Raw genomic sequence first — 71348 nt, forward strand, 5'->3', positions numbered from 1 at the left:
TGTTCTATCTTCCGTTTGGATTTTTAATAGGGGTCCACTAGAGATGGATTCCCAAGTTGTAAACTGATGGAGTTTTGGAGTTTGGGTTTGATGGATTTTAATAATTATAATATTTTGCGGATTCTATTTTTAGTTCCTTCCAGCTTTAATTTAATTTCTTAATTTATTTTGTATTCCGTGTTCATTATAAAATATTAATTGTTTGATATTCCCTTGGGTTTGGGCCTGGGCCTGATCAACCCGTGTCTCGGATCCGAGCGGTATCTCACACCTAGAGCAGACTCCACATTTTAGAGCCTTCTCTTTCTCCCTTTGAGCCTTCTCCTTTACTTCCTATTCAACCTGCATAATTGCATCTCTTATGCACTGAAAGCTTATAACAATACGTAGATTGCATGTTAATCATCTTAGTCTACTTCCCATACAGTTCTATACTCAAGAATCGTCCACACAGTGCACCAAAAACCCACAATCGAACCAAACAACGCACAAAACTGCTTCTGTAAACAAATAGGATCACAGAGCCTTCTCCAAAATAGTGGAGAAGGCTCAATCTGCCTAGAGCCGGCTCTCCTACAAGGGGGAGCCGGCTCTCTCCATGGGAGAGCCGGCTCTCTCCCTTTTGAGAGCTTCGACTTTGTTCCCTCTTCGTTTCCGACCATCTGCCTCGTCTCCGGCCCTTTCTTCCTTAAAACTTGTCCTCACTGTCTAATATATATACAATGTTAATCCCCAGTCCTTAATTTACCACAGTACAAGTTAATATAGTGATATAAAACAACAAGCAATTTAATACTTTGAAACAAACAACGAAGAACAGAGTTGCAAGAATTATTTTTAGACAATATGCACATATACAGATGATCTAATTAACATATTCCAAGCATGTAAGATTCAATTAAAATTCAAATACAATCCTAGAGATCATCAAAGGATGCACAGAACACATGCAAAGGGAGAGAGACAGAATAGAACTTGCCTTTCGGTTTTGGTTTGAAACCTTTCAACATCGTCTTTTTTTTAGGTTTTTCGACGACCTTAGTTGCCGTTGAATCTCCTCTACTGCTCTTGATTTAACCCCACGAGAAATTCAGTCCTTTCTCCTTGGTCCAACCTTTAATCCATAACGGAAATCCTAACGAAACTCTCTCTCTCTCTTCTACACAATACCTTATCTGTTTCTCTATGTCTCTATATACGAATAGGGTTTTAAAAAACCCCTTGCAAAATTATCGCAGTATATTTATAGGCATATATAAAACCTACGTCTACTTATATTCAGAGATGGAATCCCAACTAAACCCTAGTCGGCCAATTTTGTTATACGATTTAAAACCCTAGAATTTATAATACACCTTAAGTGATGGTAATATTATAATTTAATTAATAATAATTACTAATTATTAACGTAATCCACATATACATATATACCCATATATACATGTATATACTTCCATGGGTAAATACTGTACCCATTTACACTATCCAAAAGTCCATGAATCCTAACCAAGCCCAACCTTGTTTTAAAAATAAATAAATAAAACAATGCATTTAATTAAACATTTCAAAGGCCTCTTAAGTATATAATTCAATTAGAACAAAGAATTCAATTAACCAATTAAACATTCCAACACAACAACTAATCATTTAAATCAAATAAAAAAAATAATGAAACACAAAATCAAATAAACACACAAAAATGCCCTAAAAATAATTTAAATTCCAATTTTATCCTGAAAATTAGGGGTATTACAATGGGCATTAAAACCAGGGTTCAAATTCTTGAGAGATGTCGTTATTGAAAGAGTGCATAACTTGTAACGACTTATCTTTAATCCAAACCTGAGAGTGTGAGTCCAATTTAACCACGATAAAATTATAAAACCTAACTTAGGAAATTAGGATTGTTTAGAGAATAGTAAAAGTGTATGCATTATTGGGATGTGAGTTGCTTTAGAATAGAGAAGTCTATAACCGTAGAGCACATATAAAATATATATATATTCGCAGGTGTGATTTTTCCATTTTTCGTCATTTTTCATTTTTTCGGAATTTTTGTTGTTACAAGGGCATTTTCGTCTTTTATCATTTTGCGTACCGGATACTGTGCAGTGTGTCGATTGTGTTCGATAGTTGGTTGGGACATTTCATTGAGTTCAGGACTCTTTGAAATGTAAGGGTGGTCATTTTGGCATTTTTTAGTTTTTCGAACCGAACGGTCCCGTGTAGGACTCGCTATCGGAATTGTTGCATACGAGAATTTTAATTGGGTCCATTTGCATCATATTTATTTTATTTAATGTGTTATATAAGGTTGTGAAATTATTTAATTGTGTACATATATATGTGGTGTAAAATGAAAATAAAAGAAAAAGGAAAAATAAAAGAAAAGTGGTGGGACCCACATCAATGTTAAAGATAGACTAAGAGGCATTTTAAGCCTCATTTCCATTATTCACTTTCTCTCTCCCTATGGTATCTCTCTTTTCCTCTCAAACTTTCATTTTTTTTTTTTTTTGCTTCAAGGCTTTGATCCTTGATATCTCCCTCAATACTTGGTATTTTTTAGTGCCGTTTGCGGCAAATTGAAGATCACGGCGAGATCTATGAGTTGATTGGAGCAATTTCTAATTTGATGCATTCTTTGATTTTTGAGATCTAGGGCACTAATTTGGGGGGTTTTGCATAATCTTGAGATAGGGGTCTCTAACCCACACAATCTTGCACCTTTGTGAGTTAATTTTACTTAATTAGTGTCCTAGCATGCTAATTTGTGTTGATTTTATTCTAAAGTGATTTAATTGTGTATATGAAGTGTATGGTTTTGTGTGTAGTTAATATTGTGCAAATTAACAAGCTTAATTTGAATTGATTGCCTTGAAAATGAATTTTATTATTATAGATGAAATCTATAATTATGTGTGTTAATTAAATTATATGAAAAACATGCCTAAATGTAAATTTCCATGCCATGATGTTTACTATCTTGCTAGAAATGGCTATGTGGAAGCATGTTAAATTATGTAATAGAAATTTCTTTATTTCCATGAAAATGGCAAAATATGTGACATGAACTGTGGAATAAAAAGAATACGTGTTACTAGTCACAGATTACTTCATAAAATGGGTAGAGGCAGAGGCTTATTCAAGTGTGACTCACGAGCAAGTAAAGAGTTTTCTATGGAATAACATAATCTGTCGATTTGGAGTACCAAAGGTTATCATGATGGATAATGGTCCGAACTTGGACAATAGAAGTACAAGAAAATTCTTTGCCGAGCATGGGATCAGGCAAAAGTTGGCCACAGTTAGCCATCCGCAAGGGAATAGGCAGGCTAAAATAACTAACCAAACCATTTTCAACTGCCTAAAGAAAAAGTTGGAGAAGCTCAAGTCAAAATGGTACGAGAATCTGCCTCAGGTACTGTGGGCATATCGAACCACCCCGCGAAGGCCAACTGGTGAAAGTCCCTTTGCCATGGCCTATGGGTCTGAAGCTGTCATCCCCACGGGGTTTGCAGTTCCTATGCTTCAGACCTATTTGGTGTTCGAAGGGAACAATGATCAGCAGCTTGAACATAGCCTCAATCTCTTGGAAGAAAAGAGGGATGTTGCATCAATTAGGCTCACCTTATACCAATAACAGTTGCGTAACAGTTACAATAAGCGAGTCAGGTTCAGTAGTTTTATGGAATGTGATTGGGTGCTGAAGCAAGTGATAGCCCATGTTAAAAAGTTACAGCCCAATTGGACTAGACCTTACAGAGTCACAGAAGTGGTAGGGAAAAGAGCTTATCGGTTTGCTGAAATTGATGGGCATCCAATTGCACGTCCATGGAATGCAATACACCTAAAAAGGTACTAGTATTAGACAATATGGTTTATTTGTTTTTCTTTTACAGACAGTATACATTTGTTTTCTCTCCAAACATGGTTGTTTCTAGGCCCATATAATAAAAGTTTCTTGAGTAATACACATCTTTACTCCTTTTACTTTAGTAATATGGGACATTACTTGTTGCTACTTTCTTTTTCGTCATAGGGGGCAATACATATACCCTACTGTTAATATTACGACAAAAGAAAGATACATAATTTTTTACTTTTTGGTTGTACTTACAAGTTCTTTAACATGAAAACGTACTTTAGAGTGCATGTGTATTGTAATGAATGCCCATTGGACATTCAGGCTCTACTTAAATCGTAGACCCAAAGGCTCTTTGCAATATTTTCTCTTGTTTTTGGACACAACCCGCAAATGTGTATAGCTTAGAGCACTTATCTATTTGGCCCCACATTAGGAAAAAAATTACTTCTATACGTTCCTTTATATAGGGAAATATTAAAGTATGAGAGTGCATTGCAAAGAGGGCCCGTTGGTAACAGTAACGGCCCAGCCCAAATTGTGTTCAAAGCCTTGGTACCAACGGGCATTCTTTGCAATAATTCTTTTTTCAAACAAACCAAGTTTTTGGCCCATATTAAATTCTATTCTTTGTCCCACATCGAATAGGAGTACAAAAGGTGTATAGTAAATATAGAGTTAGCACACCACATTTGGTTGCCACGAAGAGATTCTCTGTGGAAGAAAGTCTCCCAAACAAATGTATGGGGGACTTTTCAGTTACAGTTACTCTCTTTCTTGGCCTCATGTCATTTTTGAATCTTTGGCCAGCCTTGCATAACTTGGTAGGTTTTCCAGAGCAGGCCTCGGACTTCAAGAGTCTGACGCAATACACTTCCACTCGGGCTCAAAACCGAGGAACACATCACTTCGGACCTCAAGAGTCCGGCACATTACAATTCCTCTCTGGCTCATAGCCGAGGAACATATCACTTCGGACCTCAAGAGTCTGACACAATAAAGTTCCTCTCGGGCTCATAGTCGAGGAACACATCACTTCGAACCTCAAGAGTTTGGCACAATAAAGTTCCTCTCGAGCTCATAGTCGAGGAACACATCACTTCGAACCTCAAGAGTGCGGCGTAATACAGTTCCTCTCAGGCTCATAGCCGAGGAACATATCACTTCGGACCTCAAGAGTGCGACACAATAAAGTTCCTCTCGGGCTCATAGTCGAGGAACACATTACTTCGGACCTCAAGAGTCCGTTGCAATACAGTTCCTCTTAAGCTCATAGTCGAGGAATACATCACTTCAGACCTCAAGAGTCGGGCACAATAAAGTTCCTCTCGGGCTCATAGTCGAGGAACACATCGCTTCGGACCTCAAGAGTCCGGTGCAATATAGTTCCTCTCAGGCTCATTGCCGAGGAACACAGCGCTTCGGACCTCAAGAGTCTGGTGCAATACAATTTCCCTCAGGTTCATAGCCAAAGAATATACCACCTAGAACGATTTAAGTTCGAGGCTACATCAATAAGGTGTAAGTCCAACTAGGGGCAAAAGTTCTCTATGGCAATACACCCACAGATCCTTTTTAATGGACAAATGGTATATAACCCATGGAAGGTTTTGTCCCACATCAAAATAATACAAGGAAAACAAGTATTGATATATTTATACCATACGAATCAATGGCAGAAGGGTTCCCTTGATGGTTAAAATATTAGACGGAGAAACCATCCTCAGATATTCATTAAACGGTCAAAGGGATTCCCTTCTTATATTTTCCCTATTTTTGCTTCGGACCACAAGAGGTACGAAGCCCTCAGGCAATGAGTCTTCTTCCTTAAGGATAGAAGCACATTATTACAGTGTAATAGTGTAAAAATCAAAAGCATTCACAAGCATGAAAAATACTTCAGAATAAATGTAGTCACTACATTTCAGGAGCAAAAATATATTGTTTGTACATTCATCCCTTCAAAAAAAAAAAAAAAAAAAGAGTTACACGACTCTACATCCTTTTTGGATCAAAAGGAGCAGAGTCAAAGGCATTCACTACATTCAAACTTGTGGATAAAGGAGCTGGCAGGTTAGAAGATGGATGATCTGGCAAGCTTGAAGCTAGATGGTCCTCCTGATGAGACTTCACCATAGCAACAAACAATATTTCAGCTTCTTGGGCCTGAGGACCTTTAGCGTAAGGGAATGACACATTCATGTCAGTATCAAATGCCTCTGGGTCCTTCGCCTTATCACCTGAACCCTGGTTGAAACCGAATCTGAATGCTTTGGCACTAGAGAGGCACGCCAGAGTTGAGTAGCGTCCTAGCATTTGCTTCCCAGCAGTGATGCATGTGCTAATCGCATCATTCAATTGTTTGACTTCAGCTTCCAAAGTCTCCACCTTAGCCTCAGAAGCTGCCAGGCGATTCATATAGACATCTCTTGCGTTGGATGTGATCTTCTCATTCATAGCAAAATACGAAGCCTTCTTCTCAGCATTACCCAGGTCTTTTTCCAATTTCTTAATGGAAAGAGACTGACCTTCAACGGTGGCACACAGTACCATAGTTTGGTATAGACTGTACACAGTTAACAATAATAATATCAGTAAATCTGCGGTGAAAAGAAATCTGAAGGATTAAACAAGTGAAGGGAAAAGAATAAACCTTCACTGCATCAACTGGGGCGGATGGTATTAGCTGATCTAACCCCAGCTTCCTGGTGATTTCTTAATCCTTGGGTAGCCACATCCCTCGAGCAACAAGGCAGCAGAGGGATCAGAGACTATTGATCCCTAGAATAAAGGATTGACTTGTCAGCCCTTGAGAAGACAGTCCTCCAAGGTTCTCCAGATTCGACTTGGACGTAAGCCCGAACCTCCTCCTCTGGGTCAGTTTCCCCAACTTTCTTTCCCCTGCCCTTGGGGACATTCTTGCCTTTGCTGGTGGAGGAAGGGTTTGACTTTGCCTTCTTCAGTGAAGGCTCATCAATTTCCTGCTCGTGTTTAGTAGATCTGATGACTGCCAAAGGCAGCGCTTCAGTAGCTCTCTTCTTTAGAGCCACAGCCCTCTGTTTCTCTTCCTCAGTCATGGGGAAGCTGTCGAAAAAAGGAAGTGTCAAATCTATCAGGTCTGCAGTTGTGGCACTAGAGGCAATTCCTTTGAGGTTAGTGGAAGAAAGTAAATACTCAATCGAAGGAGGGTCGCTCCAAACTTGTGTTTCGAGAAAAACAAGTCTTTTCTTAGTTATGGAGGAGGGGAATGTTGCTGAAAGAAGACCATGAAATTCATAAGTATGACGAAATAATAAAACTTGACATGGGAAACAACCAAAGTACTTTTCATGGAATGAGAGAAGATACTATATACCTAGCTTCCCAAATTTGCGAGGGATGGGAAGGGTATTCGATTTATTCATAGACCAGTTCCCCTTCACAATTATCATCCTCTCTTTCCACTTCTTCTCAAAGGAAGGGAGGTCCGTACATATCCTCTGCTGAAGAGGGGAAATGAAGTAAAAATGGCCAGGCTCAGTCCCATGCCCAGTGATGGTGTAGGTAATGAGTAAGTCAGCAAGAGTCAAGTCAAGACTCTCCAACCTTCAGCGAACTAGAAGTGCCGAGACTATTCGAAGAAAGTTGGGGTTTACTTGGAGAGGGGTAAGTCCTAACTTATTAAAGACCAAATGATAGAAGGGGTGAAGAGGGAACCAAAGAGCGTTAAGGTGCCCAACTGATAAAAGTAATTCATTGTCCCCTACACCTTTGCCAGAACTGAAATCAGCCTCTTCTGGGTATTCGACAATGTCTACCCCATCAGGAATCTCAAATTCCTCTATTACAGACTCAATAGAGAACTTGATACGCCGAATAGACAAAATCAACTTTCTCTCATCTTTAGTAAACACACAATCTGACCCGGAAGTGGATACTTCAGCCGGTGAAGGGGAGACATCCATTTGAACAGCTAGATTGTTTGCAAATTTAACGAGGTCAGAAACCCTAGGAGGAGAAATCCTAATAAGATTGGGGGAAGAAGAAGGTGTAGAATCCAAATCTATAAGGTCTATACGGTCGTGAGTGGATGAAAAGCTCATGATGTGAAAGAAATTAGGCAAATGAATGAGGAACTAACCTGAGATCACGTTAAAGCAATAAGCACAGTAAACGTTGCAGAGTTAGAAACAAGCTATGAAGAGGCCTTTTAGTCAGAATGGAAATGGACACACCTTGAACCGCCTTTTGTAGAATTGGCAATCGTGCAACTTCAATTTCCCTTTTAATTAGGAGCCGTAGTCCAATTAAAGAGGGAATTGGGGGCAAAGTGTGCAGGGATAAAATTCCCCCTCCAATAAGAATCGTCCACATCATCACACTACAAATTTATATAATATACAGCAAGAGCCCAATCCGGAACAAGCCCAGGCAAAATCTTTCTTCCATCTAGATCGCTGACTTAGACCATTCGGCCCATTTATCAAGCCCAGATGCTTACAATCTCGTTTAGGCCCAATGAAGACATCAACAGCCCGGGGGCGTTAGGGTTGAACTTTAAGCCCATTTACCGAATCGTCTGGATCAGCCAACATTCAGCCCAACGTCAATTAAAGGCAGATCAGTCCTGCTAGACAAAGGATTCAGCAATGAAAGCAGGTTCTGTGCAAGGAAAGTTTTACATGAAAAGAATTGTAAAAAGGAAAGGATTATAATTGTAAAGAATGTCATGTATGGAATGGATTGGAGGACAAGCCAGGCGAGTCCTATTATAATTCCACCACCTTATTTCTTATAAATAGAGACCTAGACCTCCAATAAAATTATCGATGCATTATACGTTTTTTCTGAGTATTATAATTACTTGTTTTTGAGTGAGTTGTATTTTTCTTTTTATTTGTTTTAATAGAGAGAAATTTTGCACCTACACTTGACTCCCGAGATATGATCCTGTTTTCTTGTTTTCTATTCTCTATGTGGATTCACATGGTCATAAGAGGTGTGTCTTAGACACTTCATACTGAGCGCTTAGCTTACCTCATCATTTTAACATTTATCAAGTTACGGGAAGGACGTGGCGGACGACGTTCCTCCATAGTTTTTGATGGGTTAGTGGACTGTTTGACATATTTTGTAGCTATGATCTCATTTATTATTATTATTATTATTATTATTATTATTTATAAACCCTGGGATGACACATATATTATGTATTGATATAGGAAAGGATGGTAACGTTTTTAGTTGACCTCGGGTTTGGGTAAGGACCCGGTTAGCGATTCGGACCCTCGGGTTCGGGTCATTACACAAAACCCCCAAATGGGTCCAAAAATTTGAAATCCCTAGAGTGCACCAAATGAGAAATTGCTTATATCAACGTATAGATCTTGTCATACTCTCCGATTTGCCGCAAACAGTACCCAAAAATTCTAAGTGGTTAGAGATTAATTGAAGTTTGAAGTTTGATTGAGAAAAGAAAAGAAAAATGCAAGGAAATAGGTGTGAGGGAGAGCTAGCCGGGAAGAAAGAAAAATGAGACCAAAAATGTAGTCTCATTGCCTTAAGTGCACTAATGGTGGGTCCCCTTACATTTTTGACTTTTCTAAATTTCTTTTCCACCACACATATATACATATGTAAATAAATTACAAGCATTACAAGACCGAACACTTGTCATCCCAACTTGTCAGCTCAAGACCTTCCCCCATCCGAATCCACAGAGAACGAGAACTCTCTTTAACACTATTCTACTACTGGATTAACAATGCCGGGATAAAAATGTCATCCCAAATCTTAGAATCACAATTTTGGAACTTATCACCATTGGGACATGATTTCCTCTTGTTCTTATTGCAATAGTCTTTTGCGGGACTCCCACCACATTTTAGAAGTTTTTGCATGAGAGTAACGTTTGTGGAGGCACCAACACCCTATTTCTCAACTGTTCCCTCCAGTACACGCAAGAGTCTCTCTAACTCTTATCCCATCATCTTGTGATGGAACTGATAACCATTCATATCATCCTTTCAACCTCCTACTTGATAGAGATGACTTGGAAGTCGGATTTAGACCAGACATGGATGACTTGTGAGAGATTTGGAGCGACATGGAAGACTCCAATCGAGGCTGGTCTAGTTAATTTGATGCATCTATACACGTACACTAACTGAGCTAGGTTGAGGCTACAATAGTGTCTATAAAAAGCTCATTGCTCCCATTTTCATGATCATCCAAACTACTACTCATTAAGCATCAATTTGGTTTAGATATTATGGGCTCATCTTTGCATATCTTCATGCACTTGTTCTTTTTACTCTCCTTTCGTCATGTTTTTGCAGCAACCAACTCTTCTTCTGCTACACAGCCACTATGCCACAGTGATGAGAGCTTTGCGTTGTTACAGTTCAAGCATAGCCTTGTCATAAACAAGTTTGCTTCTAATTATCCTTCTGCTTATCAGAAGGTTAAATCATGGACGATCGGAGGAGAAAGTGGTGATTGCTGCAGCTCATGGGATGGTGTCGAGTGTGACAAGGAAACTGGTCATGTGATTGGCCTTGACCTCAGTAGCAGTTTTCTCTTTGGTTCTATCAACTCCAATAGCACCCTCTTTAACCTTGTTCACCTCCAGAGGCTTAACCTTGCCGACAACCACTTCAATTATTCTCAAGTTCCATCTGCAATTGGCCACCTTCTGAGGCTAACAAGTCTCAATCTTTCTCAAGCTTTTTTTTATGGTCAAATCCCTTCAGAAATCTCACAGTTGTCCAAGTTGACCTCTCTCTGTTTGAGTTACAATCGCTACTTTCCCGACCCAAACCATTATCAGAAACTCTTGCAAATTGAAAAACCGATCCTGATAAACCTAGTTCAGAATTTAACCAAACTTGAAGTACTTGATCTCAATTATGTGACCATGCCTTATGTGTTACCTGATAAATTGGCAAATATGTCTACCCTGAAAGCTCTTGGTCTTAGAGATTGTGAGTTACAAGGTGAATTCCCAAGAGGCATTTTCCTGCTACCGAACCTGCGTGTTCTTCAAGCGCACTATAATCAACAGCTCAGCGGGCATATTCCTGAATTCGACACGAGGAGTCCACTTAAGACACTGATACTCGATCTCTCAAGTTTCTCCGGAGAGCTGCCGAATTCAATCGGCAACCTCGATTCCTTGAATGTTTTGTCTATTTCAGGATGCAACTTCTCAGGGTCAATACCATCTTCGTTTGGTAATCTTACACAGCTTCTTTATGTAAACCTTTTTAACAACAGTTTCATGAACCAGGTTCCCTCTTCCTTCGGTAATCTTACGCAGCTCGCCTATCTTGACCTCTCTAACAACCATTTTACTGGCCAAATACCTTCTTCATTCACAAACCTAGGACAAATCACCAAGTTATCATTTTTTAACAATAATTTCAGTGGTGACAACCTATCATTGCTTGGCAAGCTAACCAAACTCCAGAGTTTGAATCTTGGAGGGAACAACTTAAATTGTGAGATCCCATCTTCTTTTGCAAACCTGACCCAACTTCATATCCTGGGTTTCTCTTCTAATCAATTACCTGGTCGAATTCCATCTTGGCTCACGAACATGACCCAATTAACAGCGCTAGGCCTTTCAGAGAATTTGTTGCAGGGTCCAATTCCTGAGTCAATATCTCAACTTGTGAATATGGAAGTGCTGGATCTTGCCTCAAACAACCTGAGTGGAACAATGAAGGTGTTTCTTACGCTGACGAAACTTTATTGGCTTCAGCTATCGCACAACCGACTAACATTGGACAGCAGTACTAGCTTCGTCAATGCTACTACACTTCCAAAGTTCAAACACTTGGAATTGGCCTCATGCGGCTTAACTGAGTTCCCGGAGTTCTTAAGAGACCAACATGAGTTGCGGTGGCTATCCCTCTCGAACAACAAAATTGAAGGGCTTGTGCCTAAATGGATATGGAACATGAGCAAAGAAACTCTCTTCGCCATGGGCCTTTCTCATAACTTTTTAACTGGCTTTGACCAACCTCCACTACTGCTTCCATGGAGCAGTCTACGCTTGCTAGATCTTGCTTCTAACAAGCTGCAAGGATCACTCCCAATCCCACCGTTGTCCACCTATGCGTATAGTGTCTCAAACAACCAACTGACAGGAGAGATTCCGCCGTGGTTGTGCAATGTGAGTTCTCTTTATGCCCTTGATTTGTCTTACAACCACCTAAGTGGCAGTATTCCTCAATGCGTGGGTAGCTTTTCTGATTCTCTGTCATTATTGAATCTTCAAAGCAACAACTTATCTGGCCCAATTCCTCAAATATACAAGAATGGAAGCAAATTAATGATGATCGATCTGAGCCGAAACCAATTACTGGGTCCGGTTCCAAGATCAATGGTCAATTGCTCACTTCTAGAGATTCTTAACCTTGGGGACAATCAGATCAATGATACTTTTCCCTTTTGGCTAGGAAATCTTTCTGAGTTGAAGGTTCTCATTCTTCGATTCAATAGATTTCATGGTGCAATACAGAACCCTGAATCCAGTTTTGCTTTCCCCAAGTTAAAGGTAATTGATCTTAATCACAATAGGTTTACTGGTAAGTTGCCTTCAGATTACTTCCAAACCTGGAGAGCCATGAGATATGTTGATATCAATCAGTCAACATACATGGGAACAAGCACCGTGTTGATGGTACCGGATTATACTTGGAATGATGATTACTATTACTCCATGACACTAATGAACAAAGGTGTGCAATTAGTGTATGAGCATATCCTAGGTATATTTACCGCCATTGATCTCTCAAGTAACAAATTGGAAGGAGACATTTCAGAATCTATTGGGATTCTCAGGGGGCTTCGCACGGTCAATTTTTCCAACAACAATCTTATTGGTCACATCCCATCTTCCTTTGTGAATTTAACAGTGCTTGAGTCACTGGATCTTTCTCAAAATAATCTCTCTGGAGAGATACCTCAGCAACTAACTCAACTCACTTTTCTTGAATTCTTCAATGTCTCTCATAACCATCTCACTGGGCATATACCAAGAGGGAATCAATTTGATACCTTCGAAAAGAGTTCATTCGATGAAAATGAAGGGTTGTGTGGAGACCCTTTGTCGAAGAAATGTGGCAATTCAGAGGCAACACCACCACCTCCAAACATTGAAGAAGATGAAGATTCAAAGTTCCCAAGCAAATTTGATTGGCTTATTATATGCATGGGATACGGAAGTGGATTAATAGTTGGGTTTGTTATTGGGCAGACTGTGACCACAAGGAAACATGAATGGTTTGTGACAACTTTTGGAAGGAGGCAACAAAAACAGAGTAGGCAGAAAAGGAAGGGTCGAAGAAACTGAAATGCCTCTCCGTAAGGTAAACTTCTACGTCTCAGTTAATTCTTCTCACAAGTTCTACTTTTCTTGATAATCACATCAAACCATAAATGCATATACTTCTCTTGATCATCTTCAATCTACTTTGAAGGTATTTGCTTTCAAGACAGTTAGCAATTAAGCACAAATTTGAATCTCTCTAGAATAGGGACTAACAATTCTATTCACTTTGAATACACTCTGACACAGACACACACACACACACATATAAAGCTATCATTTCTCAGTATGGTCCCTGCATATTACCATTGTTGGCATAAAAAATGGGCATGTTACATTAATAATTAGGAAATTATTGAGTAGATATTGTAACTTTTTGTGGTCAATTTATCACATTTGTGGTTTTGGAAGCAGGAGAGCATTACATATTGAAGTTACTGAGCAGGAGAGGCCCAACGATCAGATCAGTCCTTGGCTACTCCATTTGTTTCTTTTTGTCTCTAGCTTTATGTAATTTTCATTTTTTATCTTTTATCTTTGTTGTACTTTAATTCCTTATACAGCTTTATTTAATGAAAGATAAAAATTAATTATGAAAAGTAGATAGTTTCACTAATACCCATAGTTGTAAAATAGTTAGTGTTAGTGTAATGATAATGACAGAGGGAAAGGAAAAATAGAAATAAAGGAAAAACCCGTGGAAGGAGGTGAAGAGAGAATGAGAGGGAAAACTAAAAAAAAAAGGTGCAAGGATAATTAATCTTTTGCACTCATTATTAATTTTTTTTTTATTAGTTAGGGGATAATAATAGAAGAAAATAAAAATTTTAAGAGATAATAAACTCACAAGAGCAAAGAAATAATAATTTTTTAGAACTATCTATTTGTCTGAGGCCTTAGGCACTGCCTAAATTTCCTATGGCTTTGTTTGGTTGGATGGAAATAGTAAGAAAATAAAATAAAAAATGAAAAAAAAGTGAAGTGAATAAAAAGAAAATTAATTTTCTAATATGTATTTATTTAGAATAAAAATTTATTCAAGAAAATTGTTGGAAAATATCATATTATAGTTAAGATACTTAAATTGTTCTTATTTTATAAAAATAGTGAAATAATAAAGAATTAATTTGTAGTAATGTATATAAAAAAAAAAAATTATGGAATTTTTTATTAATTTAAATCTTGCAAACTACTATTTATTCAATTCAAATGAAAAACAACTAGAAATGGAATTCAAGTGAATTAAAATCCTATCAATAATAAAGTTGTAATTGGACTTTAAATCTTTGAAACTCAGTAAAAAAAAAGTATTATTGTTCTTAAAAAATTGATGAAATTATTAGGTAAAATAATACTACGTATCAAAGAAGTTGTTGGGTAATACAAAATAAAAAGGTGTTAAAATAAAATATTTACCAATCCTAATTTTTCAGAAATTTTCATTTTTTATGTGACCAAACTTTTTAAAAAAAATTAATTTTTTTATCGCTTTTCTTTTTCTGTTGTTGAAACGTATGACTTCAGCCAGTAGTATATAGAATCACTGTTTAAAATCCTCGACTGAGCAATCATGGCCCACCAAAAATCTTGAAAACTTTAGAACACTAGATAAAATAACCACAACCATTCTTGAATTAGTAATATATCACACTTTTTGTCAACATTAAAATCGCAACTAAATTGTGATTTGGACCTCAAAAAAGCTATTTTTAAATGTTACGTAAGGCAATTGTTTATGGTTGCTGCAACGTTACTAATACGGAGGAAACAACAATCACACTCTCAGATATAGGTTTCAAGTTAAATATTTGTAAATAAACTTATAAACATGGATCAGTTTTAATCGAAGTGGTTTTTGTTACAAGGTGTAACGACCCTAAATGATGTCAAAAATATATATATATATATATATTCGGCGTGACCTTTACTAAAAATCGTCCTACAACAACCTGTTTAAATGCATTTTTAATCTGTCACAACACAATAAACATATAATACATTTCATGGTGGTACAACCACATACTATATCATCCAGATATTATAATTACAGTCCCAAATTACAATATTAATATCAAATGTCCATATTTTACAATATTTAGATAACTTATACTTATAGCCCATTGGTATACTTATAATAAGAGTCCATAAGTCGTCATACAAAATACATTATGCTTAGTTTTACAAAAATAGTGAGACCCAAGTACAAAAATAACAAAATAAGCTCCTAATTCATACTAAGTCTGTGGTAGAATGTCATCCGCTACTTCTTTCCCGTTTCCTGAAAAAAAAAAATGTTAAATAAAAGGGACGAGCAAAATTGCTCAGTAGGTGGTGCCTAAGACACACCTCTTATGTCCCCGTGAATCCAAATAAAGAATAGAACAATAGGAATCGGGGTCATACTATGTCGGGAAAGTACAACATTAACAATATTATCAGGTAGGGAAAATAACACATAGAACATACTTTTTACACATAACATAAATTTAACACATATTCACATACTCAAATTTCAAGGTTTAGTCACCTTAAAACAAAATTAACTCAATCTAGCATAATAAGTAACAAATTATAATAATTATACTCACTAAGGCACAAGAATATATGGATTATAGACCCCTACCTCACTTTTAAGCAAAATCCATAATTTTTACCTCAAACCCTCAAAATGGGTCAAGATTTTCGGACTCCCTAGGTTTCTCAAAATTGAAATTGTTGGTACACACATGTAGAGCTCGCCATGCTCTCCGTTTTGCCACAAACGGCACTTAAAAACACTAAGAAATGAGAGAGAAATCAAGCCTTGAATTTGGAAAATAAAAAAATAATAATAAAAAAAAGAAAAAAGAAAAAAGAAAAAGAGAATGCTGAGAGGAAGAGAGACTGGCAATAGCAAAGGGTGAATGAGATTACAGAGAACAAAACAAAAAAAAATAAGGTGGTCTTATGACCACTTTAAAGAATAACTGTGAGTCCCTCTACTAATATATATATATATATATATATATATATATATATAACTTAAACATTACACAAGGAATTGGACTTGCAATTTCAAAGGTGGTCCACTCTGAAAATGGCACAACATCATTAGTATTCTAGATTCGTTTGGAGTTCAAAATCTCAAAAAAAAAAATAATAATAATAAAAAAAAAACAAATAAATAAATAAAATAACTAAATCAATTCAATATATATATATATACACACACACACAAACACATTCTACATTATAGTAATACAGTATAATTTATAACCCACGAAATGGCCGGTTTATATCTTTTTTCTGAAGCAGAAGACCAATAACATGTGAACACCAAATTGTTATTTTGGATTTGGAATTAGAGAAAATTTAGTACAAAATTTGTACTAAATTTTTTTCAATTTCAAGTTCATGGTGTTGATTTAGTGCTACTAAATATATTATGAAAGAAATTGGTGACATAGAATTTTATCATAAATAGTCATAGATTATTTGATAGAAGTGTGTGTATATATATATATATATATATATATATATATATATATTTGAAAAAAGGGATGCACTCTCCAACTCCACTTCCACAGGCAGAAATCATTACAAAATTCAAGATAATGTAATTTCGGCCAATTGTAACCTGTCATGTGATTAAACGTGTCAGCTTAATATATATATAGTCAGAAACCATCAAATAATTTATCGGACAACCACCAAGTTGAAAGACAAGCAACGAAAAAGGGGCCACATGATTGTGTCTAAGGGCTTGGATCGATTTCAGCCTAAGTAGCAAATTCATATATATATATATATATATATATATATATATATATTGACAGCATAATAATCTACTAGATCGTAATTATTGGCCCAAGGTTTCATTTTAAAGAAAAAGTCGGGGCCATGTCATTAGGATTTGTGTCATAACATCCGCCTTTATCGCTCACCTGGTTATAAGCAGGCAAAAGCCTAAGATGCGCGGGGTGAAGATATTGGGTGTGCCTGCCTGGATATACCACTTTGTTGGTATATTCATTCAATAAAAATATAATAGATCATGTTGTTATCAACAATTTTTTAAAGTATGTGTGCGGTGTGTCAAATTTTATGAGAAATTATTATATAGTCATTATCAATTTATACTTGATGGACCAATTCAATAAAAGTTAATGTTGAGATTTCTTTGTAATATATTAAAACATTCTTGTAAGATTTTTTTGTAATATATTAAAACATTCTTGTGACGGCTATTTTCTTAATTTAAAAAGTATGATTTTAACTGACTCACTCAAATGTCAATGATTCCAGGTGTTTAATAATTTCTCTAACATTACAAGCCCACCCAATATTAAATCGTATGCATGACGCCATAAAGCAATAGTCTTTTCACCTGTGTGACATGATTTCCTCTTGTTATGATTGCAATAGTCCTTTGTGGGTCTCTCGGCCTTTTTAGAAGATATTTGCATGATACTGACGTACGTTTTGTTGGAGGCACCAACTCTCTTTTTCTCAATTGCTCCATCCAGCACATGCATGCATGAGTCTCTCTAATCCCCTAGCTACTTGATAACCATTCCTATCATCTTTTCAATCCCCTACTTGATAGAGTAGACTTGAAGTCGGATTTGGAGCGACGTGGAAGACTCTGAAAAAAAAAATTACTGGAAAACTGAAGGGATAAAAATGTCATCCCAAATCCAAACGATAGAATATATTTGGTAACTTATCACCTGTGTGACATGATTTCCTCTTGTTCCTGTTGCTAGTCTTTTGCGGGACTCCACCACATTTTAGAAGTTTTTGCATGACAGTAATGTTTGGTGGAGGCACCAACACCCTTTTTCTCAACTGCTCCATCCAGAACATGCGTGGGTCTCCAATCCCATCACTTTGTGATGAAACTGGTAATCATTCGTATTATTTTTTCAATCCCCTACTTGATAGAGAAGACTGAAGTCGGATTTGAAGCGATATGGAAGACCTGTGAGATTTGGAGCGACGTCGAAGACTCCAAGTTGGTCTAGTTAATTAATTTGATGCATCTATACACACTAATTGCGCTAGCTGTGGCCACAGTATTAGATACATATTATGGGCTCATCTTTGCATATCTTCATGCACTTGTTCTTTTTACTCCCCTTTGGTCTCGTTTTCTTTCTGTTTTTTATCACGCCACGAGTCTAGGTCTAGGACTCGGCAAGTCAGGACATGACTTATTTCATACTCCATAGTATATTGATATGGTCAAAACACAACTATATATCATCACAAAGAAAACATATTAGTAAAAAAATACACACAAAAATGAAATGGGAGAGAGAGGGTTGTCAATTTACCATGCTAAATTTTTACTCATTTTTTAATTATGAAATTCAGGATATAAGAGTAATTTCATTTGAATTTTTAATGTTTGGAATGTAGGGGAGGTCATTGCAACAAAATGCACAAATTTGTCGAACCTCATTAGATCCATGTAATTTAACTACGTTGCATATTTAAAAACTGATCAGCAACTTAGGAATGTCTACCGGGCAGGTATAGGACGGGGCATTCCTTTCTCGAACTAGCCCATACTTTATAATATATTTTTTATACCCGTCACGAGTAGGTATGGGATGGGAATACTATCTCGTTTACAAACCAAATGAAAAAGTCCATCCCTACCCTGTGCCCGTTTAACCAGGAAAAAAAAAACCCTTTGTTATCTCTTTGTCATCCCTTTCTCAGATTTCAGAGACGAATTTTTTTTGAACATATATATATATGTATAGATATACAACTATGTTTTGCATATACATATTCTATCAATACATACATAGATGGGGAAATAAATGACAATTACCAGCATTTGAAGCCTTAAGAAAAAATTCATGGTTCATATTGTTCGTGATTGCCAATTTGGTGGCACATTGAGGCTTTAAAAAGAATCCTTTGCATAGTTTGAGACTCTTTATCCACATTTGAGAGAGATAGCTGATAGATGAACGTGATAATTTAATTCCAAAGAATTATGGTTTCGGAATCGATTCCTACTATGTGCAAAAAATTTCTTGGAGTGGGAGGGGTGTTTACTAACTAAAACAATGATAATTTTTAAATTGCCAAAGAGGGAGTACTGATGGAGGAGTGGAGGAGTCGACAGTTGTTACGCGCTGAGAGTGTGTGGAAGGCATAAAGATAAAAGGGTAATTAAATTGCAATCACACACCCCAGGTTTGGATTAAAACTAGTAACTACAACTTAGTTCTTTTTTGGACAATAACATACTAAGTTTGGTAAATTAAAAAGGTAAATGTTTCTTATTGCCCTTTGATATATGAATTGATTTATTTAAATTATAAATTACCATTTTAACTTTCTCAAAGCATTTTAACCTTCTGAAACCTTAATTTAATTGATCAATCTCAAATTTATTATCAATAGTTTAGTAATTTGGATCCATTTGGTTTTACGAACTTGATATGCTTCACTAATTAGGTTTAATGTGTAATTAAGTCCAATGAGTGGAAAATTAATTAGTCCAATTATTGACTGCAAATGTTATTAAACACTCTGCTTCCCTTGAATTGTTTTATTTTATTTTTTTCTTTTTAGTAAAAATAAAATAATTAACTTTTATAAAACACACTCGTGTTTTTTTTATTTATAATTAATCCAAAAGTATTTGTGCTATCATATTTTTAAGCTAATTCCATTTAAATACTTTGAAAAAGTTAAAATGATAAATTCATAATGTAAATAAGTCAAAAGATAATAAGGTACTTTTTTTTTTGATTTGGGGGTGTCATTGTTTAACGAGCGAATTGCAAAAAACCCTCCTTAACTATTAGTGAGTTGCGAAAAATCCCCCTCATGAATAATTTTAGCTAAAATTTCCTCTCATTTATCTCAGAAAGGGTGTTTTTAACTGAAGTCAGTTTCATAATTTTTTGTGATAATTTTTTGTACGAAATCTTCATTTTTCAGTCCCACCAAGAATATTTTAGTCCGGCAAAGCTTCAAACCACACCAACTAGCCTCAAGCGATATCAATTGGATGTTCCCAGCTCATGATTGGGCCTGTTCTCAAACTTTACAATAGCTCTCAAACCCATAAACAAAGAGGATAATCTCACCAGTGGCCCCAATTATTATTATTATTAAGTTTTATTTTTTTCGGAAGCTACCCCAATTATTATTTGCACGTGTATAAATGAACAATATATATATATATATATATATAATGAAATTACGGACTTTTTTTTTCGATAATTGAAATTACAGACTTTTGCAGGAGGAATTGGATATGAAAGAGAGGGACAGTGATTTAGTCTTGAATTGCTAAATATATACATGTATATATTATGCAATGGATGATGATCATTGAGGGAAACCAACTCACTTTACCAGCACACTGAAGATCAGCGGTAATGGAGAATGGAAGATTCCACCCATCAAGGTCGTTGTCGGCCGAGAGTGAATTGGGGAGAGATGATGGAGTGAATGAGAGAGAGATTAAATGGGAATAAATTAGGACAAAAGAGAGATTACATCAAAGAATTTATCAGAAGGCATACCCTCGAAAAACCCGAAACTTCGAGATTGAAGAGGATAAAAGACGGCGCCGGCTATGCTGCGGGCTAGAAGCTGTGGAATCGTTCCAATCGACGAATTTCGTAACATGACCTCTACTGCGCCACCAACTTATGCACAGCACCGCCTTCTAAGACGGTGTTCCAATAGCCGAATTGAGAGTTAGAGGTGGGTCGCCGGTTTTACTAAAGAAAAGCTTGCTAGAAATATCCTCACTGGACTGCTATTGAAGGAGAAAAGTTAGCAAGAAGAGAAAGCTTCAGCGACCAAATTTGATTCCATGAACTTTGGCGTCCAAAGTAGCAGCGGCGTCATAGTCCGGCAAATCCAGAGCTTCAACTGCTAAGTCCAGCAAGCTTCTTCAACCAGTCGCCGGAACTGCGACCTTGTTCAACCCTCCATTGCGACGAGACAACAATGGATTTCCATGAGAGCGACCAGCCTAGCGACCCAGGCCGTTGCCGAGATAAAAACAGTGACCTTATGGTCGCTACTCCGGTAGTAACTCCGGCCACCACAACTGGAGCAGCCCCACCAGCGGGCGGATGTTTTGCAATGTATAAAGGATAATTTGGTCAGAAAAATTATCACACAAATTAGTTGAGCGGAGTTAAGTTAAAATCACCCCTCAGAATAGTTGAGGGTATTTTTTTTTGTTAAAAATATTTATAAAGAAGATTTTTTACAATTGACTAATGCTCAAAGGGAATTTTTTGCTATTCACACTTAGTTTAATTTACCAAACTTGAGAGATTATCAAACTTGAGAGATGTCGTTGCTGAGAGATGTTGTTATCTTTAATCTAAACTTGAGAGTGTGAGTGTATTTTACCCGAGATAAAATTATAAAACCTAACTTAGGAAATTAGGATTGTTTAGAGAATAGTTAAAAGTGTGTGCATTATTGGGATGTGAGTTGCTTTAGAATAGAGAAGTCTATAACCATAGAGCACATATAATATATATTTATATTCGCAGGATTTATTTCAGGAAGACCAAAAGTCTAAAACGTAAAACACTATTAGAAATCATAAGTGTTGTAAGAACACCTAGTCTCTTCTCGTAGATGTGTCTAATTAAAATTCATTCTTGACCTCGTTTTCCTCTTCCTCTTCCCTTCCATCGTGTCAAGTGCTAATTAATCCAAAAACTGGTCTTAACCATTTTTTGTTTCTAATTTGATCGATTATATGTCTTTCAAGAAAATGGGCATCAAAACCAGGGTTCAAATTCATGGCTTATACTTACTGACCGGTGATAGTTTCAGCGTGCACCCAAGGATAAGAAGAGATGATTTGCAGTATATATTATTCTGGATAAATTTAGGGACATCCTAATCCTTCCCTTTAAGTTGGAGAATTTAGTTTCGCATATACAGATAAGATGTGATATGTGTGTGTAATGTGTATTGGCCCTTTCATTTTATTCAGGGGATTGAACCTAGCAAGTGGAGTCTTCCTCCAGGAAGAGGTCCCTTACCTACGCTTGGGGAACCTTGCCGATTCAGAGAGACGGCTATACGCGGGCGTGCCAAAATCAATGGGCTTGGTTCAATTATGCGAGAATGGTCCAACTTAGTCTCTTTTGAAGAAATAGTGGACCAGGGGATTGTAGAAAGAGAACATGAACTTTCTGAAATGAGTTCTAATTGCCTTAGATGAAAGACTTGACAGTGTGTAACGAATTGCAATGAAACATAAACTTAATTTTAAAAAATGAAAAGTTACTGGAAATATATTAACGTGAATTGAAATTATAAGAAACTGGAATGAAATGGAAAATAATATTATAGAAGGAATACAAATAAGATGAAATAACTAATAAAGGAAGTTGAATCAAAATAGAATAATTAAGTTGAGAAAGTTGAATTAAACTAGGAAGTTTAACTAAAATGGAATTTGACTAAATTAACTAATCAAGAGCATGATTGAAAAAGAAATTTGATTATACTAATGATTCTGAACGTGTTGAACCCTTGCCATTACAATTATTTATAGTCTAAACAAACAGCTAACCAAAATATGAATTTAAACCCTACCTCATCTAAAAATAACTATATCACAACTACTAAAATCTATCTTATTCTTATATTTCATAATAATCTTGTTTTATGATCAACTCTGCATAATAATTTGTAATTTCAAGTCCACCTCATCACTACATCACTGCCACGTAACCTGTCAGAAAATGGTGTCAACACGGACCTGACCGACTTTTGTGGAAGCCAATTCTCGGTCTCTTCCAGTCAAGTAAGTATAGACCAAAATTCACGTGCCAAGACCTTTCACTAAATGACATTTCAATTAGGAAAAAGAGTTTTGGGTAGGGAACTAAAAAGAAGACAATTAAGGGTACTATTTGTAATGGATTGGCCTCAACCACTCAATCCGAAAACTTGACTTTGTTGATTAGTGTTACAAATTCACTTGTAAGTTCAAGACTTTCCTATGTGAGATAAGAACACTATGCTAGAACGCTGTAGGGATAAAAAAAACTGTGGGACATGATTTCCTCTTGTCCTTGTTGCGAATTTGCAATAGTCTTACGCGGGACGTTTTAGAAGTTTTTGCATGATTAACACCCTTTTTCTCAACACAAGGCTGTAATCCCATCATGACGGGATTAAAGTGGTAACCATTCGTATCATCTTTTCAATCCCGTACTCGATAGAGAAGACTTGAAATCGATTTGGAGCGACATGGAAGACCTGTGAGATTTGGAGCCAAGTGGAAGACCTGTGAGATTTGGAGCGGCGTGGAAGACTCGAGGTTGGTCTAGTTAATTTGATGCAGCTATTCACTAATTGCATTATAAAAAGGTCATTGCTCCCATTTTCATGATCATCCAAAACTACTACTCATTAAGCATCAACTTGGTTTAGATATTATGGGCTCATCTTTGCATTTCTTCATGCACTTGTTCTTTTTACTCTCCTTTCGTCTTGTTTTTGCAGCAACCAACTCTTCTTCTGCTACACAGCCACTATGCCACAGTGATGAGAGCTCTGCCTTGTTACAGTTCAAGCATAGCCTTTTCATAAACAAGTTTGCCTCTTATTATCCTTTTGCTTATCAGAAGGTTAAATCATGGGCGATCGGAGGAGAAAGTGGTGATTGCTGCAGCTCATGGGATGGTGTCGAGTGTGACTGGGACACCGGTCATGTGATTGCCCTTGACCTCAGTAGCAGTTTTCTTTACGGTTCTATCAACTCCAATAGCACCCTCTTTAACCTTGTTCACCTCCAGAGGCTTAACCTTGCCGACAACCACTTCAATTATTCTCAAGTTCCATCTGCAATTGGCCACCTTCCGAGGCTAACAAGTCTCAACCTTTCTCATTCTTGGTTTTATGGTCAAATACCTTCAGAAATCTCACAATTGTCCAAGTTGACTTCTCTAGATCTGTCTTACAATGTCTACTTTCCCGACGGAGCCGTCCCAAACCATTATATGAAACCCTTTGAAATTGAAAAACTGATTCTGATAAACCTAGTTCAGAATTTAACCAACCAGTTGGGTGACCATTGTCACGGGCCTAGAGATTTGGCGCAGCGGCACGGCCCGTGCGGCACCAAGGCGTTGCTTCAGCTCGCGCAAGCGCCCTGGTCAGCCACCACGACCTGCCCTCCCAAGGATACATGCTGACTGGTTTCGGCCTGCCATGGCCTCGTCAGGGGAACGGCTCCAGCTCCCGACCAGTTTGTGCAGGGATGGCCAACTCCCTTCTTCATAGTCAAGTCCACGACCAGCGACAAGCACCTCGAACTGAACCGAGTCGACCTGCCTGAACTCTGAAGAGGTACCATCCTGTGGTCCTGCACGCCCCTTCCCTGGAACCATTCCCAGTCAATGAATGTTCTTAGCCAACCAGCATGCGTATCTTCTATGCTCATGGCGTCGTTAGGAATCGGATCGTGACATTCTCCCCCACCCAAATCCTGCGACGCCCTCGTCGCAGTGCGGCGCTGACTCCGCTGCGTCCAACATTCCAAAGCCTGTCTCCTCCAAGTGGTATGCTCGCCTGCCCACCATCGCTTCCTTGTACAACCCCTGGCTGCACTCGCCCAATGATAGGGTTTCGGGCTAAAGGGACGCCCACTTCTTCGGGACGCAACCCCACGTTATGCCGCCTCCGCGACACCCCGAGCAAACAAGAGCCCTCCGGCTGACTTGATACCCGCCCTTCACAACGGTTTGCACGCCTCTTGAACTTGCAAGAACTTTGGTGCGCGCGGCCCTCCGGCCATCCGATGCGCGCGGCCCTCCGGCTTAAAGGACGCATCTTCATGGGGAGATGGAGGCTCTCCTCCAACAGCATTGATTACCCACCGATGCTTTTTCAGTGCACCGTCTTCATTCTCAAGACCCCCGGATCGACAAGGGGGCACACCTCTGTGCTTTTCCCCAAGTCCTGCTCTGATACCATTTGTCACGGGCCTAGAGATTTGGCGCAGCGGCACGGCCCGTGCGGCACCAAGGCGTTGCTTCAGCTTGCGCAAGCGCCCTAGTCAGCCACCACGACCTGCCCTCCCAAGGATACATGCTGACTGGTTTCGGCCTGCCATGGCCTCGTCAAGGGAACGGCTCCAGCTCCCGACCAGTTTGTGCAGGGATGGCCAACTCCCTTCTTCATAGTCAAGTCCACGACCAGCGACAAGCACCTCGAACTGAACCGAGTCGACCTGCCTGAACTCTGAAGAGGTACCATCCTGTGGTCCTGCACGCCCCTTCCCTGGAACCATTCCCAGTCAATGAATGTTCTTAGCCAACCAGCATGCGTATCTTCTATGCTCATGGCGTCGTTAGGAATCGGATCGTGACACCATGCCTTATTTGGTACCTGATAAATTGGCAAATATGTCTACCCTGACAGCTCTTGCTCTTGATAATTGTGATTTGCAAGGTGAATTCCCAAGAGGCATTTTTTTGCTACCGAACCTGCAAATTCTTGTCGTGTCATATAATCAACAGCTCAGCTGGTATTTCCCTGAATTCGACAAGAGGAGTCCACTTAAGATACTGGAACTGGCTGGCACAAGTTTCTCCGGAGAACTGCCGAATTCAATCGGCAACCTCGATTCCTTGAATATTTTGTATCTTTCAGGATGCAACTTCTTAGGGTCAATACCATCTTCCTTTGGTAATCTTACCCAGCTTGTTTATCTAAACCTTTCTAACAACAATTTCATGAATCAGGTTCCTCCTTCATTCGGTAATTTTTCACAGCTCGCCTATCTTGACCTCTCTTACAACCATTTCACAGGCCAAATACCTTCTTCATTCACAAACCTCAGACAAATCACTCAGTTATTCCTTTTTAACAATAATTTCAGTGGTGACAACCTGTCATTACTTGGCAAGCTAAACAAACTCCAGAGTTTGGGTCTTGGAGGGAACAACTTCTCAGGGTCAATACCATCTTCCTTTGGTAATCTTACCCAGCTTGTTTATCTGGTCCTTTCTAACAACGGTTTCATGAATCAGGTTCCTCCTTCCTTTGGTAATTTTACACGGCTCGCCTATCTTGACCTCTCTTACAATCATTTCACTGGCCAAATACCTTCTTCATTCACAAACCTCAGACAAATCACTCGGTTATTCCTTTCTCACAATAATTTCAGTGGTGACAACCTGTCATTACTTGGCAAGCTAAAACAACTCCAGAGTTTGAATCTTGGATGGAACAACTTAAATTGTGAGATCCCATCTTCTTTTGCAAACCTGACCCAACTTCGACAACTAGGTCTCTCTTCTAATCAATTAACTGGACGAATTCCATCTCAGATTATGAACATGACCCAATTAACATTGCTAGACCTTTCAATTAATTTGTTGCAGGGTCCAATGGAGGTGTTTCTTTTGCTGAAGAAACTTTATTGGCTTCGGCTATCGGACAACCCACTAACATCGCTCACGGGTACTAGCTTCGTCAATGCAAGTACACTTGCACAGTTCCAAAACTTGGAATTGTTCTCATGCGGCTTAACTGAGTTCCCGGAGTTCTTAAGAGACCAACATGAGTTGCAGTGGCTATCCCTCTCGTACAACAAAATTGAAGGACTCGTGCCTAAATGGATATGGAACATGAGCACAGAAACTCTCTTCTGCTTGCAGCTTGCTCACAACTTTATAACTGGCTTTGACCAACCTCCACTAGTCCTTCCGTGGAGGAGACTACGCCTTCTACATCTTGAGTATAACAACCTGCAAATATCACTCCCCATCCCACCGTTCTCCACCTTCGATTATAACATCTCAAACAACCAATTGACCGGAGAGATTCCACCACTGATCTGCAATGTGACTTCTCTTTATGCCCTTGATTTGTCTTGCAACAACCTAAGTGGCAGTATTCCCCAATGCTTGGGCAGCTTTTCTGATTCTCTGTCATTACTGAATCTTCAAAGCAACAACTTATCTGGCCCAATTCCTCAAATATACAATGATGGAAGCCAACTAGTGATGCTCGAACTGAGCCAAAACCAATTACAGGGGCCGGTTCCAAGATCACTGGCCAATTGCACGCTTCTACAGCTTCTTAACCTTGGGGACAATCAGATCAATGATACATTTCCCTTTTGGTTGGGAAATCTTTCCGAGTTACAGGTTCTCATTCTGCGATTCAATAGATTTCATGGTGCAATTCAGAATCCCGAATCCAATTTTGCTTTCCCCAAATTATGCGTAATTGACCTTGCTCACAATGGTTTTACTGGTAAGTTACCTTCTGATTACTTCCAAACCTGGAGAGCCATGAAAGATGTTGATATCAAACGGTTAACATACATGGGGACAAGCAAAATGTTGGGAGGACCTGATAATCAGTGGTTTGATGATTACCATTACTCGATGACACTAATGAACAAAGGTGTGCAATTATTGTATGAGCATATCCCAAGTATATTTACTGCCATTGATCTCTCAAGTAACAAATTTGAAGGAGACATTTCAGAATCTATTGGGATTCTCAAGGGGCTTCACACGGTCAATTTCTCCAACAACAATCTTACCGGTCACATCCCATCTTCCTTTGTGAATTTGACACAGCTCGAGTCATTGGACCTTTCTCAAAATAAGCTCTCTGGAGAGATACCTCAAGAAGTATCTCAACTCACTTTTCTTGCATTCTTCAATGTCTCTCATAACCATCTCACGGGACCTATACCCCGAGGGAATCAATTCGGTACCTTCGAAAGCAGTTCATTCGATGGAAATGAATGGTTGTGTGGAGACCCTTTGTCGAAGAAATGTGGCAATTCAGAGGCAACACCAATACCTCCAAACTATGAAGAAGATGAAGATTCAGAGTTCCCAAGCAAAATTGTTTGGCTTATTATATGCATGGGATACGGAAGTGGATTAATAGTTGGGTTCGTTGTTGGGCAGACTCTGACCACAAGGAAACATGAATGGTTTGTAACTACTTTTGGAAGGAGGCAACAAAAACAGAGTAGGCAGAAAAGGAGGGTACGAAGAAACTGAACTGCCTCAAGGTAAACTTCTACATCTCTGTTAATTCTCCTCACTTCTATAAGATCTACTTTTCTTGATCGTCACATCAAAACCATAACTGCATATAATTCTCTTCATCATCTCCAATCCACTTTGAATCTCTCTAGAATAAGGACTAACAATTCTCTTCATTTTGGATTCAACTTTGACACACACATAAAGGTATAATTTTCTTAGTATGGTCCCTATTTATTACTTTGTTGGGAGTTGTAGATTGTGTGACATTATTTACACGGGAGATTCCCAAACTCAAATTTGCATTTGTATGGTTGGTAATTTGAAGTATTGTTACTGTACCAAATAATGATACACGCATATATATGTGCATAAAGGTTCCATTTCTCAGTATGGTACATATGCACGCTGTGAAGTACATAAATATTTTTGGTTAGTGTTGGCACCAAAAATGGGCGTATTAGTGACACTACTACATTAATTTCATATCTGACATTTTGATTTTGCAAGCAGGAGGAGAGCAGGAGAGCCCCAACGATCAGGATCAGCCCATGGCTACTCCATGTCTTTCTTTCTATCTATAGCTTCATGTAATTTCCATTTCTTGCAATTTCTCTCTTCATGTCTTTTATCTTTATTGCACTTTAATTCCTTGTACGACTTTATTTTCCATGCAATTAGTTTTATGTACCTCACATTAATGTGATTTTCTCTTCTTTCATTTCCTGTCACACTTATGAATCAAATCTATTTATAGTTTCAAATTAAATTGGTGTGTGTGTGTATATATATATATATACACACTAGTAAAAGTGTACGTGTTGAATGTTTTCTAACTTATATAATTTATATTTTCATATATTTTTTAATTGTTTATGGTTTTATAAAAAAAATAGGCAAAACAGTTTCAGGCCCAGAATGCCTTAGAAAGTAATAATTGTCACCTCAAAATAAACAAAATAAGATTTTTCATTAATGAATGAATGAAAACTATAAACATTTAAAATATATATAAAAATAAAATTATATAATTTACAAAACATTCATAAATAAATACTATATAAAAATTCTATATATTATAAAATCCGAAAGGGTACCAACAATTTTTAGATTGTAATAATTGTCAGCTCAAAAGAAACAAAATATATTAGAAAATCCAAAACTATAACTATTTGAAAATAAAAGTATTCTTAAATTATTTATATCTCAATCTTTATCTTTTTTTTGCATATTTCATTTCTTCATGAAATAAATCATTGTCAAGTGTCAATTCTTTTAATTCTACCACCGCAAAATAAGTTTTCACGACTTCTTGTTGAGTATTGTCTATCCTCACCAGAAAAAGAAAAGATTTTCCTTTGCAGCTTGTCACTTTGTTGTTGAATTCATCCATGTCCCACAAAAAGAACAAATATAATTTAGAACTATTAAGAATTTAAAGCTATTGAGAAATTCAAGTAAATATTTTTTTTTTTAATTTAATTAAAATTTTATGAATAAGGGTGGAAAATTACCTCCATTTGTAATTGCAATAAATCATTTAGTGAACAATTTATTAATGTTTGACAATCATTGAACACTGTTAGGGTTACAAGTGTTCCAATATGTTCCATACTTCGCAATTTTATTATCATCATGAATCTACACATGAGTAAAGACAAAGAATTATGTATTTGTAATATTATTAAACCATTGAAATAAATACAATAATAAGATTTTATGATATAATAATACTTTTGAAAACATTTTGGGTCTGTTGTGTTGCATCGAGGATAGTATACTCTATCTTTTTCAACTTTAATTTTCTTGTTGCATTTCTCACACGCGTTGTACCACGGTTCGCGATCATTAACGATATTTTTAATTGTTGCTTCGAAAGAGTAATTTGTTTTCTGCAGGTTGTGCAACAAAATATAACTTCTCAATATATAAATTGAATATAAAAATGTGATACACAATTAAGGAAGATTAAGAAATATACTGAAATTTAATACCTCAAAGGACATTGTAGATTTTCCTATTATGTCTTGAAGTTTGCCTTTTTCAGCACCATTGAATTTTTGATCTTTTGTACTGGAAATCAAACTTGTTATATCTTTGTTATTTATGTTCTCTTTGAACCTGTCCGCATATAATATGCATTCTTTTGTTCAGTGTTTAGAGTCGCCACAACATTGTAATCTTCAAAAGGCGTAACAATGGCATATTCATCGACAATCTCTTTAGTAGAACTGTGATTACATACATCACTGGACAATATATATGGCTGGTCAAATTGTTTTACACTTCTCCCCATGCTTATTAAGTAGCCATCTGTACTCTTAAGAGTTTCATTGGCTCGATAAGTTGCAGAGGAATTACTTGTGCATGGAAAATCTTCTGACATTACATCAACATAGTCGTCCCATAATTTTCTGACATTGCTGGGCTCACAATAAACCAGTAGAGTAGCGAAAAGTCGGCGGAGTGCCGTTGGCATTTGGAAGCACACGGCGTCGTCAAGACATTCTACAATGTTGTTATCACTTTCACAAAGACCCCTTATTTGTGCTGATTCTTTAAAAGTTGTACATTTCTCCCCGTTAACAGTTAATAGATCGGCATATGATGTTGGTCTACGCATGTGGTTTAATAACACTTTCAAGTAGTACCGTTCTCCTTTAGAAAGGTTGGCTGCGTTGACTCTCCCGATTAATTTTTATAAATTTTATTAGGTAATTTGTAATTTGAAAAGTAATACTATACTTGATCTTAGCTAAAAGGCCGAGAAAGGTTAGCTAAAATGTCGGACCCAAAAAAAATTAAACTCTTTAAATTAACTTTTATAAATTTTATTAGGTAATTTGTAATTTGAAAAGTAGTATTCCAATTGATCTTAGCCAAAAGGCTGAACCCAAAAAAATTAAGTACTTCACTTAATCTTAGTCAAAAGGCTGAGAAAGGTTAGCCAAAAGGCCGGACCTAAAAAAATTTAGTACTTCACTTGATCTTAGCCAAAAGGCCGAGAAAGGTTAACCAAAAGGCCGGACCTAAAAAAATTTAGTATTTCACTTGATCTTAGCCAAAAGGCCGAGAAAGGTTAACCAAAAGGCCGGACCTAAAAAAATTTAGTACTTCACTTGATCTTAGCCAAAAGGCCGAGAAAGGTTAATCAAAAGGCCGAGAATGGTGTGATTATTATTTCTTTAGGTCTATAGTTTTATAAGAGGCTTCCTTGTAATCCTTTTAACTTAAAACCAATGTGGGACAAGAAAAACGAATTTTATTAGGTAATTTGTAATATGAGTTAAACTCTTTAAATAATTTTTAGGTAATTTTTGGCCTCTTTAAATTAATTTTTATAAATTTTATTAAGTAATTTGTAATTTGAAAAGTAGTACTACACTTGATTTTAGCCAAAAGGCCGAGAAAGTTAGGTTAACCAAAAGGCCGAGAAAGGTTAGTCAAAAAGTCGACCCAAAAAAAATTTAGTACTTCACTTGATCTCAACCAAAAGGCCGAGAAAGGTTAACCAAAAGGTTAAGGACAGTGTGATTATTATTTATTTAGGTCTATAATATTATATAAAAACTTTCATATAATCATTTTAACTTAAAACCAATATAGGACAAGAAAAATAAATTTTGTTAAGTAATCTGTAATTTAAATTAAACTATTTGAATAATTTTTAAGAAATTTTTTGTCTCTTTTTTATATTAATAAATAAATACTAAAATACTGATTGAAATACTGAAACTCTTTGCACATTTAATAATAATAATAATAATAATAATAATATATATATATATATATATATATATATCATATTTTCCATGCAATTGGTACTGTGGTTTCAAATCTATTTACCGACAGCCTACGCACATTTTGCTCCCCAAATTGGCAAATCTGAAGAAGAAAAAAAAGAATTGTTTGTCCAACTGTTTTTGCTTCTTCCGTTCCATTATTTTGCCATGAATATTAACAATTCAACATATTCAAAACTCAGTTATAAATATTCTGTGGTAGATTACTCAATTATAAGAATCCAAAATTATGAAAGACCATAAATTCGCATCACATGCTTCTTTGTCATGGACCCTGAAGACTAATCCAACGTATTCATTAAACAGGTTATACATACCGTAACAACCTATTTACCGAAATCAATCATTATATTATTTAGAATATTTACAATACTCCATCAAACAATAAATACTAGAAAAAATATGTCCCAATCAAACCAAATTACTAAATAGTCTATAATCTACAAGATGGTAAATTATAAAGCACAAGCTTAGATAATACTTAGTAATTACAAAACTCATATTTAAAGCAAGAAAAAAAACATCAAACACCCACAAGCTTAGATAATAATTGCAAAACTCATATTTACAGCAAGAAGAAAAACATCAGACACCCCCATAACTCAAGTAGACTGAAAACAAATGTTTAAGTAAAAATCACAAGGAACACATAATGTGTTACACATATCATAATCACGATTATGACATGTTGAGTTAAACGGGTATAATCGGATTATACGGATCAAACCCCTCAACCCTAACAAGACAAGATTAACCAAAAGAGTTGAATTAATCGTATCGATTCGTTTATAACCCGAATCCGTTTAAGATTAGCTCAAACCCACTTATTTCGTGTTGTGTTGGTGAGTCATGTCGAACTTTGCCACCTATAGTTTTGATCCATTCTAAATTTGAAAACTCCAAGGAATGAGAGACTGGATTGGAAAAACAAGTCATGTGCCAAAAGCATCACCAGCAAAAGCCAGTTCACATACAAGAGCAAGATGATCGCTGCCCCAATTCTGCCAAGGAAGTAAAATAAACACTTCATGTGATATCGAGATTAAACGGAGCGAAGAATCAATACAAAGAGCAGATTGAGCCTAAATGCAATTGATGCAATCCATAACCAATTTAAAAAATATGATTAGCCAAAGCCAGATGTGCTACAACTTCATGGCATCAATTTTGTAAGTTGCCTTTAATAGTTGGACGAAAACTGGTACTGGAAAGGTTTTAATATTCCTTGGCACTAACTTCCAAGTGCTTGAAACCAATTCAAGGAAGAATGTAAAATCATTCCACTGAAAAGCTGCTGCGTTGAAATAGGTACACCAATCAATCAATGGGCTTACTGCTTTTTCTGTCGGGCTATAGAGGTACTGAAATACAATTATCAGCACATGTGCAGTGGGTGTTCTCTGTACTTGACTCCTTGACATGAGCAACATTCTCCTGTCAAGGCAAGTATTTACTTGTGCTTTTTAAATAAAATTTTTAGTTCCATCATAGAGGTTATATTTTGCAGGAGATTTATTTCCTATAACCTAAGGCCTAAAACCATATTTCAGCTTGCTACCTTGGAGAAGATGTAAAAAAGAAAAAATAATAATAAGAAATAGCTAGCTTTGATTCTATCAGGATGGCCAAAACCAAAGTAACTGTCTTGAGGTAACGTACTACGTGAACACTAGTAATTGCAAAAAATTACAACGAATAAAAGTGCTAAATTGACAACAATATTATGATCATTTTCATGTTGTGTCTTAGCCTTTTGGGCTGCTAGTGTTCATTCTCTTTAGGTTTACGCTTATTTTTCTCTCAAGCGGAGAGGTTCTTTGCCCGAGTTTGCCAAGCCCCATTGTGTATATCTTTGTATTCCTCTCTTTTCTCGTTCATAAAATTTCTCTCGTCTACCACAAATAAATTGACCATGATAAACCTTTCTACAATACTAGTAGTTCTTTTTTGAACTCTCTTCCAAGATCTAGAATAAATATATTCAACACAAAAGGATAGCACATGTCAAGATGATGCCTAAACTTACTTGTCACTAATAACAATCCTAAGCCATGCATGCATGCAAGTAGTGGCCAACGAAAAAAAATTAACTGTTTTCCCAAAAAAGTGGTAATGATTCTCACCATTTAAATTGAAGCTAGCTAACAGCAATTTGTAACAATCCATGTATTTATGTGACCAAAAAAAAAAAAAGTATCTTGGATTGATAAAATCAGATAAGTTATATAGACTTTTACTAAAGGTGAAAGCTATACATTACTTGGAAGCCCTCCCGTTTTTCTTAATATGTCGATGGGTAGGATTTCAAGAACCCTCACAGGAACAAGCTCCTCAGTGTGCCTGTGTCATCACTGAAGTCAGTAACAAGGATAATTGGAATGCAAACAACCAAAATCATCCTTTCCTACTAAAATAGATATACCATATATAATCAACAGTTCCCATGAACTTAGAGTGGTATGTTGTTGCCAAGGGTTCTCCATAATTATCTCTAGTTCTACAACTTCCCTGAGCAAATGAGACCACAGTGTATGAGACAACATACGAGCTTACGATACTGAGAATTTCCCCACCCAAGTTAAACACGTGGATGTTAACTTCCAAGGACAATATGATAATGATCTCCTTATTGAAGTTGAAAAAAATGCTAAAAGGGAAGATTTAATAATCTTACAGGAACTCCATGGTATGCACTACAAATTCGTAAATGGTGTCTAAGACGAGTTACTCCTTCAGTTCCAGTAGCAAGCCTTAATTCTTCATCACTCCATCTATAAATTAATGGCCTTGAAACAGAATTCCGAAAACTGCATCCCAAATGCACCAATAAGTTAATAAACACCACATATCAGTCAACCTATTGCATGGAAGTTTGAACAGGAACATTTGGAACCGATCCTTAAAAATTCACTGCACTCATAAGTGCTTGCTAATTTTATTTTTAAAGAAACAGACAATGAAGACCAGTATCACTAAAGAAACAGTCAATGAAGACCAGTACCACCGAGCCTCTAGCTTAAGTGGTATGTACTCATTTTCCCATATGAGAGGTTGAGGGTTTAAGCCCCCTGTGAGGCATAGTGGGTTTGTGCAAAAGGGCAATGAAGACCATCATTTCTGTTTTCATCTCCTTTACTTATTTTTTTGATAAGAAGCCATCTCATTGCAATGTGGTGTTGAAAGATATATACGATAGTTTACGAGGAACTTCAAGTAAAAACCTGGCTGTTCTGTTATTCTGAAATCGGAATGCTGGGTTTAATGGACATATCTGCCCAGATATATTTCTTCGTTCGTGTCGTAGGACATCCAACTGCAACAAATGTCAAAAATTTTAGTTTCCATATGTTGAATCTCACCATGGAAAGAAAAACTATCAGATAATACTTATGGGCTAGATAAAGCCAGAAACTCACCTCAGATGAAGCCAGGAACTGATAAATTGCACTCTGAACATAAGATAGACAGAAAGCTATATATATTACACTGACAATGAAGACTAATACAAAGATTTAATTTCGAAACTATTAAACTAACAATCTCAGGTCGAGGAATTACCTGTGGTAGGCTATTGAGGTCCCCAGCAATTACAACAGGGATGTTGCCCCATTCTTGTGATAGTTTATGCGCCTTCTCAAGAAGCAGTCGAATCTACAACATTTGTGTTACAAGTAGCACATATCTCCAAAAACAATAATGAAAACCACAAGCATTTGACTGAAGCTATTTCTCTTTTAAAGCCACAACCATGGGGAATAATCAGCAATTAACAATCTATCGGCTGACATATTGTATATAAATCGGGTTGCAATATGTCTTTGTTTATGTAATTCTGAAATCACCTATTATCACATAAATACTGCAATGACTCTAATATTCCAACAGATATATCGCATATATTCAGTGAAAAAACTCATCCATTGACAAATATGACATACATCCTCTTTTCAGGTAAAAGTTATAACTTCTTTTGAATTATTGTCAATAAATATCTCTATTCTGTTCCTATATCTACTTTTTCCATTGTCGTAAAGTTTATATCCCAAATTTATAATTTTCCTTACTTTCTCTTTGGCCCACTTAATTTCTTATACTCATGCAGCATTCACTCTCCTTCCAGTCACAGCATTCAACCCGTTACGTATTTCGTATGCCAAATCGCTAACCAAAGTCTATCATCTTCAACTAATTCCCTTACCAGAACTCTTCAAGAACAGTGTGGGACCCTCACCCAGTTTTTAGCACCCCTTCTGTCCAATTTGTGCTGCAGTATTTGTTGTGCAATATTTTACCTAATAAAATATCTCCTTCAATATATCAATATTTTTGCACCATAAATATCCTTTTTATCAGGACTTACTCCTTGAAAAATATGTGAGGTGTGAAGCAAGTTTTTTACATCAAATTTCCCTACATCCATAAAAAAAATCAGAAATAAACTATAATTTCAGTTAAAACAAAAATCTCAAACATATAATTAAATTCCATATTTGCTGCTGTGATTTAACCTTGACTTTGGATCCGTGAACATATATACAAAATAAGAAACTCAAAGTAATGAAGGCAAAAAAAACTGAAGGAAAGAGAAACAAATGTTGCTCAGGAGTCACTGTGCCCATGTACTGTTGGAAAAAATTGCAGCACTACCATGTGGTTTTGCATTTATGTTCCCCCCCTTCCCCCTTCCTCTTATTTCTCTCTTCCCCAAACAACAAAACACACATATACAAGATAAAATAAATAAATAAAAACTAAACAGAATTGCACAAGCTATTTACTTGAATTACCGCACAATCATTCATTTAATGTCAATTGAACAAAGACATTATTTGTCAAAAGTCCCTAATTTTGATATATTAGCACAATCAATACCTGGCCCAGCTTAATTTCCCCACGATTTGGGTTGTAGAGCACATGAGTATTTCCAACCAGTAAACTTCGAGAAGGCAGGACCCTATACATGCACATTCTACATCAGTTTCTAAACCAATGACGTCTGACTACCATAAGAACAAATTATCCCAGATTCCTTTAAATATTTCTAGTGGAAGGAAACTGGGGGATAGAAAAATCAAGACAACCGAATTTCCTGCAATGCATCATATATGTATAGAATGGACACTAGTTGAAACGATGTATGCAAGAGATTCCAATAGCAAGCATAATGGAGTACATTAAGCTCTTGTATGAAACAAGACTTGATCATCAGAGGCACAAGACATCGAGTGTAAAGCAAATTTATGAAGCAATTGTATATGAAAACATAAAAATAATATAGAATTACATAGAAATAGAAAAATGTACTAATTTTTTTCCCTTTGGAGGGAAGCTTTTACTATTATATCATCAAATGCAAAATCCAAAATAAATAAACAGAAACTATAACTTTATAAGAAGAACACCTTTCAGTTAAGTTAAGCAGTTCATGATCATGAGACTCAGAAAATTAAATTTTGGGCTTCAACTTACAAAGCTTGAGCGTTTTTTATATAATGCATACATAAAAATATTTAATAAAACAGAAACAGATATAAAAAGATTTTACCAAAAGCATCGTCTCATGTATCTGTGAAGTTGTATCAAATCTTCCGAAGAAATTTACATACAACCAAAAATATGTATACATAATTCATTGAATACCATGACACAACACATAAAAACTTACTTTGATTTTCGAAGATCACTGGAATCCAATTGATCATGGGCCATCTGTATGAGGAGGAAAAAAAAAAAGAATCAATTTAAAGTTTAAATACCATTGATACTAACTATCAATTTCTTTCTTTCATTCATTATCAACACATATGGATCATGAATGTTTGCTAGAGTGCTAATTATATACATTCAAAGTGTTAAAAAAAAAGATCTTCACCAACATTCCACACAAACTAGAATTAGAGTTTGGATGACTGGTAGAGGAGATCAAACACAAGAGGAAGAGCGAATTGTTAAAAGAGCAGACTCATAACTTAGGTTTCTAAGTGTTTATAAGGTTTTGTGATATTTTTCTTCATTGTGGATTTGATCTGTCTGGACTAGATCTTGTGGACATTCCCTTTGGGGGTTTTCATGTGCGTTGTTGTAGTTTGTTTTACTTTTTTGCTCTATGCTGATTATTACTGTGGTAATTGATTGTTACTTGATAATTGAACTTCAGTTTAATCTAGTTAGTTATAATTCGAATTTCAGTTAAAAGTTGTTAATAAAATTTGAAGACCTGTTCATCCCTCATATAGGTCTAGTTTGAGGTTTACAGTACTACGATGTATCAAAGCCTAGGGTGTCTGTCTAATTTATCATACTTCACCTTGATAGTTAAAATTAAGTGTATTTCAAAAGGGATTGTCTATTTAGCATCAAGCACGCGAATAAATACATGAAACCAAATTACTTATTAAAAAAAATACACGAAACCAAATAGCAAAAAGACATTAACCCCGCATACCTTCAAAACACAAAGTTGAGCAACATTGTCACGAAGGCCAAACCTCTGGAACTCTATGTTCTCTTGATGCAAAAGGGAAAATCTATGTCCAAAATGTTACTAGCTAAATGTTAGATAGTGCAGGAGGTTACTTGAAGGAAACGAAGAGCCAAAATTCAAAAATACATTAAGAGGGGCAAGTTCATATTTAACCAAATCAAAATGACTGAAGAATTTATATACTACATCCATTAAGGTTCTGGGTTCTAAGTCCAAGAACAGGTTTAGAAATTTTTTCTACACCACCAGTTCTTTAATGGTGCTAAAAACCAAGGTTGTCAAGGGAAGGGGAAAAACAAAAAGAGCTTCAAAGTGAATCCAAAATCTGTCACAAATTCAATGTATTTCCATCATAAAAGCTACTGTAACAGAATAACAGTTCACAATATCCAAGAAAATAAGAAATCTTACAGCTCATTTTTCCAGAATATAGCACACCCATCACAAGCTTCACCAGTCCGAGCCTTGTATAAATAGCATTTCAATCAAAATTGTGGTTTATAACACATTACCGAACTACAGACCATAAAGAAATTTTCAAATATACCAGGTAAACGCCTCTAAAGCCATCTTTCTGCAGAAGTTCATCTAAATCATTGAAACGGTCAACCTCCTGCAGCCAGAGGAGTAGATTATGAGAATGCATCTACTTTCGTGTGTGTGTGTGTGTGTGTTGGGTTGGGGGGGGGGGGGGGGGGGGGGATTAAAAAAATGGGAACGGAAGCTTGTACAAGAATTTCGATGTTTCCGGTATACGCATGAACAATAAAAATGTAAATAACTCCTGTTTATGTTTTCCCAATATATACACGAATACAATTGCTATAATACATACAAATATAATATAATCAACTGGGAGAAAAAACATTCCAAGGGGCAGAAATGAAGAGTATAATAAGAACTCATCCCCTAGTAATCCAGAATCTGTCCATGTCTAGAACCAAGAGAATCACATTAATTCTGATGAAAATTGTATTAAGGTTGCATTATTTATTTATTCCATCATTTATTTACTCATTGATCTATTGACTATTAAGGTAATGTAAAGAGAGGAAAAGGTGTTTACAGAACAATTTTTTTCTTTAACCTTGACTTATGAATGCTATGAAAAGCGCTTAAACTTGCCTGAAAACATATAATGCTTGGATGGTAACGAATGATCTCCTTACATATAAGCTTTTTCCGGCGATCCCAATCCAAATGTTTGGAAGGGACATTAAGGTACAAGTCTGGATGCTTTGACGCATTTTCAACACCTAGTATATTGTATGATACAAAAACAACCTTATCTGCAGAATGAAGAACAAGTTTAGAAAGAGCAAATGATTATGAACTTCCGTATGATCAAACTGCGAAAATAATGAAAGGGGAAGTTGATAATATTTTATGTCTTTAGATGCATTTCAACCAACCCTATAAATCTAGCAAGAGATGAACACAAAGAAGAAAATTAGTTATGTAAGGTTGCACTCTACCTTTATTAGAGTTCAAGAGGGTTTATGGGTATGGGTAGCCCCTTGTCACCTTTAGATGGTGAAAATAAAAATTGATATTGACTAGCTTACAATTCACTATAAAGGGGGTGATGGTTGACTAACTTGATTGCTTTCCCAACAAATATAAATTTTCTATGGAAAAAGTATTTCAAGTTTTCCTAATCTGAAGCATGCGAACATTGTTTTTATCTTTTACTAAGCTGCTATCCCAGATTGGAGCTTACATTTAACAGCATCATCGGATAACCAAGTAGTCTTCAAGAATCAATAAGCAGTGAAAACTCCAAGGAACAAAAGCACGAAAGAAGTTAAAAAAGAAAACAACCATTACTGCTAGAATCAAGAGCCCAAATCCACACTGGACAAGAAATGAAAACCTCTAGGATAGTTGAGAAACGGAAATGATTCAAGCAACTATGCCTTTTTATGTTCTGCACATGTTGAACTTCCTGTTAATTTTCCTCTTTTTTGCAGCACCAGAAACAAATTAAGTTTAATTTGTTCCTATAAGAAGTATATTAGAAAAAGACTAAGAAGGCCTCCAATTGCCATTCTTTTGGAACACTAGAAAATTGATGCATACAACATTCATCTCATACTGCAGATAAATTGATTATATAACTTCCAAAATTTATGATTACAAAAGACATGTCCCTGTTAACATACACAAAATATCTACTCGATTTAGCTTTCCCATGAAAGAAATGAAAGCCTACTACCTTATAGACCTAAACCCTTAAATTGCTAAACAAGGTTGTTCACTCTCTGAATGAAGATTCTTCAAGCACATATTCACAAAATCATCTACGAACTCACAATTTATCTAATTTTCTCTCTCTTACCGTGATCAATTATCTAATTTTCTCTGTTAGTGAAATTTCAACTCTGACCAAGGAATCTAAAGGTACAAATCAATGTAACTGTTCATAAAGTTGTAAACTTTGTTAGAATCCCATCAAATTAAAGCACATACGTGGTTAATTAGGATCTTTTTCTACCAGCTTGCCACTCATATGAAACAACTATCAATAACTTCAATCCCAGTGCAAACTAAAATCAGTAAATTCATGGCTTAATCATTCATAACTCCATAAACTTCTTTCTCCACACCCCTCTTCCAAGTTCCTTATACACTACATGAATACTCTTCCAAGTTCCTTATACACTACATGAATACTGTACATATACACAATATATATAAATATATTGAGGGATAAGGTTTTTATACCTTTGTAACTGGAAAAATCACGATCAGAGAAAACCCATTTGCGAAAAGCGTCTGTGGTCGAGGACTTTCGTCTGTGTTGCTTTTTGTGCTTCTGATACGTGTGAGACGAACAACCAGTGAGTTGGAAGTGGTTCGGTCTAGATGGCATGTGAGTTGGGTCGAGTTTTAGGGTTTCAGTTTCAGTTTTTGAGATTAATCTTCGCTTCTTCGAGTTGCGGTGATAATGAGATTTTTGTATTGTACGAGAGTGTCTATGCTCGCTTGATGTGTCCGCCGCTCGCTCCACCGACCACCTCCGCCCTTCGCCGCTTTCCATGCTTCCGGAATATTCAAGATGTCCGCGGCGCGTCGGGAACTATATATTAAGCTAGAAGACCTCTTATAGGATTGCGATAGTTACACTCTTTTTTTCTTTCTTTTATTTGAAAAAATTAAAGTAAACTGTTTTTTGTTTTTTTTTTTTTTGAACTATTGTCTACCGCAACCATATAAAAATTTTGATAAAAAATAAACTCATACTCGTATTCACATTTGCCTCGTTCTTAAGTAATAAGGTAATTAAACTTTTTTCATACTTTATTTCTAATATTTTAATCTAAAATACCATTTTAAGTATGTTAGATAAATAAATAAATTAGTGAGGGCGACCAATATTAATAACTTGTTTTTATGAAATACTAGTAAAAGTATTGTTAAATTTGTAGGTGCATAATATAAATAAAGAGAATATCAGTTTGTCCTAATCCTTAACAATCAAAAGCTACTAATAACCATTTTTTTTTTTTCTTGAGTAATTATAAATTTTATGAATACCGATTTTTATATGCATAATATTAGTATAATTTTATTATTAAAATAATATAATAGTAAATTAAAAAGTTTTATAAATATAATTATATAACCTAGCGAAAAGTTTTATGACGAGAATTAAAAAAACAAATAGGTTTATATATTTAATGAAAAGGAAAGAAAAGAAAAGTAAATTAATTAGATGTTCACAACCCGATATTGTTTTCATGAAACTTACCCAGCGTTGCCATAGAAAAGCGTTGTTTAAAATTGTGGTTTCATGGTAAATTCCTTTATTAATTGTTAGATTGAGTTTACAAAATTTTGTCAGGTATTTTTGCCATGCATTTATGGAGAATGTAACAGCGATGCAATGATATCACAATTTTGTAAGGCTGTAATTTGGACGGGTTCAGTCCAAAATAATTCAAGCTCAGTTCGAAATTTTGTGAGCTTGGGCAATGTTTTTCTTTTTTTAGTTTCAGATAGACTATATAATTTGAGCCTGAATTCAATTTGGACTGGGCTTGGGTTGATATGAATGAAGCTTGAAACCCAACTAGAGCTCGAAAATAATATATATATTTATAATTATACTTAAATCACGAGGGTGTGGTAGCCAAGTTGATAGTGTTTGTGATTTATACTTAAGCTTTTAGATTCAAGTCATGGGTGTAGTATAAAATGATTTATTTTTTATACACAAATTCTTCTGAGCGTGCAGACTTGGGCTGAATAAATTATGTATGAACTGGACTTGAGCAACTCGACTCGAGTTTACGGCAGACTTGGACTAAAAAAATTTTATATGGACCTAGCCCAGTGCCAAATCAGCCCTACAATTTTGTAACTAAAATTATTGTTACATTTTAAAATAATTCGTTGCAATACCATTAATATTTTTTTTAATTAAATACATCGCATTATATTACATCCATGTGAACACGTTGATGCAAGTGGCCCAAAACGAATGCTGACCATGACGTTGAAACACTGATGTCGATTTTTGCAATTTGATAATCCAAATAAAAATACAGACCTTGAAGGGGTGTATTTACTTTTTATTAAAGTATTATTAACTCCCATTTGAATTGAGTTTGTTATGAGATTCTGTTTGGAATATAATAAAGTCCGAATTAGAGAGGAAGAGAGAACAAAATAAGGAAGTAAATTACAGAATTTGCACCATTTATAGACTTTTTAGAGATGCAAACCAAACCTCACACTACCAAGGAAGAGGGGTGGAAGGAATGAATTTCGTAGAGATGATATAAAAAAAAAAAAAAAAAAAAAAAAAAAAGATAATATATTTAAATTACTTTATAATCGTTCATAAATAGTTAATAAATGTCATCAATAAAATAAGTGTGATAGGTTTAACCGTAAAAAGAACCTAAAAATCTTTTTTTCCTTTTGTCATTAGTTTCTTCTTATCTTTTTCATCCTAACAAAATGGAAGAACATAATATATTCTCTAAAATGTCTCATTCATCATTTCTTTTTATTCCTTTCATTTAAATATTTTTCTTTCTACCGAACGAAGCACAACAGACACATTCTGAAAGCATGATAATTTTTTCCGCTGTTTCTATATTAGGGTTCATGTTGCATCATCGACCATAATTTTCCGCACCCAAATACTTTTACAACTAAGAAAGGATAAAATTTAATCAGAGCTGAAATTATATTTTTAAGGGTTGTATTGCATGGGAGGAATTTTAATATTTTGCTCACACATCCTGTGAATCGGGATCTCTCCGATACAATCGACCACTCACATCACAAGCAGAGGATCCCAACACATATTATAATCACCACATCCACTGATTTGACAGAAAAAATAAATAAATAAATAAATGACCAAAAATCATTGTTCATTTAGTAATCATTCTTCCTCTTAACTCTGTCTCTCTCACTCACGTGCGCGGCACACAAAATCATCACCTACCAAATTTAATGCGAACTTATCAACAAGAAGAAAAATTGGGGTCAACCTTCTTGTCTTCAAACTGCTCAAAAAAAAAAAAAAAAAATGATCAGAGAGGAAGTGCAACAACTCGTTTTCTCTCTCCTTCTTCTTCCATCTCTATTTCTCTTCATCTTCTCTTCCAAAGCAAATGCAAAATCTGTGATTGAACCTTGCAGCTCTTCAGATTCATGCACTTCCCTTCTCTCTTATAACCTTCCTTGGGACTCAAAGCTCTCAGAGATAGCCTACAGGTTCCAAGTCAACATTTCTGATGTCTTAGCCTCCAACTCCATTGACCCAACACCAGCATTGTCATGGGACCTAATCATGCCTGCAAAATCCATGGTCAAGGTGCCCATTTCGTGTCCATGCGTAGACGGCATTCGACGTTCAATGTCAACCATCTATACGGTCCGAGCAGCAGATAATGTGAGCTCCATTTCTGAAGGATATGGTGGGCTTGTTAGTGCAGAGCAGATTAGGATTGCTAATGGTGTTAGTGTGAAGAACCCGGTGACGGGTGGTCAAGGCCTTGTGATTCCATTGCCATGTACATGCTTCAACAACAGCAACAATGGCGCTACAACTGTGTATATGTCACATGTGGTGCAGAGTGGGGAGAGTTTGGGCAGCATTGGGGCAGAGTATGGGACTACTGTTAGTAATTTGGAGGGCATTAATGGCCTTGGCCAACCCCAAGTTGATCCTGGAGACATACTGGCTGTTCCACTCCCTGGTTAGTGAATCATCCAATTTATGACATTTGAAAAAAAAAAATAATAATAATAATAATAGTAACGGAAAACTATGAAAAAAACATAATATTTACATTTCGGGTAAATGACACGTTTACTTTTTATTTTGAGTATCTAAATTCCTTAAATTTGAAAAAATGTGGTGAGAAAGAGCTTGTGTCAGAATATGACCATTAAGTTATAAAATTACCAAAACACCTTCTGTTCTTTCAAAAATGCCCTTTTACTATTTTATATATAAATCACATTTCTCTCTTTTTACAAATATATAAGGACACTTTAATCTTTTCACATTTACTTAGTTTTTCACTTTTTGTCCAGTTACACAAGGGTACTTTAATCTTTTAATTGCTTCATTGAATAGGAATGTTTGTTACAGACACCCTAATAGTAATTAAAAAATGCTAAGGTAAAAAGAATTAACATTTTGCAGCTAGTTTATGCTACCACCTAACAGGTAAATAAATTTTTTACTGTGACATGGAAAATAAGGTTATTACTTGGGTAGTTAGGTTGGTTTCTGTTAATTGAGCGCTGTTAGGAGTGTGGGGTGTAAACGTAACAAATATGTGCCTAAAATGACCATGCGCCCAACAATAAATGTGGGATGAAATATCAAGTATCGTTACACATTAATTTTCTTGATGCTTTCTTGCTGTACTATGGGGCTTCATATGATCAGATATCAGCTAGCTTTAAGTGACTATATATATATATATATATATATTTGTAAGTTCTCATAGAATCATCTCTCTGCAGCATGTTCATCAGCAAATTTAAATTGGCGCAACGAGAGTCTAATTGTTCCAAATGGTTCATTTGCTTTAACGGCCAATAATTGCATCAAATGCAGCTGTAGACAAAGCGATCTCAGGTGAGTCCTTGTGTCCTAATGTAATGTAAATGTCCTTGTAAGACATACTTTTTTAAATTATATATATATATATATATATATATATATATATATATATATTCTGATTCACTAATAAATAATGTATTTCACATAATCTTGATCACAGCTTGCAGTGTTCACCATCAGGTATTGTTGCCTCTTGCTCTCATTTGCAGTGCAAAGGGTCTAATCTCTTTATTGGCGACGTCTATGAGAAGCCAACGGCATTGGGTTGCAATGTCACCGCATGCAACTACCGTGGCCATTTTGGCCGTAAAATTTTTAGAAGGTACACCAGTTAGCAATTTTAATTTTTGGAATTAGGCTTGCAGGCCAAACTCTCATCCCCATTTCTCTCATCCCCATTTCTTTGAACTGCCAAGTTAAACAAATATACAAAAACATCATATATATATATATATATATATATATACAAGCACACACACATGCTTCACGTGATTTTTTATTTTATAAAAAATTGAAGTTTCTAAATTTTAATGGGGAAGTCTGTCTTTGTATTGCAGTTTGGTTAATTCTTCTCATATTCAGTGTTCAGGTAATAGCTACATTTAGTAGTTTCCATATATGTATGTGTGTGTGTGTGTATATATATATATATATATGACTTCAGAGAATTGCATTGCAGGTAATGGGAGTCATGCCATAGTGTCACCCTGTCCATCTTCATCATCAACTAATATCAACTTATCTCCGTCTCAGTCGCCATCCCCGTCACCATTTTCGGCTTCAATTCAACCTGTGGGGATAGATGCATCCAATGCTACAAATAAACATAATACAAGCATTGCTAGTGATACAAGGTTGCTCAGTGAAGGTTGTATCCTTAGTTTATTGGTTCTACAGCTTGTCCTTTATTTTTTATGTTGATTAATTTGTTTATTCAGTTATGTTGATTATTCAATTAATGTGGTTGATTACATTGCTGAGAAGTCGGTAAAAATTAATAAGGGTAACTTGCAACCTCAAACAGAAGTTCGATTCCCTTCATTTGAGGCCAACCTAGGGAATTTTCCTGGACCAACCTGTAGCATGATTTTGGATGTGTTGATGATTATTGGGAGTGACTTGTTAAATTGGAAATACCCTCAATGTAAAGAAAAAATAAAACGGACCAGTTAGCATGATTTTAGAGTGACATTTTATTGTGCCTTTCGTAGCAATATTTTGGCGACAAGCAACTGCTGAGCTTGTATTAGTATTATTTTTTTGATATTGGTATTTAAATTTGGCCCCTATCATGTTTGAGACTATTGATATTAATTTTAAATAGTTCATAACATATCAGATTTTTTTTTTTTGTCAAAACTCATATTACCAAATTACAAAAAAAAAAAAAAAAAAAACCAAAAAAAAAACAAGCATAATGCCTAAAATCACATGCCAAACGAGCTTAAAACTTGATGATTTGTGTTGATGCAGTTGGGAACGTCAAAAAAAGAACCAAGACTGACACTCGCAGCGTATACTTCCAAGATCAAGTAAATAATTATATATCAAACCATATTTTTTGAAAGGATCTGAAAAATAATAGCCCCCAAACAGGGAATAGGGATAACATTGTTGCAAACACAGAAACTATAGATAACAATGTTTTTAGAAATATATATGAACTAGAGAAGAGGGAAACTTAGAAAAATGCTACATATGATAAGAGAGGGCTTTAGCCAGCTGGATCCGGCTCCTTATCTTACAAAAGAATCCAAATGCCAGCAGTTTGGTGGATGAAGATAACTGAAAAAGTACCAAAGGAATCTAACCAGTCTATGTCTCCAAAAGACATGACTTCACCTAAATTGGTATGTTGCTGTGAGAGAAAGGGTATATGTATTCACACACACACACACACACACACACATATATATATATATTGAGAGAAAGGATATATGTATTCGCATATATATATATATATATATTTAAAATTATCACGTAAACAATGTGAAATTAAAACATAAGTGATGTGAGTTATAGCGTAAGTAATCTAAATGTCACAGAACACATGATCAAATAGCATAGTAAAGATCCAGAATCCTTTTAATAAATGTATTTTTAACCAGTCGTTTTAGTTCAAGTGGCATCTCTTTTTCTTTTCTTTTTTTTTTTATTTTTATTTTCATAATTCTCTTTTTCTTTTCAAATAAAAAAGTTGAGCATCGCAGAGACCATGTGGTTTTAATGAGCATGATGGAGATTGAATCAGAGGGTGAGGAGGATGTTGATGCAAGTTGAAATGGTGGATCCTAGTAGTAGTTAACCAAAGCCTTGAGACCTTGTCTTCTTGCATTTAGCAGATTGGGACGGGGGAATAAAAGCCTGGGACAACTCTTCGGCTTGTCCACACAATTGTGATCTCATGCGAATATATATAGTACAGCTATATCTCTATGAAGATTTCATGTGTACATCTTTTGTACCCTTTTTAGAGACGTAGGTCTAGGGAAGATTGTGTATACATATACACACACAAATATACAAATATATATATATATATATATATATATATATATATATATTAATGAAAATATAGCAGTTATGTTCGATATATTATCATGAGTGAAAGGATAAAGACCTCTCGAATTAGCAGATACGCATTTGGAAGTGAGTGAAAATATCTGTGCATATATAAATGCTTAAATGAGCACATCACTTTGAAAGTGAATGATTACAACTCTGTATATTAACAAATTTAATTGAAAGTGAATGATTACAACCCTATATACAAATGCACGTATAGAAAAAAAATGTTAAGTTCTAAATACAAACGCAACTTGAATGATTAAATACAACATACACAAAAGTTTCCACCAACTTTCACAGCTCTTGATACAAACAAATGTTGTGCTTCACATAGTAAAGATTACACGATTTGGCCATGTATTCTCAGTACCAATTGCTTAAGGAGATACAAGATTTCAATATACTAAGAAACAAATTGATGACGTAAAGTTCTGTCAGCTGAAGGAAAAAATTGTACTTCTTGTCCAGACTATAAGAAGATATGGCATACTGTGATTGTATGCAAGATTAATCAATATGTGCAGAGCCAAAGATGACATATACATATATATGTATATATAGATATATATATCAAGTACTAAGTTCCAAAAACTGAATCAGGGCATAATCTATAACAAACCAAATGAAAATCTAAAAAGAAATGAAAAGATTCCGCGTCATTTTCCTGTGTCAAATGTACTTTGGGAGTAAGAAGCTGTATATAATAAGCAAGCAGGAGGGAAGTGCCATGCCCACAAAGCATTGTGGACCATCTCATTCTCTTCTGGCTAAGAGGAGAGAGAGAGAGAAAGAGAGAGAGAGAGAAGGAGAGAGATGTGGAGAGCTAAGGAGCTTCTTTCAGTCCAATAAGAAGGGCGGAGGAGCAGTTAGAGCTGTCATCTCATGCATACGGTTACCCTTAATGTTTCACTAAGGGAGGAAGACAAGTGTTAAGTTTAGCCAGGTGCATGATATGAGAGCAACTCCCACTGCACTTCGCCCACCTATTGGACTGAAGGGAGCTCCCAGCAGATCACATTGTCCCTTGAGAGACTACTGTTGGCATATGCATTCCTCCACAAGGTTTTCCATTAGATCCTAATTTACAAGATCTGTTAGTGTGTCTCGGACGTTTTCGCCCTTTACACATGCTCTTCTTGTAACCCCTTCGGTAACTTCATCTTCTCTAACTTTTGTTTGCTTTAAGTACCGTCAGATTAAATGTATATTTATTTATGGTTGTCTCTCAGCCCCTGCACTATATTTTCTTCTCCTTATTTCACTATTATCTTCTCCAAGTTTGCTTGACAGGTATACAGAGAATGAATAGCTTTCTTCAAAGGTTGCAGGTTATACGATAGACAGGTAGATATAGAGACCAGCAGTTTCTTAATGCTTCACTCCGAGAATTAGTTCAAAGAAACAAAAAAGGACTCTAGTACCACCTCTCTTTGCGTGTTTTTGTGAATAATAATATACTGTGTATATATAGACAGAGAGAAGTGGAACTGGCTAATCCTGAAGAAATTTTAACATCCAGTAGCAATTCCTGCTAATGTTGCAGTTGGGTTCAGCCAGCCCTGGTTAGGAAGAGTCTTTTTTAAAAGAATGGTGAACCAGCTAATTGGAGGTAATGACTCCTAGATAGGCACCACCCCTTACTAATGGTTGTAAATCTACCGACTAACTGGTATTTAATTGACACATGTAACCTATATATTTGTTTTTCTTTATCAAAGACTATTGTCCAGTGTGATTCCAGTTCAACAAAGGTGTTGTAAGCATTGAATAGCATGTAGGAATAACTTCTAGCATTATTTACACAAAGTGACTGCTACAACACTCATTTTATGCTTGGCAATTGAAGCTTTTAACCATTGCACCATATGATGGCCTGTACAACTGTTTCGGTGTATAATTTTGAGTTTCAAAAGCTATTCCATTTGCGAAATTTGGAACGTGGTCAAATTTTAGGTACCAGGATTACAAGAAGAACCATGGCACCATTTTACTGCTTATATAGAGCTCATATTCAGTAATGATCCAAAATTTAGAATAAAGTAGTGATCCATTTGATCCTCAAAGAGGAAGAAATAAGACAATAAAATTCATGATCTTTGGAAAAGCAATGACCCCAAGCAGTTAAAGCATCCAAAACTTTTTCCTACCTTCTCTGCAAATAGCAAACAAATATAAATAACCAGAATAAATCATGAACAAAGGCAAATTTAAGCAATGAGCCAAACTTATTTCATTTTCTGATGTCCTTGGTTTCATGGCTTCAATCCAATCCACTAAATTTTCGACATCAACAAGCAAAAGAAGTAAAAGTTGAAACCAAAGGCAATACCGTTTGGCATTTACACAAAACAAGAAAGAAAATAAATGTGGTGGATGGCTAAAGTCTTGAGACAAACCAAAAGATAATAACAGCAATGCAACCAAACTGGTTGGCACGCCCCCACATCTCCATTTATACAATCACCAACTGGCCAAATTCAGTCACCTGCAACAAGAAAGCAAAAGATGTTTCCTTCATTCTTCTTATCCTTTTATATCCATTAAAGAACTGATAAACAACTTAAACTATTTTTTGCAGTAAAAAGTAACAGACGCTTCTTCAGCCGTTCTATAACACAACTCACTTATTCATGCTCACTAGATTAGAGAACAGAAATAAATATTTTCCTGTAAAGATTCAGTAATCTCATTTATTTAAAACATAAAATGAGTAAACATAGAGGAGAATTTTCCATAGAAAAAGAAGTGTTTCGAAATATAGATGATATATTGACAAAAATAAACTAAAAGCCAAAGCAACAACCCTCCTGCAAAAATCGATAGAAATTTTTTCTCTCCATCAAATAAAGCACCAGAGTTATTGGTCAATTTTTTTCCACAATTCTCACTGAGCATTGTCATTCTAAAGAACACTTCATATCCAGTCATGTACATACTCATAATGGAAAATTTTGGAATGTGACATGTATAAGTTACCATAGCAAAATGTCAAGTAACATTCATTGGTTAAAGAGTAGCATAAAACCCACTGCGTTTGTTTTTTGATGTCTTGCATACTTGTGTGTGTTAGAGATATGGAGGGGAAAACGGATCAAGGGTAAGAGTTGAATAAAAGATCTTACAAAGATATGAAGCTTAAAAATGACGAAGCTACAATATTATTATATTACTCTTCTTAACTATATTGATTCTCAACACTTCCAATAGAGTATATATCTGACAAACTATCTACTTATTTCTATTACATCCGCTCATGAAATACTAGATTGCCAGTGATAAATTTAACCATTTAATTATTGAAAAGCATTCTAATGGGTCAGCAGTAATATGCCCATTTCATGTAACTAAGACACGACCAATAAGATTTTCCAATCAGGGGGAGAAGGAAAAAAAAAAAGCATTTTCCAATCTGTACTTAAAAAACAAGAGATTAAACCAAGACTGAGAACTTACACTATATAGGTTTAGCTCCTCAATTGATACTATCACTATAAAAGCTAAATTTACAATATTGCCCTCTTATCTATATTATTTCTCAACAGACCTGCAACCCTTCCCTCTCAAGAATAAATCAGTGGTTAAGACTTAAGAGATCGCCATGAAAATTTTCAAGCACATTAAAAGATTTTGACTTCCACCAACACTACTTTCTGTGTGCATTTAAACATTGATGCACTACAACCAACAAACATGCAAGCTCAATGATATTGTGCTCACTTCTATTTTTAAGACGTGTAAAGAATCATCTTGAGGCCCAATCAGAGAAGTGGAAAAATATTCAAACGCTAACAGTATCTTGTGCCTGTCCTATCCAAATTCAGAAGAAAACTTAATCGGCACAAACTGAGAAATTAACAAAACCAGAAGTCCCTTGTGAGGGTCTGGTTTAGTCCTCATCCCAATATATATATATATATATATATATATATATATATATATATATATATATATATTTGGTAAGTAAGATTGTTCTTCCCAACTTGAACCAATCCCAGGTTAAACCATTCATATTTCTTTGCTCATTGCAACCGCCCAGATAACTAATCCCTTTAAATAGTACATATACATGAATAAAAATAATATATTTTTTTTCAAATTATATATGTGATGTTGTGGCCCAAATTTGGTATCAGGTTGCGTTGCGACCCGTTTACAACCCAACGACCCATTGGATGAGCTTTGCGTGGGTCGTGGACCCTAATTAGTCCTCTCTTGTAGCCCAATATATAAGGGCATTTAGGGTTTGGAGTGGGAAGAGATTGCGACACTGAAAATTGCATAGAAAGAGAGTGAGGGGCTAAAACTTGTAATCTCCAGAATTTCATATAGTGAAAACTTTCGCCGGATCTCCACCATGGATGTAGGCTTTGCCGAACCACGCTAAATCTTGGTGTTCTTTGTGTGTGGCTTGTTTATTTTTTGTCGTGATTCTTGGTTTTATCTTGGATTTGCTGCGTTTGTCGTAACAATATACATAAAAATTAAAAATAAAGAAATAGATCCCATTTGAACTTAAAAGGTTGGCCATCATTGTAGAATGAAATCAAAATCAAATGACAAACAGCGATATTCTTTTGAAAATCCATTAAAGACGATTCCTTAGTGTTTGTCCTGCCTATTCAGGGTGTTGAGAGAAAAAGACTAAAGATAAACCTAACTTTTGGCTTTTTCTAATTCTCATTCCTCCCTGGAATTCATTGTAAAATATGTCCAGAAGAAGTAAGCAGCTAAACCATCCACCAGGAATACCAAACTATCGTCCAAATTTTCCTGTTCATTCCCTTCCCAAAAACTCCACATGGTATGCACCAGCCAAAACAGCCTAACTAATAAAACTTGTGCAAAAAATAGTTTCATATTAATTGAATATTTTCGTTAAGCAGTTCTCATTTCCAATTAGAATCAATCGCAGTAGCTTTATCGTATACTCAAAAACAAAACCCACTAGCAAAGTACTACAAAAGCCAAAATTTAAGACAGATAGGTTACCAGTATTACTTTCACAACCCAAGAGTGTAATTATAAAATAAACAGAAATTTATTGCAACTACAAGTGCTATTCTAATATGGTAGGCATTAACCTGAAAATGAAGTTTTGATCAAGTTTTAAATCAATTACTCATTCTCACTGCACATTTGTCATTTTCAACAAATAACCAAGTTTAATTATCACCCAAAAGCGAATCAAGAGACACTTTTTTCTACAAACGTACAGAACTAAGAAACAGGAAGCCAATCAATCCTAGAAAATGTGAAAGAATCGGAGATTACCTTTGATAATCCAAGTAGAGAATCATTCCGCTTCCGCTACAACCTTAGGACCTGAGGATAATAATTAAAGAAAAAAAAAACTCAATTTGGAGAAAATCATGTCCCTAAACAAGAATATCAGTAGAGAGAAACCCTTTTTAGAGAGAGAAAGGTCACAGACCGTGGAGCACAGCAGGTCGGTTGTCCTTGCCCCAGCCAACGCCGCGAGTGGCGTCGAGGTACTGCTCAACAAGGTGGCGACACTTCTGGAGGTGATTGACGCCTTCGATTCGATAGCACCACTTGAGCTTCTCGCGAATAATCTTGGCCGTCTCGATCTGGATCCACTTCTCTCTCACCAAGTGCTCTCTCATCTCCAGCATCGCTACTGGATCCTTGTAGGGATTCTCCGGATCGAAGTCATCTGGAGCCCCTTCGTCGAACTCCACTCCCTTCTTCCTCACCATCTCTCTCTACCCTCTCTCTCTCTAAAAAGTGCAGAACAGATGGTTTTCTGGTTTGTGAAAACTGAAAAGAGAAGACTGACGATGATACAAATACGAACCCGGGCTGGAAATTTGGGTTCAAGTTCAGGATTGTGTCAATTTCTTCATGAGCCCAACCCCTAAAAAGGTAATAGGACACTAGCTTAATGAATCCATGGCCCATGCTTAGCCCAAAGGAGAGTTTTTGTTTTTTTTCTTCCTAGCCCAAAGAGAGTTGACCGTTGAGTTTTTCTTTTTATTTAAAAAAGACGTTTTAATTTAGTACGGAGTATTAATTTACTAATTGAAATTTGAAAAGTTAGGCATTATCAGCAATTTAGAAGCTCCTTTTAAGACTAAAAAGCTTAAACAAAGAGACCTTAGTTGGTACCTTCCCTAATTTGTTAGAAAAATAAAAAAAAAGTAAAAACTCCAATTAAAAATCCATATGGTTAGTCTAACCTCCCTATTAATCTGGGGGTCATCTATTTTCGGGCCATGGGTAAGACCAGTTATACACCTTCCACTCACTACCAAGCTGCCACCAAACACGGATCGGATCATCTTCTCTGTCGTGATCAGTGACTTCAGTATCTTCAAAACAAGAAAACGAGAAAACAAAAATGAAAAGTAAAAAGAAGAAGAAAAACACGCGGCAAATATTAATGATTGGGACTCTGGAAGATGTGCACTTGGCTCCTACGCTCTGGGAACAAGGATATGTTCTTTTTTATTTCTTAAAAAATATTTTTTCCCCTCAGGTGGGTTCGTTTGTTGTTTTATTGTCTCATATGATCATATCACATTGTTATTCTTGGTATTCATTTGTATCTGAAGTCATTTCTATACTTTTGTAGAAAATGACAAGGGTCTAAATGTAACCCATTTCTGTGACGCACTCATGGTGTTTGAGAATTTGAAGGTTGAGATCCTGATGCATATATCATATATGATAAGCTTTATATTGGATTTTCTTCTGACTATGGTGCTTATGGTTTTCTCTCAACTTTCCTGTCATATTTAAACTTTCCAGTTGGGGTGCTAAATTTTACATACTGACTGTGAGATACTGTTGTCCTAGCGGTTTTGGGTCTTAAATCTCAAATCATACCACGGTTTCGAGGTAAAGAGAAAAAAAAAAAAAAAAGAAGGGAAATGGATACCTTTCATTTTGATACACATAGTTAAAATCCCAATCTCTCGCTCTTTTTCTGAGACATAATCAGGCTTAAAAACATGCAACATTTGATGGTCCATGTTTTCTCACTTTTCGAAATGTTGGTCCAAGTTCTCTTACTTTTTGTGGTACTGTTAGATTGAATTGTGTGTTTCTCAAATAATGTACGTTTTCTGTGATCATAGATACTGATTGAAGTTCATGTACATAACTATATGTATGTTATATATATACATATATATGTTATAAAATAGGGATAGACATTATTAGGAGATTAACCATTCAAAGTCTTCTCTGCTTCTGCTCCTCTTCCTCCTCAGTTCCATTTTCAGTTTTGGCGTTTTAGTAACTCGTAAACAAGAAGTACCTACAATTGATCATTACAATTATTGTGTCTTATAGCTTCATGCCAGTCTGAATTGCTGTACAAATTAATGTCACAATTAACTTGACATCATTTGACATAGAATGTTTTCTTGTTTTTTTTCAATTGCAATAGTTGTAAAGAACAACTTGAATTTGTTATCTGAATTAAAGTATTTGTTGATTGCCTCCTCAATGACTTCATTATTTCCCTGATATCTAGCTATATCAAAAAAAAAAAAAAAAAAAAAAAAAAAAAAAAAAAATTGGCAAGTGAAATCTAAGCTAATTCACCAGAAGAGTCCATAGGAGATTTATTTCCTGTCCTATTATCAGATAAAAGGGGGAAATAAGATGAATAGGGGTGTACTATTGGCTACACTTCTTGTTATATCTGCTTGCTCTACATCTTTGACACATTTTATAAGAAAGTTACTGAATTGTAGCAGTTCTTCCACCATTGAATAAGCCATTTATCCATGGTCACCTCAAATGAAATGGTAGGCTTTTTCTCATCTACTATGTCTATGTTTGATCTGATCTAGAATCTTCGCATTATTGCTCGGATGGTACTGAAATACCCCCACTTTTTTGGAAAACACATTAATATAGGTATGTAGTATACACACACACATGCAGATTGACATGTTCTTCACAGCCATGGGTTGCACAATCTTCTCTTGCTATAAAAAGTAGACCAAGATGTGGTGACAAATAAATAATTTCAAATAGTTCTAGTTTAAATGAATAATGGTATGAAAAGCACACTCCATGAACTGTTCTGTAAGTGTTGAGAAATTTAGAAATTTATGTTCTTTCTTGTCAGATTTAGCTAAATTTAGTAATTCAGTAATTTAGATATTGGTAGCAGATATTGATATGATCCAAGTTGCTTTTTATATGCTATTCAGAGTTCGGTTATTCGTTTTATTTCTACTTTGTTGCAACCTGTAACTATCTATTAATAATTGTGGATTTTGGCCTTCAAGCAGTCCTGCACTTCTCGAGCCATGTCATTAAATGATAGATTTTTTGTTCTTTCTTGCTGAAGGAGTTCAACGGTGTCTTGATTTTCTGAAAACACTTTAACTATATTTATATAGTTGAGCCTTGAAGCCATATGCCCCACTCAAGCATTTCATCATGAAGTCCATAATAAATCGCCACAAAAAGAAATATGGGAGACTTAACAGCTCAAATAAAGCTGTTAGTGATGTTTTTGAACCTACAGCAAATAGTAATGGTGAGACGATATCTGTGGAATATAAATTATTCCTACATTTTGCTCATATTCCCTGTCTATTAAACTTAGATTTTTTTTTTCCACTTCCACAGCTAAGCAGCGAGCAGCTCTGGTAGAGTGGTTAAACAGTGTCTCTCCAAATTTAAATTTGCAAACAAATGCTTCAGAAGAGGAACTGAGAAGGCGCTTGATTGATGGTATTGTTTTATGTCGGATTTTGAACAGGCTAAAACCCGGTTCTGTGACTGAGGTTGTTAAGTAATTTTGACTGGCTTTTATTAAGTGTCATGAAGGCTCCATCTGGATAAATGAATGAATTTGAAATGAAATGGATTTGACTTTAAAAAAATAATGTTTATGCTATAATCCTTTAAACAATTGACCATAAATCCATTAATTTCAACCCCTTCAATCCAAATAGAGCCGAAGAGATGGAGATTGGTTCTAGAAGTACTAATTATGCTATTATTGTGCATCTTCCATTCTAGTTTGGCAGTTCTGATTTTTCTTCAAAGTCACGATCAGAAAATGTTAAAAGGTTTCTGGAAGCTATGGATAAAATGGGGTTGCCCAGGTTCCAAGTGTCAGATCTAGAGAAGGTATTCAATGTTTAAATTAGCTAGTATTTTCTCATCGTAAAAATATGATAACATGTGATTTGATTGAGGTTATGACCTTATACAAAGTGGAATGGAAAAATAAGATTCAAAAATCCGACCCCAAGTAGATGGAAAAGGCTTTGTTGAGTCAAATTGAGTTAATTTATATGCTGATGAACATATCTTAGATCAGGATTATGCAAACATCACAATTCTTGGTCATGAAAAGTTGAACTTAGCATATATGTAAAATAAATATCATCACAATTTGTGAGGCTGCAACAAATTTGCACATTTCTATGTGCCATTATGTATACATATTGAAACCTAAGTTATCACTCTGTCAAGTTTTATATCCTTAATCTCTCTCATTTCTTCCTTTTATATTCACAGGGTTCAATGAAAACTGTTATGGAGTGCCTTCTAACACTTAAAGCACAATTTATGCCAAATATTGAGGGAAATAATCTTCCTCCTAGTTCAGCAGATAAATCTGTAAGTGATGCTAGTATGAGGTGGAAACTCTTGGGAGAGCGTTTCGGAGGCAATACTCAAGGTGAAGTACCTTCTAAGGCTAGTTCAGCAGAGAAATCAGTAAGTGATGCTAGTGTGAGGTGGAAACTCTTAGGAGAGCATTTTGGAGGCAGCACTCAAGGTGAAGAACCTTCTGGAGTATATCCTTCTACGTTATCTGGAGGAGAGAGGCGAAAGTGTGACCCAGATTCAAAATTTCAACGTGCTTTGCGAAGTCCTGTCAGGACTGGTATGGTTCTTCATGTGTGTAGTATGTATGCAAAGTGTTGTTGCATTGAATCATGAAAACAAACTTATTATGACATAAATCTTGCATGGATACATTTTGGGGATTCACATATTAGATCAGTGTGTATGCTACATTTGCAGGTGTGTCATATACAGTTTTATATTGTACTACCTGCTCTATTTGGAATTGGTGAAATCTACAGCTAGCATGTTTGAAATAAATAATTGGATTTTAGATTATTTTCTGTTTTATTGAAAGAGCATACAGTTTTCCTGTGCAAAAAAATGTACCAGTAGATAGTTCTTGTTCAGTTTCCTGAGTCCCACTCTTCTTCCATTCAATATGTTGATTCTTTTACCCCTTTTGTAGAGCCATCATCTGCATTAATGCATGATGTTGGACATAAGTTCCAACAAGTGTTTCAGCTCAAACAAGGAAGCTATTCAGATCTTTCTGCTGCAAAGGTTTCAGAAATGATGAAATCAAACAATTTGGACGTGAGTTCCTGAAGTATATGCTCATCATTGGACCTTATCAATTGGTTAGATTTAAATCTGTTTTTTTATATCATCATTTTGTGATGCTGTAATTTATTCTTCTTTTTTTATCTCTTGTGCAGAATTGTCCAACTCAGTCTCTTTTGAGTGTTGTCAGTGGAATCTTAGATGAAAGCATAGGAAAGAAGAATGGTGAAATACCTCATGTATGTCAAAAATAGATATATGGTGGTTAAATTGAAGCCCATATTTTATTTATTTTATGCCCATTTAACTTAAAAATATAAACTCTCTCATCATCTAGTTTCTCCCTTTCCTCAGCGTGTTGCATGCCTATTGAGAAAAGTTTTGCAGGAGCTTGAGCGGCGTATTTCTACTCAAGCAGAACAACTAAGAACTGTAATATTCGTTACGAGTTTGTTTCATTAATGGTTTTTGTTGACTGGCTGCGCTAATTTATTTTCTGTTTTGTAACTGAAGCAAAACAGTCTTTTCAAAGCCCGCGAGGAGAAGTACCAGTCGAGAATCAGAGTACTTGAAGCCGTCGCAACTGGGACTGGTGATAAGACACGGGTACTACATACATATATGTTTTCTTAGTTCTATTTAGATAGATAGCCAACTGCAAGTGTTGGGAAAAGGCTTTGTTTGAGATGTTGAGTTGAGTTCTATGTAGAATTGGATTTATATTTATGTAGATGTGGTCCAACAAATGAAAATTTCTTAGTTACAGATTGTCATGAACAAGCTCCAGCACTTTAAGGTATAATTTGCTTTCTTGAGTTCCTTTTACATTTTTCTTTATCTATTAGTTGGTCCAGAAATGTGAGAACTTGTTTTCTGTTGTTTATATATAACTTTGAACTGATTATATACATGTGATACTCTTCTGGGTGTAATGTACTGTCTGGCATTTGCTTTTTGTTGAACTTGTGATCATATTATTTCATAAATCCCTCTTCAGTTCCTAACCTCTATTGCTAACATGGATAAATTATTACCTTTAATATTTGTTGGTGGTGAACTATTGCATAATTTTTAAAGCTGCCTAACAAATATCACTTTATTATTGCACACTATTGACCGGTTACTGAGAGTTAATTTGTAGAATTTCCAATCCTTCTCTGATTGTCAATATTTTGCTGCATAGCTGATGTTTTATTGTCAGCAGTGAGGAAGAAGGCTCAGAAGAATCATCCTCAATGAAAATATTATGTTTTGGGATGTCATTTTCATTCGATTTTATTTAGAATGGCTTTTCTGTGTTATTTGTTATAAAGTAGAGGGCAATGGCAGTCTTGCCTCGTCTACCTTGTGATGGTACTTTTGAACAGCTGAAGCCCATGAAAGAAGAAATAGTTTTATGTTCCACATCGAGCATATTGGTTGGTGAGTCAAAGACCAAAGCTGACCTGGGTTAATGCTGTAAAGTTAGAGTATGTTCCATAGTGAGGTTGTTGGTTGGGTGTTAGAATGTTATATATATATATATACATGTGTTGGGTCATTATGTAATTACATATAGTTGATAGGGCCCTTGTGTTATTAAGTAAGACTTGTACCCTTTATATACGCCTACATAGGCTTATTAGGTTTAGTGTGTTGAGCAGATACAAGAAATGGTTGTTCTTTCTCTCTCTCTCTCTCTCTCTCTCTCATATGATTTTGAACATGGTATCAGAGCAACACGATCATGGGCGTGAGAGTCTATAATTGGGTTGTTCGTGTATAAGATCGGCATCACGATTGTGGTGTTGGTGGTCTCTGTCGGCAGTTCCTCGTTCGTCGCCATTAGCAGCTGATCGTTTATCGTCGTCGTCAGATCTGCAGCTTCGTTCGTCGTCGTCAGATCTGAAGCTTGTTCGTCGTCGTCTCTACCTTGTTTGTCGTTGCCGACAGCTCCTTTTTGGTTGTCAGCAAGCTCGTCGACATCTGCCGTCTCGATTTGCAGAGGTAAGGTTCGTCTTTTTTGGTCGGAAGTTGCAACAGTCGTTGCTTATTGATTCGGCCGTTGCTTGTGATTGAGTTGCCGCCGCCTCCATTGCGTGTTCACTGGCGTTTGTGAAGGTGTGAAGAAGAAGACCCATGTTTGGCTACACGGTTATGCTATTCCAACCCTGGTTTACTAAACCTGGGATAGCTATTCCAACCCTGGTTTACTAAACCTAGGATAACTATTCCAACCCTGGTTTACTAAACCTGGGATAGCCCAGATCCGGCCCGTTCGACAGGTTCATCCAGAATACAAATTCTGCAATTTTTTTTTTTTTTTTGTTTTTTTTCTTCTCTGCTTTGCTGGATTCAACATGGCGTCCAGTTCCGATATACTTTCTTCCACGTCCAGTCTTCATTCTCCCATGACTTCAGTTAAACTCAATGGGAAGAATTACATACTGTGGGCTAAATCTGTTGCAATTTTTCTCAAAGGCAGAGGTCTTGGTACTCATCTGACTAAAGATAAACTAAAGGAAACTGATACTTCTTTTGTTGCATGGGAAAAGGAAGATGTTCAGATCATCTCTGTGATGATAAACAGTATTGAACCCCAAATCAGTTCAACTTTACTTTATTTGGATACTGCCAAGGAGATATGGGACAGATTGCAGCAATTGTATTCTGGGACAAGTAATATCACTCGTGTTTATGAGCTTTGTAAGCAGTACTTCAATTTTGAACCAGGTAATCACAGTATAGAAGAGTATTATTCAAAAGTTATGGGAGTCTGTGAGGAGCTGAATATGTATCAGCCCATTACTGCTGATGTTCGAAGTATGCAACAACAGCGTGAGGACTTTAATATTGTCCGTTTTCTTACTGGTTTGTCATCAGCATATGAGTCTTTTCGTGCACAGATTATGGGCAGTCCCACACTTCCATCTCTTGCTGAGGTGTTTTCTCGACTTCAGCATGCTACACTTGCAAGTGACACCTCCAATTTGAATACTGGACAGAGTGGTGAGCGTTCAGCATTGGTAGTTTCAAAGGGTGAACATAATGCTTATCATGGAGGTCGTGGGGGACGCTACACACGTGGTGGTCGTGATTCACGGGGAGGACGTGGCAGGGAATCAAGAAAATGTACTCATTGTGGTCTTTCTAATCATACTGTGAACTTTTGTTGGGACCTTCATGGCAAGCCATCTAGTTATGCAAAACAAGTTTCCTCCTCTCTGAATGATGTTGCTTCTGGATCTCACAACGTAGCTAAATCAGACACGGTCCCTGTTCCACGGGATGAGTATACTCAGTTTTTGTCTTATAAGCAAGCATCTAATTCATCTTCCACGGCTACCTTTGCCAGTCAGGTACTGCACACACGTGCCTATTGTCTTCTACTCGCAGTCCTTGGATCATAGACATTGGAGCATCTGATCATATGACTGGATGTTCTTCTCTTCTATCTGATTTTAATTCTGTAGCTCTTTCTCAAAGTGTTACTCTTGCTAATGGTTCATCCACTAAGGTTTCAGGTTTGGGGACAACTCAACTTAGTGATTCCTTGTCTCTCTCATCTGTTTTACATGTTCCTCAGTTTCCCTTTAATTCAATGTCTATCAGTAAGCTTACTAAATCTCTCCAGTGCTCTGTTACATTTTATCCTACTTCTTGTGTGTTTCAGGATCTCAAGACGAAGAAGAAGATTGGTACGGGGCATGAAGCTGGTGGCTTATATTATTTTGATTTGGAACCTTATCCTGTGGCTCTTCAGTCTTCTCTGTCTCCATTCTAGTGGCACTGTCGTCTTGGTCACCCATCACTTCAAGTTTTGCAGCGTTAAGTTCCTAGTCTTAGTCATTTAAAATTCTTGTCATGTGAAGTTTGTCAACTTAGTAAGCACCATCGCGTGCCTTTCAAGTCTAGGGTTAATAATCATGTCTCTAGTCTTTTCATTTGGTTCATTCAGATGTATGGGTTCTAATAAAGCATTCTTCAATCAATAAATTTCATTATTTTGTGACATTTGTGGATGATTATTCTCGCCTGACTTAGTTGTTTCTAATGAAAGATCGTTCTGAGTTATTTTTAATTTTTCAAAAATTTCGAAAAGAAATCAAAACTTAGTTTGGATGCTCAATTCGTATTCTACGTTCTGATAATGCTCAGGAATAGTCTGCAACTCCTTTTGATACATATCTTAGTGATAAAGGAATTATTCATCAAAATTCATGTGTTTATACTCCTCAACAAAATGGAGTTGCAGAACGTAAGAATCGACATCTCTTAGAAGTAACTCGTGCTCTTTTGTTTCATATGCATATGCCTAAACGGTTTTGGGGTGATGCTGTTCTTACTGCCCGTCATCTTATTAACCGTATGCCGTCATCTATATTAGATGGCAAATCTCCACATTCTATTTTATTTCTTGATTCTCCCTTGTTTTCTCTTACTCCTAGAGTTTTTGGATGTGTATATTATGTCCAAAACCTTAGTCCTGGTTTTGATAAACTAGACCCACGTGCCACAAAGTGTGTATTTCTTGGCTACTCTCGTTCTCATAAAGGTTATCGCTGCTATAGTCTTGTTTCTCAACGGTACTTTATTAGCGTTGATGCAACCTTTTGTGAGTCCATCCCATATTTTTCAGATACTGATTCACTTCTTGATATCACTCTTGAGTCACCTTTTTCTGTAGTTCTTCTTCCCTCACCTTTTCTTCAACCTAGATCTCTGGTTCCTTCTCCTGCCCCAGTACAGGTGTACACTCGAAGACCAAAGCCATCTTCTGTCGTGCCTCCTCCATCGTCTTCAGAGTCTTTGGATCCAACACATTCCACTGTGTCTGATTCCTTGCCTATTGCACTTCGTATAGGTACTCACTTGTGTGTCACTAATCATCCCATTGCTCAATATGTCTTTTATAATTCCTTATCGCCGTCATTCTCATGTTTTTCCACTCAGTTGTCTACTATATTTATTCCTAAAACTGTGCAGGATGCTTTGTCTGATTCAGGCTGGAGGAAAGCAATGCAAGATGAAATGGATGCTTTGCATCAGAATGGCACATGGAATCTTGTTCCATTACCTCCAGGTGCCAAACTTGTTGGTTGTCGCTGGGTATATACTGTGAAGTATCTTCCCAATGGGTCCATTGAGCGTTTAAAAGCACGTCTTGTTGCCAAAGGTTTTACCTAGACTTTATGGTATTGACTATGATGAGACGTTTGCCCTCGTTGCTAAGATTTCTTCTATTCGTGTTTTGATTTCTCTTGCTGCTAATAGAAATTGGCCTCTGTTTCAGTTAGACGTTAAAAATGCCTTTTTGCATGGTGATTTAACAGAAGAGGTTTATATGGAGCAACCACCTGGGTTTGTTGCTTGGGGGGAGTATCTTCACACTGTTTGTCGCCTTAAAAAGGCCCTGTATGGATTGAAACAATCTCCACGGGCTTGGTTTGGAAAATTCTTTGAGGTGGCATTAAAATTTGGTCTTAACAGATGTCAGACCGGCCATTCAGTGTTTCACCAGCGCACTAAGGCTGGCTTCATATTTCTTGTGGTGTATGTAGATGATATTGTGATCACAGGTGATGATTCTGAAGGCATTGCTAAGTTGAAGTTGTTTTTACAATATCGATTCCACACTAAAGGCTTGGGTAAACTTAGGTATTTCTTGGGTATTGAATTTGCTAGATCCAAGAAGGGTGTAAGTTTATCCCAACGAAAATATGTGTTGGACTTATTAGAAGAAACAGGTATGTTGGGTGGTCGTCCAGTTGATACTCCTATGGATTCAAATACAAAACTTGTATCTGATAAGGGTGATTTATTTAATGACCCGGGCAGATTTCGTCGCCTTGTTGGGAAATTAATTTATCTCACTGTCACTCGACCTTTTATTTCATATGCAGTTAGTGTTGTAAGTCAGTTCATGGGAGCCCCTAGAATGCCACATTGGATTGCTGTTCTTCGGATTATCCGATATCTCAACCAAGCTCTAGGTTTTGGGTTACTATATAAATCAAATGGTCATCTCAGGGTGGAAGGTTTTACAGATGCTGACTAGGCTGGTTCTCCTTCAGATAGGAGATCTACTACAGGCTACTGCACATTTGTAAGAGGAAATCTTGTTACATGGCGAAGTAAAAAGCAAACGGTGGTAGCTCGATCTAGTGTTGAAGCTGAGTATAGGGCAGTGGCCCATACCACTAATGAGTTGACATGGATACAAAATTTTCTAAAAGAACTTAGGTTGACAGTTGAAGCTCCTACTTCATTGTTCTGTGATAATCAAGCAGCAGTTCACATTGCATCAAATCCTGTGTTTCATGAGAGGACCAAACATATTGAAGTTGATTGTCACTTCATTCGAGAAAAAATATTATGTGGGAGCATCTCTACTCCATTCATGAAGTCTGAAGATCAATTTACTGATATGTTTACCAAAGCATTGGGTCATAACCGGTTAAGAACTACCTGTTCCAAGCTGGGATTATTTGATATATATTCTCCAGCTTGAGGGGGAGTGTTAGAATATTATATATATATATACACACACACACACATGTGTTGGGTCATTATGTAATTACATATAGTTGATAAGGCCCTTGTGTTATTAAGTAAGACTTGTACCCTTTATATAAGCCGACATAGGCTTATTAGGTTTAGTGTGTTGAACAGATACAAGAGATGGTTGCTCTCTCTCTCTCTCTCTCATATGATTTTGAACAGGTTAGTGACACCAGAACTGGCCTAGATTGATAAAGGAAAGAAATGATTGCATATAGCTTAATTAAAATTACGACTCTTATAAACGGAATGGTATGACATGATTCATGTAGCCATTGGCATATAGTTGGGACTTGAATATTGTACAAGTAGGGATGAAACTTCATCCGTCGCTACCTTTACATACAGAAAATGACAATTTGCTTTGATGTGCTTCTTCTCCCTGGAAAAAAACTGATTTCTTAGCAAGCTTGTTTAGTTTAACATGAAGGTATATCGACTTCAATTCAGCCCTTCTTCTAATAAGCACATTAAAATCATATCACAACTAGTATCAACCATTGATCTATAATTTGCTTTTACATGCTTCGAGTTGAACACAATAGAGAGGGAGTAAGAAAGAAGAAAATCATTTAACCATAACTACATACTTTTGTACATTAGTCTTTTTGAGTTTTCTCTGACAATATGTACCATGGGCCTTGTAGTTCAAGTAGTACCTGAAAAGAGTTAATATACATAAGCCAGGGGTTCAAACTTCAAACCCCACCAACATTGGTTTCTAAGAGAATGATAGCTGATTACCAATAATAAAATCTAGAGAGTCAACCAAGTTGTGACTCCCAATTTAAGAAGCTGAGCTTTAGAATTCTGTCCAAGAGAATTCACCAGTTTTTTTTGTTGTTAACCAGTAAAAACATTGTGATAAACAACAAAACCAATTAATCCCTTTGAATCAGTTTTTAGTATCATATGGCCAAGACAAACTCAGTGTGATGGTTGTCAACACAAAGTGGCAATTTTGTGATTGATGCAATAATGAAAAAGATACAGTTATCTTGTGAGGTCCAAAACAGTAATAGGCACATGTTATGTGCAAGTTTTTTATTTTATACCGAATGCTCATTTGACAAGCTAACTATTGATATGAAGAAATGGTTAGGTATAATAGTGATTAAACAAAAGGTTCTCCCACATTTTTTCATATTGGAACACGAAGAATAAGAGAAGCAAAAACCTTTCATGAATCAAGGAACGTATTGAGTTATGATGTGACAATCTTTTTTCTTTTAAAGGAGTCTTGGAGTCCCATGGTATGGTATGCTCTCCTCTGAAACACCTTATTCCTTCAAGAACAAGAGGCTCTCAAGCTTCTTTTTTTTTTTTTTTTTTTTCAAAATTTGAGTGCTGATTGATACACCTCCTTTCATCGAGGATATTTATACATATATCTTATATCTTTTCACTCTTGATTTCCTATCTTTGCTTTAACACTATCACCAAATTGCTCCCATGTGCCACGTGCACATGTGGGCAGTGAGAACGTGGAACTGGATTTTTACTGCTAGAATAAATTAGATACCAATTTGCTTTTGTGTATTTTCTTTCCTTTCAACTTTTTTTGCACTGCTGATTTGTGATGTTTGTTTTTTTTTTTTTTTTAAGAATGAGAAGACCAAAATGGAAGAAGAAAAGAAACTCGAGGAGCAGGATGTGATTAGACTGATGGAAGAGAAGGATCACAGCACTCATGAAATTTCTGCATTGAAGCAAGAGTTGGAAATAGTTAGTAAAAACTACGAACAACGATGCTTGCAAATGAAAAAAGATGCTGCGGGAGCTCAGAAAGAGCTTGAGGAGAGGTTGAAAGAAGTTGTGAACCTCTTAAAGGAATCAAGGAATAGGGTTAAAGAGCTTGAAGCATATTCTGACACAAAATTTAAGCGCTGGGACAAAAAAGAGCACATCTACCAAATATTTACTGACTTCCAGCTTGGTGTACTGCGGGTATGCTTTACCTATGTTTTGTTTTTTCATCTTTATTTTAATTTCATATATTACATTTGGATTTAAAACTTTTCAGGAGCTGAGGTTTGCTTCCGTGTCAATCAAGCAAGAACTTTTGAAAACACAAAAAAGCTATTCAGAGGAATTTCATCGCTTAGGTGGGGTCTCTTATTCACTAACCTTTTTTTTTTTTAACTTCAGGATATATGTGAAGACATGTGCTTACGAATTAAAATTTACCCCTGTTCAGGGACAAAGATCAATGCTTCAGCTGATGCATCAGAAAAGTATCATGTAGTCCTCGCTGAAAATCGGAGGATGTATAATGAGCTTCAAGATTTAAAAGGTGCCACTAATTAATTTTACATTTTTAACTTGTAATACAGTAGAGTTTTATATGTCACTTATGGATTTTCTTGAATAGGAAATATTAGAGTTTATTGTCGGATAAGGCCATTTCTTCCTGGGCAGACGGGAAAACCGTCAACAATAGGATATATAGGTGAAAATGGGGAACTGGTTGTGGTAAACCCCTCCAAACAAGGAAAAGATGGTCATCGATCATTTAAGTTTAATAAGGTCTACGGTCCAGCCACAACTCAAGGTATTGGCCTTTATGCTAATGACTTTGTATGAGCTTTTGTCAAATGGGAATTTGTTTCATTGATGATGGCACATGTTATTGGTTTTTTATTCTATTTACCTACATTGTCCATAAAGAAAATTGCGAGGTATGATGCTTGATTATATGTACTTTCTGAGTGCTTGCAGCGGATGTATTTTCTGATACCCAACCCTTGATACAATCTGTTCTTGATGGATATAATGTATGTATATTTGCTTATGGTCAAACTGGTTCAGGGAAAACCTACACAATGGTACTACTCTCTTTTTTTTTTTTTTTTCAACAATTTATTTACAGATATCTTTTAAACTTAGCCAATGTGATCTAATATGCTTCTTCCAGACCGGTCCTGAAGGAGCATCTGGAGAGGAATGGGGGGTCAATTATCGAGCTTTAAATGACCTTTTTGATATTTCTGAGACTAGAAGCAGTCTCTTTACCTATGAAATTGGGGTTCAAATGGTTGAGATATACAATGAACAAGTGCACGATTTACTATCAAGTGATGGCTCTGAGAAAAGATATCCTTCTCTATTTACTATCATCCATTATCTTGCATGAAGATTTGCTTTAATCCATTATCTCGCATCAAGATTTGCTTTACATATATAAGTGGATTTACGTCTGGCTTGATTATATACTATATTGCCTTCCAGACAAGCCTTCTCTTTTTTCTCCCTTCACTTGACTTGCATCATAATTTATATCAGATATTACTTTGGTTATATCTACTTTTGCTTTTCTTATCATAAGCATTCTAAAGTTTAATTTTTCTTCTTTTACATTTTGTTGACTGGACATCCTTATCTTACTAGTGTTTGATTAATGAAGAATACAGTATCCCATTTTTTTAAGAACAGTACTTGCCGCCTCACCACTGATGTGGCACAAGGATATATTGACACGTGTCCAATTTGTATTTAAAATATGCAAAGAAGAAATAAAATAAAACGTCTTAATTTTTTTCCCTCTTCTATATTTTAATTCAAAATGGACACTAACAGGCATTTGTTTCCCTTGATTTGCACACACTTGAGATTCTGTCTACCTCCCAACCCAGCGAGTTAGCTGTCCCTAATGCTAGCATGAACCCTGTCAAATCAACCTCAGATGTATTGGAATTAATGGAAACTGGATTGCGAAATAGAGCTAAAGGTGCCACTGTCTTCAATGAAAGAAGCAGTCGATCACACAGGTTTTTTATTCTAAATGTTAATAAATTAACTCAAAATTCTGTATATTATCTGGACGATGATGTTGATTTGGATTTCTGCACACAGTATTCTCAGTATTCATGTCCGCGGGACAGATCTGAAGACTAGTGCTTCTTTACGTGGTAGTCTTCATTTGGTAGATCTTGCAGGAAGTGAAAGAGTAGATCAATCCGAGGAAACAGAAGATAGACTTAAGGAAGCACAACATATAAACAAATCTTTATCTGCCCTAGGAGATGTCATCTTTGCTTTGGCACAAAAGAGCCCTCATGTTCCTTACAGAAACAGCAAGCTTACTCAAGTCCTTAAAAGTTTTCTTGGTACTCATTTGTAATTTATTCCCTTTATTCTTGGGATGCTTTGGGATGTTTCATAGTTTCTTTAAGTTAGTCTATTCGTCTATTCCTTTGCATGCCTCTCAAGGCTAGGAGGGTTGGCATGCACTGTGTGCGCGCTTCATATTTTCTTATTATTTTTAGGTTATTCTGCCTTCGCCATCTACTCCCTGAACTATTTTGGTTGCAGTGGGTTCTATTTCTGATGTTGTGGTGAAGTTCGAATTATTTGAAAGCTACTTCGCCCATGAATTATCCTAAACTAATAAGATAAAGCATGACCAATTAGGAGGGAAAAATTGGTGTTTTCTGAATATTCTTAAAAAAATTCTTTGTAAGTGGATCTAATACATATGATTTTTGTATTTTAAGCTAAAGGTGGTCGAGCGAAAACCCTTATGTTGGTGCAGCTTAATCCTGATGTAAGTTCGTATTCTGAAACTATAAGTACCTTGAAGTTTGCAGAGAGGGTCTCTGGAGTTGAGCTAGGTGCTGCAAAAAGCAGCAAAGAGGGCAGGGATGTTACGGAATTAATGGAACAGGTACTCTCTTTTTCATTTCATGTCCTTTTTCATTCATGGTTAGAATGTCTAAATGTTCTCAAACTAGAGTTCGTCCTGCACTGATCACTTCTACTGATCCTTTATTTTGAAGATCAAGTATTGATGAAACGTTCTTTAGCTAGAACCTATGTGCTAATAATTTCATGATTTCGAGATTATGTTTGAAATTCCCTATATATATAAATGGGTTAGTATCATGAAGGAACTGAAAAAAGGGAAACAAATGATATGAATGTCAACAAGAGAGAAACAAAGAGCGAACCTCTTTACAGAAAACGTAAAAGTTGGTACACAAAAGAAGTTTGGAATGTACTCTGCTGGGAGGGTTGATTGAGAACATATTTTGTCTTTCTTTTCTTTTGTTGGTATTTAATGCTTGCAGTTCAATATATAAAAACCTAATAAATAGGGGAATAATAATGATTGAGGGACATGTAATCATACTTTTTTCCCACTCAGTAAAATTCCTCAATCAACCCGCTAGCCATCCTTTGGGGGAAAATGCCTTTATTTGTCAGAGTTGGGAGCTTTTAAGGAGTGCCTGAGGCACTTGATAGCTTGCCCCCTACCATGCTCTTGCATCAGATAGAACTGCTTTCCGGGGATAGAAACCATGGTATTTCTTCTGATTGATTGTCTATCTTTATGGCTTTGCCAGAGCTGTGTATATTTCCTCTTTTTAAAATAATAATAATAATAATAAAGAATAAAAGCTGTGCAAATTTCGCATTGCGTTCTCTTTTTGTTTCCATTTTTCTAGATACATTGCGAACATACATTGTCCAACTGTAAAAGATATGGTTGTTTATTATATTTGTGATGTTTCATTCCATCCCCAACTACATTAAGAAATCAGAACTAATATTAGTGATGCTTCAAAGCACATATAATGTCGTATCTTATAAAATTTTTTGACCATGCAGGTGGCATCTCTCAAAGATACAATTGCAAAGAAAGATGAGGAGATTGTGCGGTTGCAAATGCTTAAAGATCTCAAAAATGTGTATCATGGTGTCATAAGCGAGAAGCGCACAAGCTCATTCAGGTATGTTCCTCTCTGAACAAAAATTCTTCAAGTAAAACTCAACGGAACTTATATTGGTCTGCTGGGAAAGGCTCAGGACTTTACCAAGAAATTGCTTCTAATCAGGATAGCTACCTGATGAATAGTGATAAGCACTCTGAAACTTGTTACCAGCAGTCTATAGATGGTTTTGAGCACAAAAAGGAACCCCACTGGCAGTTAAAACCCGTCGGAAGGGACGTAGGTCAGAATTATTTTGTAGATGGGTAGATTTTAGGATTTGGCAGTATAGAGTATGAGGAGAGACTAATAAATGATAATTTGATGATGGTTTTTCTATGGGAACAGACACTGACGACTCTGTAAAATCCAATCTTCTCCCTGACGCAACAAAGTCATCAACTTAGACAAGTGAGTGTTGTTTATTTTCTTATGTTATTTTATACATTGTATATGATCAATTCTTGTATATATTTGAAGAGGAGAAGATTTTGAAAATTTCGCTTTATTTCTTATTCTTTATAAATAAATAAATAAAGAAGAGAAGAAAATTAGATGTGCTCGGTTGGTATAACTTTGTTTATAATTTGTCATGTAAAATCTTTTGGAT

At 36.1% G+C, this 71348-nt stretch overlaps 6 protein-coding genes across 7 annotated transcripts; 4 read left to right on the forward strand and 2 right to left on the reverse strand.

Moving 5' to 3' along the window:
• The first annotated feature begins 10026 nt into the window (after positions 1 to 10026).
• Positions 10027 to 14175, forward strand: LOC132282905 (receptor-like protein 7). Its single transcript, XM_059784728.1, has 2 exons — positions 10027 to 13218; positions 13593 to 14175. Exon 1 carries the CDS (start codon positions 10116 to 10118, stop codon positions 13200 to 13202), a length of 3087 nt encoding a protein of 1028 aa, XP_059640711.1. The 5' UTR covers positions 10027 to 10115; the 3' UTR covers positions 13203 to 13218; positions 13593 to 14175.
• A 9762-nt stretch (positions 14176 to 23937) lies between these two features.
• On the forward strand, positions 23938 to 28495 carry LOC132286458 (receptor like protein 22-like). The gene has a single exon (XM_059788793.1). The coding sequence runs from the start codon at positions 25553 to 25555 to the stop codon at positions 28208 to 28210; it is 2658 nt and encodes an 885-aa protein (XP_059644776.1). The 5' UTR covers positions 23938 to 25552; the 3' UTR covers positions 28211 to 28495.
• Positions 28496 to 32427: 3932 nt separating this feature from the next.
• LOC132282891 (carbon catabolite repressor protein 4 homolog 5) lies at positions 32428 to 41586 on the reverse strand. Of its 2 annotated transcripts, none has more exons than XM_059784709.1 (14): positions 41207 to 41586; positions 39608 to 39771; positions 39030 to 39095; positions 38894 to 38946; positions 38444 to 38525; positions 37664 to 37707; positions 36871 to 36952; positions 35557 to 35649; positions 35415 to 35447; positions 35220 to 35311; positions 34673 to 34805; positions 34421 to 34506; positions 34259 to 34338; positions 32428 to 32999 (listed from the first exon to the last, which is right to left on the reverse strand). In XM_059784709.1, exons 1-14 carry the CDS (start codon positions 41520 to 41522, stop codon positions 32965 to 32967), a joined length of 1359 nt encoding a protein of 452 aa, XP_059640692.1. In that variant the 5' UTR covers positions 41523 to 41586; the 3' UTR covers positions 32428 to 32964. The 2 variants fall into 2 exon arrangements, with proteins under 2 accessions (XP_059640692.1, XP_059640691.1); XM_059784708.1 differs by having other exon boundaries at positions 34254 to 34338.
• A 2287-nt stretch (positions 41587 to 43873) lies between these two features.
• LOC132282893 (lysM domain-containing GPI-anchored protein 1-like) lies at positions 43874 to 47207 on the forward strand. Its single transcript, XM_059784710.1, has 5 exons — positions 43874 to 44700; positions 45479 to 45593; positions 45739 to 45900; positions 46136 to 46167; positions 46258 to 47207. The coding sequence occupies exons 1-5, from the start codon at positions 44028 to 44030 to the stop codon at positions 46497 to 46499; spliced, it is 1224 nt and encodes a 407-aa protein (XP_059640693.1). The 5' UTR covers positions 43874 to 44027; the 3' UTR covers positions 46500 to 47207.
• Positions 47208 to 50352: 3145 nt separating this feature from the next.
• On the reverse strand, positions 50353 to 53935 carry LOC132283949 (NADH dehydrogenase [ubiquinone] 1 beta subcomplex subunit 10-A-like). Its single transcript, XM_059785996.1, has 3 exons — positions 53578 to 53935; positions 53418 to 53468; positions 50353 to 50631 (listed from the first exon to the last, which is right to left on the reverse strand). Exons 1-2 carry the CDS (start codon positions 53861 to 53863, stop codon positions 53440 to 53442), a joined length of 315 nt encoding a protein of 104 aa, XP_059641979.1. The 5' UTR covers positions 53864 to 53935; the 3' UTR covers positions 50353 to 50631; positions 53418 to 53439.
• A 2543-nt stretch (positions 53936 to 56478) lies between these two features.
• On the forward strand, positions 56479 to 71149 carry LOC132283948 (kinesin-like protein KIN-14K). The gene is made up of 21 exons (XM_059785995.1): positions 56479 to 56664; positions 56757 to 56914; positions 57153 to 57263; positions 57657 to 57741; positions 57847 to 58026; positions 58396 to 58523; positions 58646 to 58729; positions 58845 to 58922; positions 59004 to 59096; positions 59257 to 59286; positions 66636 to 66977; positions 67054 to 67135; positions 67228 to 67323; positions 67402 to 67581; positions 67749 to 67855; positions 67945 to 68123; positions 68633 to 68797; positions 68883 to 69136; positions 69530 to 69693; positions 70638 to 70759; positions 71087 to 71149. Exons 1-21 carry the CDS (start codon positions 56565 to 56567, stop codon positions 71091 to 71093), a joined length of 2745 nt encoding a protein of 914 aa, XP_059641978.1. The 5' UTR covers positions 56479 to 56564; the 3' UTR covers positions 71094 to 71149.
• Positions 71150 to 71348: the final 199 nt, after the last annotated feature.

Source organism: Cornus florida, unplaced genomic scaffold (assembly GCF_030987335.1).
Source record: "Cornus florida cultivar Cherokee Brave unplaced genomic scaffold, ASM3098733v1 CherokeeBrave_3.0.0_Hap2_Chr11, whole genome shotgun sequence".
Classification (NCBI taxonomy): Eukaryota; Viridiplantae; Streptophyta; class Magnoliopsida; order Cornales; family Cornaceae; genus Cornus; species Cornus florida.

What these genes read in the sequence shown, in the direction of transcription:
- LOC132282905 (XM_059784728.1), top strand. Translation starts at nt 10,116, where the DNA reads ATGGGCTCATCTTTGCATATCTTCATGCACTTGTTCTTTTTACTCTCC.
- LOC132286458 (XM_059788793.1), top strand. Translation starts at nt 25,553, where the DNA reads ATGCCTTATTTGGTACCTGATAAATTGGCAAATATGTCTACCCTGACA.
- LOC132282891 (XM_059784708.1), bottom strand. Translation starts at nt 41,522, where the DNA reads ATGGAAAGCGGCGAAGGGCGGAGGTGGTCGGTGGAGCGAGCGGCGGAC. An exon ending in CTCAACTTTGTGTTTTGAAG is followed by an intron (nt 37,708 to 38,443) that starts GTATGCGGGGTT and finishes CTCCTCATACAG; the next exon opens with ATGGCCCATGATCAATTGGA. An exon ending in AGTGATCTTCGAAAATCAAA is followed by an intron (nt 36,953 to 37,663) that starts GTAAGTTTTTAT and finishes GTGCATGTATAG; the next exon opens with GGTCCTGCCTTCTCGAAGTT.
- LOC132282893 (XM_059784710.1), top strand. Translation starts at nt 44,028, where the DNA reads ATGATCAGAGAGGAAGTGCAACAACTCGTTTTCTCTCTCCTTCTTCTT. An exon ending in TGTAGACAAAGCGATCTCAG is followed by an intron (nt 45,594 to 45,738) that starts GTGAGTCCTTGT and finishes TCTTGATCACAG; the next exon opens with CTTGCAGTGTTCACCATCAG. An exon ending in TTCTCATATTCAGTGTTCAG is followed by an intron (nt 46,168 to 46,257) that starts GTAATAGCTACA and finishes ATTGCATTGCAG; the next exon opens with GTAATGGGAGTCATGCCATA.
- LOC132283949 (XM_059785996.1), bottom strand. Translation starts at nt 53,863, where the DNA reads ATGGTGAGGAAGAAGGGAGTGGAGTTCGACGAAGGGGCTCCAGATGAC. An exon ending in CCGACCTGCTGTGCTCCACG is followed by an intron (nt 53,469 to 53,577) that starts GTCTGTGACCTT and finishes TATTATCCTCAG; the next exon opens with GTCCTAAGGTTGTAGCGGAA.
- LOC132283948 (XM_059785995.1), top strand. Translation starts at nt 56,565, where the DNA reads ATGAAGTCCATAATAAATCGCCACAAAAAGAAATATGGGAGACTTAAC. An exon ending in GCGAAGTCCTGTCAGGACTG is followed by an intron (nt 58,027 to 58,395) that starts GTATGGTTCTTC and finishes CCCCTTTTGTAG; the next exon opens with AGCCATCATCTGCATTAATG. An exon ending in AAGCAGAACAACTAAGAACT is followed by an intron (nt 58,923 to 59,003) that starts GTAATATTCGTT and finishes TTGTAACTGAAG; the next exon opens with CAAAACAGTCTTTTCAAAGC.